General features: G+C 42.3%; 2 protein-coding genes across 3 annotated transcripts; both read left to right on the top strand.

Moving 5' to 3' along the window:
* The first annotated feature begins 16,959 nt into the window (after nt 1-16,959).
* trim24 (tripartite motif containing 24) lies at nt 16,960-41,129 on the top strand. Of its 2 annotated transcripts, none has more exons than XM_080754157.1 (19): nt 16,960-17,680; nt 18,708-18,826; nt 19,280-19,427; nt 20,116-20,248; nt 22,391-22,507; nt 24,585-24,699; nt 24,821-24,967; nt 25,562-25,676; nt 27,013-27,173; nt 27,718-27,987; nt 30,036-30,158; nt 30,708-30,837; nt 31,150-31,207; nt 31,636-31,768; nt 37,200-37,522; nt 38,205-38,319; nt 39,148-39,213; nt 39,400-39,561; nt 39,723-41,129. In XM_080754157.1, the coding sequence occupies exons 1-19, from the start codon at nt 17,392-17,394 to the stop codon at nt 40,470-40,472; spliced, it is 3,474 nt and encodes a 1,157-aa protein (XP_080610283.1). In that variant the 5' UTR covers nt 16,960-17,391; the 3' UTR covers nt 40,473-41,129. The 2 variants fall into 2 exon arrangements, with proteins under 2 accessions (XP_080610283.1, XP_080610282.1); XM_080754156.1 differs by having other exon boundaries at nt 27,673-27,987.
* Nucleotides 41,130-43,073: 1,944 nt separating this feature from the next.
* On the top strand, nt 43,074-58,204 carry LOC308308813 (fibulin-1-like; the record flags this gene model as incomplete). Its single annotated transcript, XM_080754265.1, has 14 exons — nt 43,074-43,092; nt 44,917-45,025; nt 48,962-49,097; nt 49,432-49,585; nt 51,541-51,627; nt 51,847-51,984; nt 52,671-52,808; nt 53,331-53,474; nt 54,246-54,368; nt 55,176-55,301; nt 55,788-55,907; nt 56,025-56,156; nt 57,211-57,334; nt 57,829-58,204. The coding sequence occupies 14 exons, from the start codon at nt 43,074-43,076 to the stop codon at nt 58,202-58,204; spliced, it is 1,926 nt and encodes a 641-aa protein (XP_080610391.1).
* Nucleotides 58,205-72,089: the final 13,885 nt, after the last annotated feature.

The following is a 72,089-nucleotide window of genomic DNA, read 5'->3' as shown; positions in this document are numbered from 1 at the left end:
GAAGGGTTACATCAGATGATGAGAAAAATAGACAAGAACTATAACAAAAGAAACTTAGTAACAAAAGAGAATCAGCTCATTGTTGTGTCCACAGACTCAAGAGTCAAGAGTCACGTGAAGCACAGTCCCTTGTGAAGTTCTAGATGAGTTGTCAAGCAGAATTCACAGAGCTTTCAGTAAAAGCGAAATTTCAGCTTTTGTAACTACGTATCTCTGTGACAGTAGTATTTTCATAAGAGCATACCTGAAGAATATGTACAAGACAGGTTTTGAGAAAATGACATGAGACATGAGACTTCATTATAGCCAAGAAGAGACAGACCTGTACCGCCCGTAATCATTCCATGGACCACAAGTTGAGAAACAGTTCACTCAATTATCTGGTGACCTAAGTTGTAGTTGACAGCAGTTGTTATTGGGAAGTAGGAGGTCAAGAACTTCCACATAAGTGTACCGGGGAATTGTACAGGATTGCCTTAGTTATCATTAGTAGTTAATGTGCCCATGTAGGGTGTGTCTGCTCACTCATACATAAGTTACAAAACAGTATCAGACTGGATTAACAGAGTAGATGTATTTTCCTGTTCTGTAGAACTTTTGCCTTTGATAATTTTATCAGGCTTGCTTTAGCATAGGAAAATGATGGGTACAATTTCAGCCATTAAAACACAAAAAGTAGGCAGTATACAGAAATTGATTTGATGACTGAAGCAATGTAAGACCAATCTATAATAATAACCAGTCATTATGTTAATATCTCTGCATCAGGGGTTTTCAATTGATTGTGAAGGGACCACCACCCTGAGTCCCTGACTAATAATCAACCAGGGAGACAACTGTGGTAAGCCCCCCAATGTCCCCCCAGCCCTGAACCTTACAGGGGGTCCCCAGCTAAATCTGTTGATGTGGGCTCTATTTTCGTCCATGCCTTACCCCTTATCCCTAAACGTTGTTTTACTATTCAAATAGCTGATCTACAAGCTCACAACGTGTCATAAGAGCCGTTTTGACCACATGTTTGCCTGTGTCCTTTTATGCCCATATAGGAATATCAGAATACGTAACCATGGCATTTTTTGGGGCCGGGCACTGCACTACCTGCTGCGGCGGGGAACGCGCGTGCCGAATTTGAAATAGGGAATGAATGCCCCACCCTTTATTGCAAACCCCATTATACCTGTTGTCATAAGAGCCGTTTTGACCACATGTTTGCCTGTGTCCTTTTATGCCCATATAGGAATATCAGAATACGTAACCATGGCATTTTTTGTTGACTCATGTGGCGTACGTGATGTCAGAGCCTTTTATGAAGTGATGTCACAATGAGTCAGCGCGTGCGCCGATTTCCTCCGGAACAGCCTGATGTCAACCATCAGCCCGCATAAGGAGATTCCGAACGTTTCGCGCCGGTTAGGGAAAACCGCGCGTCGGGTCGGGTCGAGGCCCGGCACTGCACTCCGTGCCGCGGCGGGGAACGCGTGTGCCGAATCTGAAGCCGGTGGGACGAACGGTTCTCGAGATACGCGGATTACAGACACGCAGACAGACACACACGCAGAGACTTCTCGCATTTATAGATAGATTATTCCAAAGAATTTGATTCAGTTCTAAAAGGAGTATCTCTTCTTTTTTTTCTCTTTTTGCTGGTCAGGGTGGAAAAGCAATTTGTAATATAATATAATATAATATAATATAATATAATATAATATAATCTATCTATAAATGCGAGAAGTCTCTGCGTGCGTGTCTGTGTGTCTGTAATCCGCGTATCTCGAGAACCGTTCGTCCCACCGGCTTCAGATTCGGCACGCGCGTTCCCCGCCGCGGCACGGAGTGCAGTGCCGGGCCTCGACCCGACCCGACGCGCGGTTTTCCCTAACCGGCGCGAAACGTTCGAAATCTCCTTATGCGGGCTGATTGTTGACATCAGGCTGTTCCGGAGGAAATCGGCGCAAGCGCTGACTCATTGTGACATCACATCATAAAAGGCTCTGAGATCACGTACGCCACATGAGTCAACAAAAAACTCCGGAGGAAATCGGCGCAAGCGCTGACTCATTGTGACATCACATCATAAAAGGCTCTGAGATCACGTACGCCACATGAGTCAACAAAAAATGCCATGGTTACGTATTCTGATGTTCCTATATGGGCATAAAAGGACACAGGCAAACATATGGTCAAAAAACGGCTCTGGGCATAAAAGGACACATGGGCAAACATATGGTCAAAAAACGGCTCTTATGACAACAGGTATAATGGGGTTTGCATTAAAGGTGGGGCATTCATTCCCTATTTCAAATTCGGCACGCGCGTTCCCCGCCGCAGCAGGTAGTGCATGAACCAGCACGAAAGGTTCGGATTCTGATGTCTGACATCAGGGTTTTCTGTAACCGGCACTGTGTCTGCATAGATCTCCATATATATATATATTTTTTTAAATTTTTATCCCACGATTTTTGTAACCCATTTTTTCACCCAGTGCCAATTTCCTAAGCTGTGATCCTGGGCTCTACTCTCCCTCTGCCAACCTGGGGAGGGCCCCGAACTGAGCTCATGCTTCCTTCAATGCATGAGGAGTGAGCAGGCCGCTTCTTATCACCTGACAGGGGGAGCTTCCCCGGTTGGACGTAGCGCGTGGAAGGAACACGTTATTCCAACCAGTTCCATTCCCCTCCATCAGGCGCCCCGGCTGGCCAGGGGGAGGCTTTATAGAGACCAGGATTACTGCATGTTTTTGTGAGGGTATCTACCCTAGGAGACACGGGGAGAACATGCAAACTCCACACAGAAAGGCCCTTTTGCCAACCCCACCTAGGGTGTGGGCACTGATGACGCGGAGGAGGGAACACGCCCCGAGCACCCACAGTGTCCCCCGGCGGGAATCGAACCCAGGACCTTCTAGCTGTGAGGCGACAGCACTACTGACTGCGCCACCGTGCCCCCATAGATCTCCATATATGGGCATAACATGGATGCAGACATATATGGGCATAAATGGACACAGGCAAACAGATGGTCAAAGATGTCCATATATGGGCATAAAATGGACGCAAAAAGACAGATACAGATATCTCCATATATGGGCATAAATGGACACAGGCAAACAGATGGTCAAAACGGGTCCTATGACAACAGGTATAATGGGGTTTGCATTAAAGGGGGAACCAGCACTGTGTCTGCAACACAGTCGGAGGCACAGACAGATACAGAGATCTCCATAATGGGCATAAAGGGACACAGACAAACTGATACAGAGATCTCCATATATGGGCATACAATGGATGCAGACAGACAGATACAGATATCTCCATATATGAGCATAAATGGACACAGGCAAACAGATGGTCAATACAGGTCCTACAGAGATCTCCATATATGGACATACGATGGACTTAGACAGACAGATATCCCCATATATGGGCATAAATGGACACACGCAAACAGATGGTCAAAACAGATCCTATGACAACAGGTATAATGGGGTTTGCATTAAAGGGCAGGGCATTCATCCCCATTTACATTGTTCCCGAGTTGGCCAGGGCGCCGACTAGACGCCTCGGCCGCCGGCCGAGCTTCTAGTATAATATAATATAATATAATATAATATAATATAATATAATATAATATAATATAATATAATATTATATTATATTATGTAATATATTACTCTTGATTCCAAGTAATTAGTAATATAATGATATTACTTTTTTAAGGAGTAGACCTAATATGCAATAAGTATATTACTCTCCTGAGTAATGTTGCCCAACCCTGGCTAAATACCTGTATGTAAATTGCAGTACAGTAGGCCTACAACTAACTACCTCTATGACCACTACCTAACACCAACAGTAGGGGGCAGCATTACGCCGCTAGTCAAAATACTTCCGCATTGTCGTGTGGGTGGGTAGTTTCGGTGTTGTGAGAAACTATGAACGAACACTCACACTGATTTACTCATGCACGTATGCTTATTATATCTTCATCTGTTGTTCATCTGTTCGTGTAAGAATGTCTTCAGAGCTGTTTATTTACCTGTCGGAGACGCGAGGTGAAGTTTTGCTGGGTTGCTGCTACTACCTATGGCTACCACTCATCTTGTAAAAGGTGAGGAAGTCTCAAGAATTCTGCAGTGGTGGGCAGTTGATTTATGGGTCCATTTGGTTCCTGGTTTATCCCAATGAACATAGGCCTGGATGCAGTGGTGTAAAGTAACTAAGTACATTTACACATAGTAATTCAAATCTGCAAAGTAACTAGCAACTAAAGTTAACTAAAGTAAAATACAAATACATCCAAATTGTACATTACTAGAGCAAATGTTACTTTTCACCACTGCATCCAGGCCTATGTTCATTCATTTCAGAGGGTAAACCAGGAACCAAATGGACCCATAACTGCCATAAGAGTCTTATGGCAGTTATGGGTCCATTTGGTTCCATTTGGTCTTATGATTGATAAGACTCACTTCTTCACCCTCTCAGTATTACAAATAAGGACAAATAAACGCATAAAGGTTTATATACACATAGAACACTGAGGATTATATAGTGTACTGCGGGAAAGGAGTAGGCCTAATTTGTTTATCTCACCTGTCTGAATCCTAAAGTGATTTGTAGCTGTAGTGTGTACATTCACTGGCTTGCACTTTTTGTTGAGTTTCGTCATCTGTGATCTGACCTCACCCATCACTGTGGTGTTTTCCCTTTGGATGGAGTTTTACAGTACTAGCAAATATGAAGAATTGACATGTTCCTACTTCCTAGGGATATTGGTTTTAAAAACAGGACTTGACTTTGATGCTATTTGCTAAATGGCCACTGAGTGTCACAATTGAGTTTCTTTAACCAATTCAAGTGTCTGCCTTGCCTGGGCATATTCTCCCAAAAAGTAAACCAATATCAAAATATGACTACTATGTTAATGTTGTCAGATCTAAGAGCTGAAAATGGTTAATCATCATCCAGTCCAAGGCATAGTAGATGGAAGGTTGAGCTAAAAAAAAAAAGGACCCCAATTGAAACAAGCCCTAAAGCTTTATTGTGGTGTTTATCCTTTTAGTTGACCTTGTACCAGTGAACTGTACTGCCCTGTACCTTTTCCTATGCAAACCTCAATAAAGTCTTCAATCAATCAATCAAACTCAATTCGCGTTAACTACAGTCGCATAGTTGAAACGGCATGCTAAGAAATATAAAAGTAACTCACAGGAGCCTAGTGGTTCCTTGTTGAGGTAGGTAGGTACCATTCCCTGCCCGGTGTGTAGACGTGAATGTTGGGAGATGGACGTTTAGGACAACTTCTTTGTCAAAGACTCAGTGGAGGTGCCAAGCAGCACAGTGGAGAAAAGCAGCCAGGTTGGTATCTTGATTCTCCTCAAGGCTATGTAAAGAAGAAGGACGGGTATTACTGTCGGGAAGGCAAACTCTGGTAGAATATTAATGAGAGCCGGGTAAACAAGCTTATGGAAAAACACCCTCTTTGAATGATTGTGACCATTGCAAAACACTGGGTCCATATCAAATCCTTATTATTTAAGTATTTATCCTTAATTCCAGACCAGTCTGTGGAGTCCAGCCTGCAGGTGAAGATGAGATCTTCAGCACCAGCCAATACCACCTATATGAAACAGGAACCGGAAGACCACCTTAAAACAGAACCTGAAGACCACCTTAAACAGGAACCTATAGACCCTCTGAAACAGGAACCTGTAGACTACTTTAAACAAGAACCTGAAGACCACCTTAACCAGGAACCTGAAGACCACCTTAACCAGGACACCAGTACGTTTCATGCTCTTTCTCTTTTATTCTGTTCTGTTCTGTAAGTTGGGATATCAACTTACTAGGGCTTGCACGATATGGACAAAGTTTCAGATCTCTGTATTTATGCCAAATATTTTGTTATCGATACGTTATACGATATTACCGTAGAACAAATTTCATATATCAATATTTTAATTGTTGCTATAGTGAAAACTAAGCATTATTCAAAAACAGCATACTAACAAGTCAATATCACTTTTGATTTTAAGTGCTACTGGGTTCCCACACTTTTTTGATATTCTAAGTGTAGTGAAAACTAAGATTTCTTTGAAAAATGGAAAAAATAAAGAAAGGATTCTGATATTGTTCAGATTTGGGGTCTCCAAGGAAATAGTTTGGGAACCACTGCTCTGAACATTCAGGGATCGGTGTAGCCTGGCATGGCCAGACTAATATCACAAGGCAATTATTTTTTGCACAGGCAGATTCATCTTGTTTCCAGCATCAGTGATTTTGCAGATTCACTAGTAAATCTACAAAATCACTTTCTGTTCTGAGGAGCACACCTTACTAGTTGTCTCCACCAGCCGAAGGCTGAGGGAGAGTATGTTTTCCCCTCCGTCCGTCCGTCCGTCCGTCCGTGCGTCCGTGCGTCCGTCCGTCCGTCCGTCCGTGCGTCCTCGCAGTTTGTGAGCAGCTAATCTCAGTCACCGTTGGCCCGATCGCTGCCAAACTGAGCACACACACTCCCTGGATGCCAATCTAGAACCTCTGCCCCACATTTTTCAAATCAGCCTCATGGTGGCGCTATAACAGGCCGATTTGTGTGGCCTGGTTGTTACCAGCTAATCTCCGGCGCCATTGGCCCGATCGCTGCCAAACTGAGCACACACACTCCCTGGATGCTAATTCAGAACCTCTGCCCCACATTTTTTAAATCAGCCTCATGGTGGCGCTATAACAGGCTGATTTGTGTGGCCTGGTGGAGACCTGTGCTCGGAAGAGCACTGCTTCTAGTTATGTTATGTTTTCTCACCACTAGGGATACTGTATGTGTTTGGCTACATTTAGGACACACATTTGACACATTGATTTAATTTCTCTCTCCAATGTGATCCAACTCAAGCCATGGATAAAGAACGGCATCAACAGATCCTCCAAATGTTTGAAGAGGACAGCGATGAGGAAGATTTCCATGGATTCTCGGCCTCGGGTATGGAAAAGGATAGTATTATTTAAAAGAAAAGTGAAATATAGCGGAAAAACATCTTCCTAAATTCAGACTTCATACTAGTATAGTAGCCTATGGATACAGTACAGTCAGTGGTCTCTAGATACAGTACAGTTTGGCTACATTTAGGACACACATTTGATATTTAATTCCTCTCTCTAATGTGTTCCAACTCAAGCCAAGGATAAAGAACAGCATCAACAGATCCTCCAAATGTTTGAAACAGACAGCGATGAGGAAGATTTCTCCGGATTCCCGGCCTCAGGTATGGAAGAGGATATAGTATTATTAAAAAGAAAAGTGAAATATGGTGGAAAAAACTAAATTTAAACCTAAATTCATACTTCATACTAATATAGTAGCCGATGGATACAGTACAGTGCTCTCTAGGTACAGTACAGTGGTCTATACAGATGCAGTACAGTAGATGCAGTAAAATTTACAATTTAGGCATTTAGCAGACACTCTTAACCCAGAGCGACTTACAATAAGCAAGGACAGCACAAGGTAATACATAAATATCAATACATCAAATGCCTAGAAATAATAATCTAAAAATCTAAGTAGACCGAGAACCTATTCAATAAAATCAAAACAATCAGAACATGTACGATAGGATACCAAGTAAAAAATGACCTGACATGGGTCTATATAAAAAATGCTATCTAATTTACATGTATGGTCATTGAGGGTAGGCAAGTGCTACGGTAAAGGCTATTGGTTAGGGTGGAGTCTGAAGAGTTGAGTCTTCAGACTGCGGCAGAAGCTGTAGGTAGTTGTGGGCTCGCCTATAAGGCGAGCACACTTTAGATATTGTCATTATTTATTAGTGTGGTTGCCCTAACAGGGCAACACACTATAGTTCTAGGGAAACTTTATTTTTATTCTTCTGGATAAACTTTATTTTGACGCGTTTCACCGTCCACAGTTTTTGCGCCACACACTCGCGCCATATGTCAAATCGACCGGCTTCATCGGGAATCGTGTGCTATTATTGCGATAAGAAAAAAGTTGTATCGTTTAATTGATATGAATTTATTAGTGAATTAATTTCCCCCATTGACTTATAATGGGAATCGCAAAAACTCACATTCAATTATTTTCTCTCTCGCAAACCATAGGGTCCACAGTTTCAAAACTTGGAGAGGAGATTCATAATAATTGTAAGAATTAATTAAAAAATAATTACATCATTCGGCCACATGGTGGCGCTATAACACCCCACTTTACGTTTTGCCCTATAACTCTTGAACCGTAGGTCGGAAAATTAAAATTATTTTTTCCCTGGATTCCTTGGGTCATGACGCATCTCCCTATATAGGCCACGCCCATTTGCGTCAGGATAGATTTTCCGCCATTTTGAATTTTCTTCAAAACACACTTTTTGCTCCTTTTCCTACATATTTTCTCCAAATGTCACAAAAATTGGTACACAGGATCTCTGGACCCATGCAATAAACATATTCAAGCGATATTTTGATAGTCCATACCGTTCGTCCGGAACAGGCTTACGAAGTTAGCAAGAGGGGCCCGTTTCACCAAAAATAGTCATAAATCAGAAACGAAACATCCAGTCAACACCAAATTTTAACCACAAGTTGCGGGTGGGATATTCAACAAATCCCCAGAAGCATTTCCACTTCGACCCTTAGGGGGCGCCACAAATGCGCAAAACGTAACCGTTTCAGACCAAACCCATTGACTTATAATGGGAACAGCAAAAACTCACATTCAATTATTTTTTTTCTCGCAAACCATAGAGGCTACAGTTTCAAAACTTGGAGAGGAGATGCATAATTAGTTAAAGGAATAAATAAAAAATAATATTGTCAGTCAGCCTCATGGTGGCGCTATAACAGCCCACTTTACGTTTCGGCCTGTAACTCTTGAACCGTAGGTCGGAAAATTAAAATTATTTTTTCCCTGGATTCCTTGGGTCATGACGCATCTCCCCATATAGGCCACGCCCATTTGCGTCAGGATAGATTTTCCGCCATTTTGAATTTTCTTCAAAACACACTTTTTGCTCCTTTTCCCACATATTTTCTCCAAATGTCACAAAAATCGGTACAGATAATCTCTGGACCCATGCGATAAACATATTCAAGCGATATTTCGATAGTCCATACTGTTCGTCCGGAACAGGCTTACGAAGTTAGCGAGAGGGGCCAGTTTCGCCAAAAATAGCCATAAATCACAAACGAAACATCCAGTCAACACCAAATTTGAACCACAAGTCGCGTGTGGGATATTCAACAAATCCCCAAAAGCATTTCCACTTCGACCCATAGGGGGCGGCAGGGCAGGCAACCACACTCGCAATTTCCCAAATTGCACATTTTCTAGTTCCTATACTATATCAAGTTCTCCTCAAAACTTCGGTTCCTTTCTACTCCTACATACTTAGTGAGAAAATGAAAATAAAAACATCAATGTGTTCAGTTTACAGTGGCGAAGTGTGCTATTATTTTATATAGCAATCGGCCAAATGGTGGCGCTGTAGGAAGCCTTCGAAAGTGCGATCTTTGAACAGGTATAGCTCATGCTGTGTTATACATACAGCCATGAAACCTGTATACACTTATGCGTCTCCTCATGCCGAACAACTTTTACCCTCTAACTTTTGACCTCTGACCTTTAGGTCTCCCACAATTTGGAATTATATGAAAAACAGTAAAAATCTATCTCCTCCTGGGATTTTCGCGTTAAGCGCACAAAACTTTTTTCAGATGAACTTTGGACCAATACGGTCAGATTGATCAACCAGATTTTTTTTAAAGTGAAACTTTATTTTTTAATAATTCACTCAATATTGCAGTTTTATGCCAATAATTATTTTGCCTCTAAATCATACATACAAAGTCACACGTTCATGGCATTTGGCAAAGATGTAGAGGGTTAGTCAAAATATCACTGAAACCAATCTTATTCCAATTGGCCAAAGGGGGGCGCTATACGAAGCGTTTGAAAATTCAAACTTCAAACGGGCATAAGTCATGACTCGTTTCGTTTGAAGACATGCAACTTGTTACACGCGTGCTTTGACTCAAGCGGAAGACATCTGTGTCGTTGTTAAGTAAGCTCCGCCCTTCAATTTTCCGCCATTTTGAGCAGTTTGTAAAACACGTAAACCCGCTTTTATTCTGGAATTTTCGCGTCACGTGCACGAAACTTTTTTTATGTGAACTTTGGACCAATATCTAAAGATCTGTCAGATCGGATTTTTTTTAAATTGAAACATGCTTTTTTAATAAATTAAATCAATATTGCAGTTTTATGCAAATTATTCTTCTGCCTCTAAATCATCTATGCAAAGTAACATATTCATGTCATTTGGCAAAGATGTAGAGTGTTATTCCAAATATCACTAAAACCAATCTTACCCCAATTGGCCAAAGGGGGGGCGCTATATCATTTTGAGCAGTTTGTGAAACGCTTAAACCCGTTAAGATTTTTTTTTAGCAATTTGCATGAAACATTCTACACACAATCTAAGGACCTTTATCTAATATGCCTATGAAGTGCACACACACACACAAAATAATAATAATAATAATAATAAATATAGCTGCAAGCAGCGATAAAGTGGCCAAGGCCAAAAACACCTCAAATCATGAACACAGCCTGGGATGTGCGTGAAATCTTGCAAGCACATTCCCAATAGGTCAAGGAACAGATACCAACCTTCTCACATTGGCCTGTTATAGCGCCACCAGCGGGTCAACTTTTGCATAACACATTTTTGGAACAAAATGGACCAATCTTTGACGTCAGTAACGTCAAAGAGAGCACTGCCTGCGATCTTGACATTTTGTGCTTTTATTGCCATTGTTTTCTGGCTTGAAGCGAGCCCACAATTGTTTCGAAGGAACAATATTTTTCTAGTTCTCATTGCGACCGTCAGGTCGCAGTTACTATCAAAACCTCCACTGGCTGTCAGTCAGTCTGTCTATCAGTCACACGTCACACTTTTGCTCTTCTCATATCTCCGCCACCGTTGCCCCATCCATGCCAACATTTGCACACACACTCCTTGACTGCCAAACCACTACCTCCACCACTCAATTCTCACATGGCCCTCTTCTAGCACCACCATGAGGCCGATTCTTGTAAAACACATTTTTGGACAATCACACAAATCGGTACACACTTGGTCTACACTCATGTCTTCAACATGAATCTGTCCCATATAGCGCCACCATCAGGACGATTTTTTCAAACAGATTTTTGGACACTGCTCCTACACATTTTGCTCTAAAATCACACTGCGACCTGGCGGTCGCTTATCTCCCGATTAGGGAGTCTTACTGGTACAGCTATAGGTACAGTACAGTGTTCTCTTCTTTATTTTTTAAAAGAGGCAGAAATATTATATTTGTACTGTATGCTAAAATATATATGTTTCTTGCCCAAATACGGCATGAGATTAGCGTAGATTTGGCATGACTGTACAGTGGAGGCTTTGACCCATTTAACCCATTTCATTTCCCTTGGTGTTGGACGTTTTTCTCCTCGCCAAAATGTAACCTTGAATCATGAGATATTTAGATATTTCTAGACAAGGTACTGTAGTATGTCAAGGTCCCCCTGGAAACCTGAGGTTGTATAGAATTCAATTATAGCTCTACCTTTGGGCTACCTCAAAATTTGAGTGTCACTTTCTCCAAAAGAAAGTCTAGCTGGTGTTCCTGCCAGCAATCCCACAGGTCTCGTATGGGTTACAACATTGACAAAAACACATGGACCATCATAGAGGTCCTATGGGTATGCGTGGAGCCCTCCTAGAGCCTCTACTAATAGTCATATGGAGAATGTACAGCATATGACAATTATGATTACTATGTGAATGAGTCAAATAAGATGTTTTATTCCCCTTCTTCTTTCTGTTTTGCATATTATGTGAATAATACTTTACTGTTGTCTATCTCAGATACCTGTTCTTCCCTGTCCCTATTGGAACGAAAACTCAACTCCTGCGACCAGTGCGGGAAAGGTTTCAAAACACCAAGGACATTAAAGGCTCATCAGCGCATCCATACGGGAGAACAGAAACGTCATTACTGTGACCAGTGTGATAAAAGCTTCGTCGCGGAATATAGTCTTAAGAAACACAAGGAAACACACACCGGAAAGTTTTCATGTTATAACTGTGAACTGTGTTCTAAAAGCTTCAGCCAGAGTTCTAGTCTTAGAACTCACCAGAAATATAAACATAAGGGGGAAAACTGTTACAGCTGTGAGCAATGTGGGGAGGGCTTTAGTTTTAAACACAAATTAAAGACCCATCAGCGCATCCATACTGAAGAAGTGCCTTTCTGCTGTGAACAATGTGGGAAGACTTTTAAACGATCAATTAAATTAAAGCATCATCTGAGCATCCATACTGGAGAGAAGCCGTTTTCCTGTGAACAATGTGGGAGGAGTTTTAGAGAATCAAGGTCATTAAAGGTTCATCAGCGCAGCCATAGTATAGAGAAGCCTTTCTGCTGTGAACAATGTGGGAAGAGTTTTAAACTATCAAAGTCATTAAAGGCTCATCAGAGCGTCCATACTGGGGAGAAGCCGTTTAGCTGTGAACAATGTGAGAAGAGTTTTAATTTTTCTGATGATTTAAAGGTTCATATGCTCATCCATACTGGAGAGAAGCCTTTCTACTGTGAACAATGTGGGATGAGTTTTAATCATAAAAAGAAATTAAGGCGTCATCAGCGCATCCATACTGGAGAACGCGAACGTCATTACTGTGACCAGTGTGATAAAAGCTTCACCTCCAAGGCTAATCTTAAGAGACACAAGGGAACACATATTGAAGGGAATCGTTATAACTGTGACCAGTGTTCTAAAAGCTTCAGCCAGAGTTCTACTCTTAAGCAACACCAGTATTTTAAACATGAGGGGGGAAAGCGGTACAGCTGTGAACAATGTGGGCAGACTTTTGTGGGAAGAAATTCGTTAAGGGTGCATCAGCGCGTTCATACTGGGGAGAAGCCTTACTGCTGTGGCCAGTGTTACAAAAGGTTCTCCTCACTGTATTGTCTTAAGGCGCACCAGAAGACCCATTCTGGAGTGAAGCCTTACTGCTGTGACAAATGTAATAAAACCTTCACCAGATCAGAGGGACTGAAGAGACATCAGCAAGAGATACATACAGGGGAAAGGCCTCACAGCTGTGACCTGTGTGATCAGCGCTTCGTCCGATTGCGTCAACTTAAGAGACACCAGAACAAGCACACGGGATGGAAGCCTTACTCCTGTGAACAATGTGGGAAGAGATTTTATGAAAATCATAATTTAAAGATCCATGAGCGCAGATACCATACCGGAGAGAAGCCTTACACTTCACACCAGGAAAAAAAGAAAAATCACTAAATGGTGATCACACTGATGTGGCCAGTGTGGGAAAAGCTAGTGTATTCACATATGCACATGCATAATTCATGATTAATTGAAATTCATGATTATGCATTTACATGATAACCTCAGGCAGATCTTCTTTCTTTTAAAACATGTTTTTCAATTTGTTTTTCATTCACATGTCCACTCAGGCATAAGGTATATGAGTTTGATTTAATTTTAATTTTTTTCGAATGAAGAAATGTGTATTTAACATTTTTTAACACTTTTCCCCTTTTTTGATTGATTGATTGAATACATTATTAATCAGACATGTTACATTAACTAATTAAGGCTAAAAGGATACAACAAAAGTCCTGGGGACTTGTTTCCATTGCAGTCCTATGTATTCAATTCAAACATGACATTTTTATAAACATTGCAGGAAATATTATCCATCACACTAAACACTCCTTCACTTGTATTTCAGCAACACTGTGTTCAGTTTTACTGACTTGAACAGCATCAGTTCAAGTATATCTTTTATGAGAATTAAGAGACAGTAACTTATCTGTGGTCCTATAATTTGTCACATAACGGCTGTGGTATGTCGCCATAGAAATGGACCACAATATACACAAAAAAGAAATGTGCTCCTTTCCAGGCAGGTATAGGTGGGTAATGTTTGCGAGCAATGTTTGGAATTAAATCCTTATACAGTTGAGTGGAATCTTAAAATGGGTATTATTGTTGATGAAATTATTGCATAGAGTTGGGAGTGTAGTACTATGCACTTGCCTCAGATCATAGACAAGGAATTCCACTGCCCTGTGAAGGCTCCAACTTTAGATAAAAATAAACTAAACTTCTTCACTACTCGCCTAAACAAAGGCAGTTTTGTGTTTTTTGAAGTCTACTCTCCCGGCTGGGAAGCCTCCAATCACCCGATCTTCTCTATAAAATACACATTTTTGGCATAAAATATGTCCACCAGACGAAAACTATTTTGTTAACTCCACTGCACCCTCTACAGATCTCTCAAATTAATTAATGTATTATTTCCCCCCCAAAAAAATATATTTTACAGAGAAGGTGGGGTGCTGAGAGGCTTTCCACCCGGGAGAATAGACTTTTTTTTTTACTAAAGTCGGAGCCCTTGCAGGGCAGTAGAATTCCTTGTCTATTATCTGAGGTGAGCGCGGGGTAAGGCAGTGACCAGAATAGGTCCTGAGGTGTGCTCAGGTTTGGACAACTGTTTTGCAAAGAAAACACAAAATGGCTAATATTGGCAAATTAAACGGACGTGGCCTGTTTGGGGAGTTGCATAATGATCCCAGGAATCTTGGAGCAGAAATCTGGGGCAGAGGCTTTCACTTGGCCTCCAAGGAGAGTGCGTGCACAGTTTGTCACCGATCGGTCCCACAGTGCCGGAGATTAGCTGTCCACAGACGGACACAAGGACGGACGGGCGAAATCATAGTCTCGGCCACAACTTCAGCCTGGTGGAGACAATAAGCTCTTGATCTTTTTTGTGTTTTATCCTTTTCATAGATGTGTACAAATATGTTTTTGTATTTGCATTTTTTAAATAAAATAAATGATTTTCTTCAATGCTTAATAGTTTTATTCAAACATAACGCACAGACTGTCTGGCTGTTTACATTGACAGTCTGCCAAAAGGTAAGGCCTTGCCCTTGAGGAAGAGGTGGTGGGGAGGAGCAAAACAAAATCATTAAAATTAGCAAGCAATGCAAACAAAACAGTGGTCATAGATTACTTTGTCTGATTAAATGAACACTGCATGAATGTATCCACAAGTTTCCGCGGGAGTTTACTGGAGACTATCAGGACCAAACTTCCGGGTTTAACAGCAGACATACAAGCTCACGTCGCGTCGCAGATGCAACCCGTTGTGAGCTTGTAAATCGGCGGCGGAACCTCGGTGCAGACGTTTGCGCAATGCACTATGGGGCGTAGGAAACTCGTGGATAGGCTGTGGCGCAATATGATTATAATTATAGCTTTTAATTGAATGAAATGGATGATTTAGTGCAATGACCGATGTAGAGGGGATGTTTATTTTGGATTTTGTCAGTTCTGGACTGGGTTGCAGACATGTTGATGTAGTCATTATAAAATGTGACACATGAATATAGTCAGGGGATATCTTTAGAAATAGTTTCAAATCCTTGAATAAATTCCTTACCAAAAAAAATCTTCACCAATGTGTTTGTAAAGGTGTCTAGTAACACATCTCACAAAGACTGAAATTCAGTTTCCCTAGGAAAATCTTTGACAGCTAGGGTAATTCTGGGTCTCATTCACTCACTATACACTATACTATAGGGGAAAAAATCACTCCCAAACAATATGCTTTAAGTGGGATGTGAGGGGTCTAACTAGGTGTTTTTAATTATTCTGAATCCATTGCAAGCATTTGTTTTGCACCAAAAACATTCCTTGGGCTAGAAATGGACCCCCATACCACTGTGAAAAGTGATGACTCATCACTAAACCATCATTTTATGAGCTGTTTGTAGCCCAATGAATGTTTTTTTGTTCAAAACAAATGCTTGCAATGGATTCAGAATAATTAAAAACACCTAGTTAGATCCCTCACATCCCACTTAAAGCATATTGTTTGGGAGTGATTTTTTCCCCTATAGTATAGTGTATAGTGAGTGAATAAGACCCATAATTACCAGCTGTCAAAGATTTTCCTAGGGAAACTGAATTTCAGTCTTTGTGAGATGTGTTACTACTACTAGACACCTTTACAAACATATTGGTGAAGAAATGTTTTGGTAAGGAATTTATTCCAGGACTTTTTAAGATATCCACTGATTAATAGTCCAGAGTTCTCTTTACTATTACTTATTTTGTCTTGCACGACGAGTGACTACTAGCTATTTGATACAGTGTGTTGTTCTCAGAACTGAATACTCAACACTAACAAGCCTACACAATCTGCATTCTGCTTAATTTTCATCAATATATAGCCTATTACAATCATGGTTCTCAAAGTGGATTTCAGGGACTCTAGGTTCCTTTATGGGGGTCTAAATTGACCCTTACAAGTCTGTAACTTTCATAGTAAACTCTTGTACACTGTACTATTATTTATTTTCCCATTGTTATTTAAATTGTTTATGACTGCTTCTTTATTTTTTTCCCCCTTTTGTTACTGACAATACCCTATGCAAAGTACTGTGTTCTATCCGTTTATCTTTCAATATAAGATACATAAAGTGGTTCCTGTGTAAATAAGCCGGAAAGCTTACTAGGATTTCATTTTAGTTGACCTTGAACCAGTGATTTGTACTATCATGAAACTGTACTTTTTCCAATGCAAACTTCAATCAATCAATCAAAGTTAAGGGGAGACCTTCACATTTAAAAGTTTGAGAACCACTTGCCTATTAAATCAAAAGTTTGCCACCAAATCACCACCAGGCGGCGTGTGAGTGTGTCTGTCGTTTGCTTTTTGGACTTACGAGCATGCTTACGAGCAACTCCATGTAGTAGTTTGGACTCAGACAGCCGCCGTAGCCAGACTAGCTACCTTTTAAGAACCGCAATGGCGTGTGGGTAGTTGTAGTGTTGTTAGAAAGAATGCACAAATGTTTTCCTTTTGTAACGCCTCTACGAACTTTACGCTATCGAATATTTATAATAATTTACTCGTATATGAATGTGTGCGTGCCATGTACTTCGTCTGTTTGTGTAAGAATGCCTTCGAAGTGGTTTATTTTTCATCGGACACATGTGTGAGCTAAAGTTGGCTAGCTAGCTAGCGTATAGCTCGTAAAACGGGAAGAACGTTTTACTCAACAACTATCGCAGTTAATGAGTTCAGATAACCTAATTAAGGAAATAACGGTGCCTCGAGTGTTGTAATGAATCACAATAACATTTGATGTGCGCATCTGGCTTGCTGGAGCCAGAAAACAGATTTCAGGCGAGGCTATAGCCATTGCATTGTTCCCAATCGGGAGGATAATATTGATTGATTGACTAGTGTTAATCGATTGCGAAGAAGGGGGACCTCCTACATCGGTCAAAATGGACGATAACTCTCAGAATCTTGACGATGACATCGTTATCATCGTGGAGAACGAGGCGGAGAGTCTCCCCGCGGAGGAGGAGAGGCTGAAGCAGCTGCAGGCTGGAGGCGGCGCGTCCTTCGGGCTCATGGATACCTGTCCCAGCTGCAAGCTGAGCTTCCACAACCGAGAGCCCAAGCTGCTGCCGTGCCTCCACTCCTTCTGCAAGAAGTGCCTGCCGCCTCCCTTCAGGAGCGCGGACCCCCGGCGCGGAGACCCGCAGCCTCCTCCCGACAGCAACAAGCCACGTGAGAACAACCGCTGACTGCACCATAACTGTAACAATGTCTCTGTGTTAATTCAACTCTGAGATCATCATGATGGAACCAAATCACGTCATCATGTCTTATTTAGAGAGTCACCAAAATGTGTATTCGGGACAAATGATTCTTTGTTTTTATCATCATTTCTAAAGCACTGGTTCTCAAACTTGTTCATGTCAAGGACCCCCAAAATGTACCCTTTTTAGCCCACAGACCCCATTTGAAAAGATATGCCAGGGAGTCAGGGACCCCACACATAAGAGAAGGTTTTGTACTTCTCTAGCAGTGATTCTCAACCGTTTTAATTTCAAGGACCCCCACCCCCCAGTTTGACATGCATTAAACTACCCGCCCCCATTTAATGGCATTTCTTATTTCTCTTATCTCTTAGACCCCAATTTATATTGTAAAATCAATGTTAATTTAACTCTTGAGTGTACAAATGGAACCAAATGGACCTGTTACTGAGTTATACAGACCCCTAAGTGTCCATTTGGTTCCTATCTATGATTTAGCTGGGGACCACCTGGAATTGCCTCCCCCAGACCCCACTTTGAGAACCACTGCCACTGGTGTAAACAAAGAGTGATTTGAAGATTCCTTCTGTGTACTGTACACAAACTGACTTGCACATGTTGAAGTCTAACACATTGTGCTGCGTATTCTCCTGTCAGGAGATGAAACTTAGAAAATAAAATATCCAAAATCCTCTGTTAGGCCTCCGACAGACAGACAAGTCACGTTTTGAAGAAGCAAGCTTGCCTCAAGCTTTGCCTTAAAGCTAGAAGCAAGCTTGCCTCTTCAAAACATGTCACTTCCATAGGGAATTAATTGGACGGCACCCCCCCCCCCCCCCACCTCCCCAAGGGCACGCTAGAGCCTTATGCTTCTGATGTCTGTAGGAGGCCTTAGGAAATTTAAAAATAATAGAAATTCAACTCACAAGAAGCTAGTGCTTCCTTGCTAAATAATTGCATGTTTTATTATTTCTTTAAAACAATTGTTCTAGCAGTAGGTGCCATTCGCTGCCCGGTGTGTAGACAAGAATGTTGGGAGATGGACGTGTTGGACAACTTCTTTGTCAAAGACTCAGCAGAGGTGCCTAGCAGCACGGTGGAGAAAAGCAGCCAGGTTGGTATCTTGATTCTCCTCAAGGCTATGTAAAGAAGGTATACGGGTAATGACTGTCGGGTAGGCAAACTCTGAAGTGTGATAGAATGTCAATGAGAGCCGGGTTAACAAACTTATCAGGATAAACAGTTAAACACCCTCTTTGAATGATTGTGAAAATTGTAAAACACTGGGTCTAGAAAAAGAATAAGACATAAGACATCACATTCGTTTTTAATGTACAAAGGTCACAATCATAATACAATATGTTGTTCTTACGCTTGTGCACCCAGTTCTCATTCATTCAAAAGCATTCCATTAACCTTCCGGCTCCCTTTTACCTCCCAGTGCATTGTGTCCTTGTCGTCTTTACATAGGCTTGAGTCTCCTTAACTTACACTTAACTTACACTTTTCTCCGGTATCTGTGACTGGCTCACTCAAACCCACACAACACTTTGTCCTTCCACTTCAGGTGTGCATGAGCTGTGAAGACAACACAGAGGCCACAGGTTACTGTGTGGAGTGTGTGGAGTTCCTGTGCGTGACGTGTGTGGAGGCCCACCAGAGGGTCAAGTTCACCAGGGATCACACCATACGGCAGAAGAAGGAGATGTCCCCAGGTAGTGTGTTTCACCATCACATACTCTGGTTGGGCAAGTTCTAGCCAACTGACTCGCAGTTGAATTTTACTTAGGAGAAGGGCCCTGGGGTGAAAGTTCCACAGAATAGACGGCTGTCTTCAGAATGTGAAGATAATATAAAGCTAGAAAAAAAAACATACTGTAGGTACGTAGGCCTACGTCTTACCCCTGATTTCTTTACCCAACTACTTTTATCTTGTCTGCCACCTTATTTTCACCAAACCTAAGAGATGAAGCAACAGCTTTTCAATAGACAAGCTGTCACAGCCGACAGTATAGCCTATTATTTGAATCAAATGCTCTGTGTTTGGATTGGGACACTTAGCAGTGTGTAAATATGTCACAGTCTGAGCGGGACCCCTGGCAGCAAAATATATAGTGGTTAAGACAATTCACATTCACTGACACTTTTACTGACAACCAAAGTATCTCTCAGAATCGTAGACACATGCAAAATGAGTGACTGGCCAATATTGTTCAAACATGACCATCTTGATGCCATTTTTCTTTATTGACCGGTTTTGCTCAGAATAGAAGAATTCCTTAATACACAATTTAAAAAAATATGAATATATATATATATATATATATATATATATATATATATATATATATATAAAACAAAATTGCATAATAACACATCCGTCTTTGCTTTTGTATATTCCAGAGGCATTAGGCATGTCCTCACAGAAGCCCGTGTTCTGTGACATACATAAGCAGGAGCCATTGAAGCTGTTCTGTGAGACATGTGACAGACTCACCTGCAGAGACTGTCAGCTACTCCGGCACAAGGACCACAAGTACACAATCTTGTTATTTTTACCCAATTCTCTTCCAATTTACAGATTATGACACAATCTCCACTTCTGTCACTGCTGACCCCTACTGTTTTTTTTGTGGGAGTGTGTAGAGTAGACCAAGGGTCTTCAACAGGGGGTCCGGGACCCCTAGGGGTCCTCAGAGTTACTACAGGGTTTACTCCAAATCTTTGTGTGATAGAAACTTTTTCCCCCCTCCTTTTTTATATTAACACCTTCTAAGCCTGGCCGCACTCCCTCGGACTTCCTACTGGGTCCCATCAGCCAATCGTCTATTCCCGTCTATTGCCGTAATTTATGAAATTAATCATAATTTTTTGAAAAATACAGTCGCAGGTCGTGCTCTGTCTCTTTAAGAGACGTTGCGCAATCAGATCACGTCAGAAACGTGATGACGTCATCGGCTGGCTCTGCCACTGGCTCCACGAGCGGCCATTACGTTCCCCTTCACTGTGTGTGCTGCAGCCTGGTTTAGCCCATCCCCTCAAGAGTTTCGACCAGACGAGAGGCGAAATCAAGGCTTCGGAATGAGTGGAATACATGGAATTAGATCGATGTGCGTGCGACGAGGACGTAATGTACTTTCGAACGCTGTTTTTTCTCGCGGATTACCCCATCTCGCTCCATGCAAATGAACGGCAGAAATACAGCCAGCAGCAGCTTCTAAGTAAGTGGCCGCCCAAACACGTAGTGTGTGCACGTCCTGATGGCTTGCACTGAACGACCCGCGCGCGTTGTTTATCATTTGGTGTGTTTGTTTTTTAAAATATGTTTATAAATAAAACGCTGATTGCACGGCAGTACCGGGGTTCAGGGGGTTCTGCCGGGGCTTGGAAGGTGTTAACCACTTGAACCCTAGCGTCCATATTCGGAGAACTTTAGCCCAAAACAGCAGATCTACAAGCTCACAACGCCTCACGCTGCGAGGCGTAGTGAGCTTGTAGATCGGCTATTTTCGGCAAAGAGCTGAAGGTCAAGTTTATTAAGTATTGACCGTTCACAAATTGACATGAATCCAAAATACACCGATGATTGTGCTGTCAAACGATGAAACTATATGGTATCTATTAACAGGTTGTGGGGTCCCTGCTTCATCTCTGTCTCAACTAAGGGGTCCTTGGCCTGAAAACGCTGAAGACCTCTGGTCTTCAGCATGTGTCTGCTATGAGACACATGGCCAGCTGCTGCTTTTCACCTGGCAGCGAAGCCGAGGAGTCTCACTAGGAGGTCATAATGTGTGCGGCTGAACATGCTATCCTTCCCAGTTCTGGTCCCTGCTGAACATGTGCCCTGACCATCCTGTAGGAGTCGTTTGTGCTGCGACAGAGGTCGCAGTGCCGACATGGCTTCCCCACGGTGCCTGTTCAGTCACCAGAGGGGAACTGGGGGAGATATCGTGAACGTCCACGTGCGTTAGACTTTCTGGTGAAACTCCTCAACGCCAGGTGAAAAGTAGCGCCTGGCAACTCCTAGAGACCCTTTTCGACTGCAGCTTTAGCACCACACCACACCACACCACACCGCACCACATACAATACAAATATCTACATTTTCAATTACACAAAAGTACCCCTATCGTTAAGAAACAAATTGGCCCTTTTAACTGTGATTATAATACATTATAAATTTGTATTATAACTATCCTAAATTATAATACACTATAATGGATTATAACTGTGATTATAATACACTATAAAGTATTAATGTATTACTATGATAATTATAATACACTGTAATAGATTATAATAGTGGTTATAACACAATAGAATCTATTATCATGTATTACAACTATATCCTGGTGGTCTAAATGAAAAGTCAGTGAGTGATCAGTCATTATGAAGTGTTTGCCCCTGTTTGGCCTAGCTCAGACCTACTCTAGATTGGATACTTTTTAGTACCACGTTTAGTACCATTTTCACACCACTCTACCCACGTCCTTGTAGTGGAAAACCTGGCACTGTGGTGTGGTGTTGGGCCAGTGGAAAATGTACCCTAGTGTACTGGAGATGTGATAATTGACTAGTCCTATGTATTAAATGTGTCATTAACAGCTATGCTATGTATCTGTTCTTTTCTGTATGCTTATACCTTTTCTGTACGCTTATACGATTGTTCTCTGCGTAGCTACCAGTTCCTTGACGATGCATACAGGAACCACAGGCAGTATTTGGAGAGAATGACACAGCAGCTACAGGAGAAGAGGAAGGCCATTGAGGACGTCTCCAACTGTATCAGTACCGGGTAACCGAATCAACTACAGTGTGATAACATGAAAGCTTGTTTTATACTAAAGACTGTCTGTCAACAGACTAAAATGGCAACTAAATGAATAAATTACTTGGTTGAACTAACCTGCCTCCTTAAAGTGCCGCTGACACGCCCGCTACAGGGAGCGGCGTGGGAAAAGGTGGCAAGCCCCGTGTTTAGAGCCCTGCTGCCCGGCGAGAGGCGATTCACCTCTCGGTGAATTTTAGCGTATACGCCATTTCAACAAATAAACATAAACAAACATAGTCTCATGTACAATGGGAATGTAACAACCAATTTGTGTGGAAATATAATTTTTATATTCACAGATTTATATACATTTTCGTGTCTTTAGCTTTAGCTTTAGTTAGTGTTGCCCGATCCCGATCACGTGATTGGATCGGCCGCCGATATGGTCATTTTTATAAGATCGGAGATCGGAAAAAATATATCGAATTTTATTATTATTATTTTTTTTCCAAAAAAATATTTTCTGGGAGTAGTGAAAGTTACAGGTAAGGTGAATGCGTTATGAAACGTAAGCTTACCATAATCACAGTCATCCTTAATCATTTTCAATCATTAAAGGGCTTTTGGAGAAATGAGACAGACACAGAGCCCTGCAGAGGGGAGGTGATTGTGTCAGACTCTGTGTCCTGCTGGCAGCTGATGCCGATAAGTAGTAACAGGCCCCTTGTTAATGGATCAAAGAAAGGCAATTATGTCTCTCTGCACTGTCAACTAGCTGCTACAGATGCATACTCTTCAAGCAGCCCGGTTAATTGGTTCTTAACTTATTTTGTTTCAACTTTAAAAATGGCCAATGTTTAACCAGTTTTTATATAGTTTGTGTGTGACGTGTGGCTGGAGACAGTTATAGGCCTATATGTGATTATGAAGAAGTTTACTGAGGTTTTAGACATATTTTAGTTTGTTCAACACAGGATATTTAAATGTAATATTTTGTTTTGTTTTTGTTTTGTAAAAAAACGTAATAGAATTATGTTCTTATTGCACTATTCTGCTCTTAATTTGATTTAGTTTGCATGGTTATTTTGTGGTACACTACTCATAAGCTTTGTTTTTAATTTGTTGATTCAGTGCTGCACTAAGTGATAGAATGAATAGAATTTTTTTTTCTTAATGCCTTGCCAAAAGATCGGATCGGGAAAGATCGGGATCGAATCGGAAGCAATAATATTTGATCGGGATCGAATCGGGAGCAAAAAAAACGTGATCGGGGCATCCCTAGCTTTAGTGCTAGCCCAGTAGCCCTGTGCGAGCAAAGGAAGTTGCTTTCTGTGTGCTGCAAGTGCGACCCTGCGGGTGATGGGAAGAGAATGTACATTGTAGGTACAGTACATTATAACTATGGTACAGTACGGGCGCGCCGTGGCATCAACAACAATTTCAGACAGAATTTGCCAAAGATTTTCCTTGTTTTTTCGTAACACACCCACTTTAAAATAAATCTTGATCCGCGACCCATATCAGAGTTCCTACTCGAAAACTGGGGATTTATGTTTACATTTGTTATGGTAAAGAGATTCATTGTCTCCACCAGCCGAAGGCTGAGGGAGAGTATGTTTTCCCCTCCGTCCGTCCGTGCGTCCGTCCGTGCGTCCGTGCGTCCTCGCAGTTTGTGACCACCTAATCTCAGTCACCGTTGGCCCGATCGCTGCCAAACTGAGCACACACACTCCCTGGATGCCAATCTAGAACCTCTGCCCCACATTTTTCAAATCGGCCACATGGTGGCGCTATAACAGGCCGATTTGTGTGGCCTGGTTGTTACCAGCTAATCTCCGGCGCCGTTGGCCCGATCGCTGCCAAACTGAGCACACACACTCCCTGGATGCTAATTCAGAACCTCTGCCCCACATTTTTTAAATCAGCCTCATGGTGGCGCTATAACAGGCCGATTTGTGTGGCCTGGTGGAGACCTGTGCTCGGAAGAGCACTGCTTCTAGTTTAATTTGCTTTTACCCCAAACATTTTTTAATTCATGCAAAGAACGAAAAAAGGCTTTATGCTTGACAGCATTAAGATAGATCTTTTTTTCCAATGAAAGGCTCCAGCAAGTTGAAGAAAATCGCAAGACGGTCACCAATGAAATCAAGAAGTCCATTTGTAACTTGATCATGGAGATCAACAGGAAGGGAAAGATCCTGGTTAACCAGCTTGAGGTATGCATATCTTAGCTCATCCACAATCTGTTATTTATTTTGCGTATCCCCATTTTCTCCTCAATGTAGTAGTTGCCAATTCCAAATATAGTTTCACAAATTAATACCTGTGATTTCTCAGGCTCTGACCAAGGACCACGAGACGGGTTTGAAAAAGCAGCAAGAAGACGTGAGCTCTCTGACCAGACATCTAGACCATGTCATCAGCTTCACAAAGTGGGCCACGGCCAGTCACAGTGGCACAGCTCTCCTCTACTGCAAGAGACTGGTACAGACACTAAGATATCGGAGTTTCCCCTGTATGCGTTCCGCAGCGAGGGCTCCCTTCAGACCCATTGCAAGAGAGTTACAACACTCATTGATTTAAACGGGATCATATTTCATCTTCATCCTATGGGAAACGCATAATGTCTACTAGAGAGACATATTGATCATAATGATGGATTGCTTGATAGATTGACAAGAATTCATACAAATTGAGGAATTCATCAAATAGATCTTTTTTGACCGATGATCCTTCAGGGGAGATCTTTTGTAGGTCCGTTGGTGTTAGTTATGTGATTTCTAATTCACAAATCCATTACTGTATGTTTGCCATCTTTCTGTTTTTCTTCCTTCCTCACTGTATTCATCACTTTCTTCTCAACTAAACGGTCTGCATTTAGTAAGTACCGTAAGTAGGGTCGGAGACGCTTATTGTCGGAGAGGCTTATTGTCGTATCGGCCGAGTCTGGTCCGTGACACACAAATGGGTCCTGACCTAGTGTTTGGGAAACAGTGGTACTGTATATAGTGTTTAAGTGAAGTACATAGAGGGCTTTCTGAAATGAGTTGGTGACACCCCACTCCTCCTCCTCCCCAGATCCTTTTCCAGATCCACTACCTGATGAGAGCCAACTGTAACCCCTCCATTGTACCACAGAGCTCGGTTCGCTTCCAGTGTCGTTCTGGATTCTGGGCCACTAACGTAGACCTGGGTAAGACTACTACTTGTTGGATAACAATTACTTAATAGAATGATTAAAGCAGGGGTTCCCAAACCTTTTTGGCTCGGGGCACCCCTATAAATATTTTTTTCATCCTAGGCACCCCTACATTATTATATTCCTAATTATCACTCCCAGCACCTTATATTTATAGCATATTTTAGCGATTATGTTGCGATGAAAACGAGATAATAGCCATTTTGGTTAGAACTGACTGAAAATAACTATACTGAATATATTTTTAAATGTCCAAATAATTTAAAATATTATCAAATCATCTCACGGCACCCCTTGACTGCCGTCGCGACACCCCAATGTTCCCCGTCAACCACTTTGAAAACCCCGGGATTAGAGCATTACTATATTTGCTGCCGTCTTCTGTTTGAGATACTGCGACAATGTGTCTAGTGGGACTGAGTGTTGTCCAGGTTTACATGACCACAAAAGAGTTTGACAATATCATTTAGAAAAAGCTAATGACTAAGCTGAACTTTAATCTAGTTTATTTTAATAATATATCCTATGGTGGTTTTATTTCATTTTCCTTATAATGAAAACATTGAAAGCACCTAGACTTTGAGTGTTGACATTGGTATAGTATTCATGTTTCCTGGCATTAAAAACCAACTCTCATTATGGTGTAATACGGATTCCGACACATCTGTAGAAAATAGCAAAGCTACTATCAAATCCTTAACAGGTGAATCATAAGCAAATCTTAATTGTGAGGCCAGTGAAGCCCAAGCTTCAAACCTACAGTATATGATGAAATGGGTACCTTTTTAAATCTGTGTCAAACGTCAACACAGGACGACTTCAGAGAGATTTGTGTAGCAGGTTAAGTTCTGACACAGTCCATTTAATTTCCAATGATAGGGCTGTTTGTCAGTTAAACGGAATGTGCAATCTGTAGTCCTGAATTCCGTGAGTTAGCTATGGGTTCACTTGTCAGACAATAAGGACTGGTTATTGGGTTGACAAGCATAATGTCCTTTTGTGCTTTTTAAAAATATAAGCCTTTGGTAGCTACAGTGCTTATTTTCTCAGTTGATCCCCAACCCAATGCAAGCAGTCCATTGTAAATTGCAGTGGAAACCAATGGTAGAGGTAACTTCAAGGTTGACCTTCAAAAAGTGGTCATGCCAGAAGCACTTCATTGATTATAGGTGTTAACTGCTGCACCAGAGTGCCACCCTGTGGCCAAACATCACACCACAGCCATAGTAGTAGTAATATAATAATTTTAGGCCTGTTTTATACTTTGTCGTACAATGGTGTCACACGGTGAAAATAGCCGATCTACAAGCTCAGAATGTGTGTTTCACAGGTTCTCTGCTGGTAGAGAGGGCCCCGGGCCGGCCGCCCCTCACCAACCCTCAGGCTGGCCAACAAGCTGGGCCTGGTACCAGAGCCGAGGCCCCTACTGGGGCTCTGTCCGCCGCCTCTGCACAGCAGCGCCAGAGCACCCTGGCCCAGCTCCAGATGCAGGTAAGGGTTCAGTCATTTTATGGGGGATAACTGTGTGTTTGAGTCACAGCAGTGTGAGAAACAAGACAAGAACATGGTTGAACTGTTTTTTTGTAATGGATTAATTCAGAAGGAGATCTGATGAAGGTCAAACGACCGAAACATCGAAGAGCAGCATTTGTTGCAAGTTCCTGACAGTTTGCAGGCCGTCTTCTTTCATATCATTATCAGAGATCTCCTTCTGAATATATGTACTTTTTTCCATACGCAACCTTTGAGGTGTGCATCAGCCTTGTTCTAAAATGTAATGGATTAATCAATTGTTACTTTGGCTTAATAGTAATTTTGTAGTATGTTTGTAATTTTAGACAAAGACAAAAGACAAATGTATTTTGAACACATTTCATCATGGAGCAAAAATAATAGTTTTTCTGTTTTCTGTAGTTCAATGCATTTTACTTGTTTTAAGCGAAACAAAAAAAAGCTTCCTAATTTTGCGTTGAAAATGTTTTCAACCCAGCCCTGGACGGTTCCCCTTACCCCCCCCTCACCCCTCTCCTTGCAGGTGGAGAAGCTGGCGCAGCACCCCAACCGGCAGCCTCCACCCCCAAACCACTGGTCCTGGTACCAAAACGTCAGGCCACCCGGAGCCCCCGGCCCCCCCGGCCCGCCCGGCCCCCCACCACCTACAAGGCCCATCCAGGGGACGGGCTCCCCCTCCCAGGGTCCACCTACCCTAGTCCAGCAGCAGGGGCGTAGGTACGGAGGTTCTCATCCCAACCCGCGCAGCCCCACCTCGTCTATGCTCCACAACTCAGGATTCCCCCCCGCTCAAGTAAGTGCTGGGGCCTTGGGGGGTGGCTGGTTATGGGCAACAGGGTGGCATAGACAGTGTTTAGTGTTCTGAATGTTAATGAAATAGTTTTTCATACTTTTAGCGCATATCTGTGGTCATGGAGTTATTGTAGTTAACAATAGATGTCAAGAAATGTGTTCATTTAACATTTTGGTATTTAGATTTCAAAAGTTCCATGTTAATACCTGTCAAACTAAAACGTAATGTGTGATACATCTGCAGTTACTACTAACCAATAAAATAACGCAGCGTACAGGAGTTTAAATCTCTTGATCCGAGGGGACAGAACAGCCCTGCCCTACCGCTCCTATCGCTGTAAATTGGCTAGGAAATATGTCTTGATATTTCAGATAGTCTTTAACAATCCCTAGTACTTTTTCTCTTCTTCAGAATACCTATTTTTAGTCTGAGAGGAGATCTCATTTAGCAATGAGGCCAGGGTGAGGAATGAAGCAGATTCCTCTGGGGTTGCATCTCTCTAATCTCATACAGATGAGATGATCAGATACAGATATGTGTTACTGTGCTCAAACACGAATAACTGTGTTCCTCATTTTATCACATAGTATTTCATTGGCACAGATGCTTTGAGAAACCAGTCTGTTATCTTTGCTCTTCAGAGAGATACATCATGTTAAGACGCCTGTCCAAATTAACGTTACACATCGGCACTCCCAAACATCGCTATTCCGACCACCTAAACCTAATCTTAACCCTAACCCTCAGTAAAACTAACACTGGTGAATTCTAACCTGGTGAAATGCTAACCTGCCAACGCTGCAGTGTAGGGTTGGGGACGGTAACCGCCGCACCGCGGTATACCGAGGTCTACCGCAGTGTCAGTGTGCTTTTATTGGAAAACAAGCGAGTTTTAAAACGGGGGAGAAGCGAGGACCGCATGCGCTCCATGCCGCTCTGCTCTGGGCCGTGTACCACATGTTTGGAAGCCACATGCGTCACTCGGAGACACAGACCTGCAAAGCCTGGGCAGGCAGCAGCCTCGTAGAGGAGTACAGAGCAGCGTAATCTTTCTCTGTAATCCACACAACACAAGGATGTTAATACATACTTTGTGTTGTGGCAGTTTCTTTTTTTTATTCATACGGATTACTGGCGGAGCGCGGGCCGCTTGGACTAAAACCGAAAATGAAACTATTTTACTTTTTCCACCGCGTCGCGCGTTGTGCCCCGTCCGACGGCGCGTCGGCGTTTTTTTAACCTTTTCTGTCAAGTCTTGTAACTAAAACCTGTATATAGCAGCACTCAATCACTGCGATTTGAGAGTTGAGACGTGACGTGAGTTTACAGAATCACTGTACACGATCTGACTACCCGTCCTCTTCTGGTTTGTTCACACACAGCTGTTTGTGTCTGAAAAGCCCAATTAGCTAGCCTATACGTTACTATGGTAACCCGCACAAATCTAAAAGCTCAGAACGCGTCGCGGATGCGATGTGTTGTGAGCTTGTAGATCTGCTCCTTTCAAAGCCAGACCCGCTGTGCTGTACGGAGAAGTATAACTCGGGCAGTCAGGCTGTGGAGAGGCGACTTTTGGGAAGATGATTGCAATATTTTGGCTTATCGCCGAACCTTAATTAATAGATACGGGGGTGCGGTAATTACCGCAATACCGGCGGTAAATGGGAAGACGGTAATCGCGGTAACAAAATGTCGATACCGCCCCACGCCTACTGCAGTGGTGAATGCTAACCTGGTGAAATGCTAACCTGCCGACGCTGGTGAATGCTAACCTGGTTTCGGAATGGGGATGTTTTGGAATGGAGAACTGCCCCCCCAAAGGATCACAAGGACACTGTGTTTATTGTTTAGTCAATGGGAGAAGCATTTCCATCAGTGTATTTATTGGGATAATGAAAGCAGACATTCCTATTGCTTGCCACAGATGTTAGCTAATCAAGGACCAGGTCAAGTCAATGAATGTACAAAGAAGGAAATTGGTTAAATAACACCAGGTTATATCTCAGAAAGTGTAACATGGCTTAACATGGATGATTTCTTCCGTCCAGTCCCTGAGAGAGCTGATTCACAGCTCCAACTTCCCTCCCAAACCCATGGACGCCATGCAGGGCACCTCACGTTACGCCCACCCCCTCAACTCCGGACCGTCCACACAAAACCCACTACAGCAGGTTGGTAGAAGAACGCGATGGTGGAACATTTGACCTTGTTGTGCCTAACTTGTTGTATCATATGTGCCAACTATGGATGTTTTTGGTTTTTTTATTTATTTATAACGCTTTTCGGACATGCCTATATTGAGATGATCAAGTTGTAGTATTAGTTTAGGGGGTTGCAATATTTGAGGACATGGTATTGCTTCCAAAAATAAATTCTTTCTCTATAGGTGACCTGGAAGCACTTCCAGATCACATAGACAGTCTGTCCAAGCATTGGGCATAAAGATACAAGTGGGCCGATACTGATGCTTAAAATGTTGGCCGATATGTATTGTTTTCTGATATATTGTCACATCCCTAGGTTGAACTGTTGTTTGGGTCCTGGCTTTAAGAAGTAGCACTGTGTAAAAATAAGGGGTCACTTAATTTAGAAATATATCTTAATTTTAGTTTTTTCTTTCTTCACCTTTTTGGGGCTACAGTACAAATCCTTGTGTGTGCCGCAGCAGTTGGCAGAACCAAAAATGTATTGTTGGGTTGTATTTGTTTGTTTTGTCCCAGCGGGGTCTAATGGATCCCTCCTTCCTGAAGAGGACTGAGACCAGTGGTAGCAGTACCATCCCGTCCATCACCATCTCCATCCCTAGAAGCTTCACCCAGAACGTCGCCTCAGCGGCCACAGACAAGACCGGTACACTTGACCAAACAAGAGTGCACTTACAGTTTACAGTTTACAGTTTAGGCATTTAGCAGACGCTTTTAATCCAAAGCGATTTACAATAAGCAAATAAACATCACAATAATAAACAAGATTAAGTGTCAGTGCATCAACAGCAATAAAATCACTTATACATAATCACACAACTGCATCATTTGATGAAAATTACTTATTATTAACTGGAAGTTAATCAGTTATTGTTGTCACTGACATCAACGTGTTGACCTGAGATCAAGTAATTTATTTTTCAATAATGTATTTTGTTCCGTCCATTTGTTATTGAAGTGCACGGAAGACAGGATTCACCGATGGCCAAGCCTTCCTCCTCAGACAGAAGTACAGGGTAAGTCTGCTCCATGATTCTTCTGCACACCATGTCCATTGAGTACATTCTTCTTTTTTAAGATGGCAACAGTGCTTTGGCTACTGAAAACCTCTTTGAAACTCGATGTTAGTCGACCAAAAGTTAAATAGCTCTGTGAGTGAAACTGGGAAAGCATCTGCGTCATTTTAGATTTTGTCTATATATACCCTATAGCAACATACGTTTTTAGAAAATCATAAGGATTTAGAAGGCATTTGTAGAATCTGCCTCAGGTCTTAATGGGTTAAAAAATTCTAGTTGTCATTGCTGTCAGAGCCATCAACAGTGTTTCTCTCTCGGTGAAAAAAGACAGCAGTGTTGGCACAAGAGATGGGTAGAGTAGTCAAAAAAAACGTTGAAGACCCCTGTCCTAACCTGTGTTCCTCTTTTTCTGTGTGTGTTTGAAGGACGACGCCATCTTGGAAGCAGCGCCCCACTGAGCCGCCAGTCTCCACCCCAGCCAAGAGACGACGAAGGTCTTCCCCCGGCCCCATCATCGTCATCAAGGACGAACCGGAGGACGAAGATGAAGTTCATTTTGTAAGCAAATGACTTTGGGTTCTATCAGCCAGTGCTTCTCCCCCAGTTTAGTATGCATTAGGCTACAAACCCCCATAACTCTTGACAGGGTACAAATGGAACCAAATGTACATGTATGGGTCCATTTGTTTCCATTTGTACACTGGCAAAAGTAGCAGACCTGTAAGGGTCCCCTGGTTCCTAACTATCACTAATTTAGCTGGGGATCACCTGGAACCCACTTGGAGAACCATTGGTTTAGGTCCACAACACTGAACGATGTGTGATTGTCAGTGTGTTTTCGTTGTGGGAGCACGTAAGGCAATCAGAGGCTGTGTGTGTGTTCTTGTGTGTGTGAGTGAGTAAGAGGCCGTACAAGGACACTTTGGTAGAGGTTTCCGGTGTGTACTTGCCATGTCATGATGTAACGATTCCAATTGGTGAAATATCTTGCGTTGTTGATTACTAACTGATAATCCAAAAATAGCCTCCTTATTGACTACAGTATAACAGCTCTCAAAGCCACTCAAACAAATGCAAACAAAGTTTATTCTAAGCGTCCTTCTCTGCAATTTGTGAGCTTAAAACCTGTATCAAAAAGTTATTTATTATTTGTATTTGTTTGCTTATAAGTTAAATGTTATCAAATAGAAACTAGTCAAATCCAAATTTTTATAATTGATTTCAAGGCAATTGATTTAGCAATATACAAACTGTCAGTTTGAACGTAATCGGTGGTCTATAGGACTCTGCAAAATGAGTATCGGAATCAAACTCACAAATCAGTTGGGCTCTCACTGGTCGGAATGGCATGCTCACCACTTGCCAGCTATGAAGGCTAAACCATCTTCTCTTAGTCCAAATTCAGATTCTCACCCTATTAGAAATAATGAAAAGAGGAAAACCCAAGGCACTCTTTAAAGACTCTGCGACGTGTGATATTTCATAGTAGCACAATTCTCCTAAGGGTTGCCTGCGTTCTCGTTGGCTGAATGCAAGACTGAGAAAACGAGGACACTGCCATTACTTTTCCAACAACCTGAGGCGCACAGTCTCAAGCGACCTTGAGTCACGAGAGGCACCACCAATCGTGCGAGTTGCTGTGCCGAACGTTGTGAAGGTCGCTTGAGTCTACTCGGCGCCGTTCGAGTTACATCCCGATAGGTACAGAATAGTAAATCATGTTTGGGGGTGAGCGCTTGCCCCAACTGTCACTCAAAGTGACTAGTGGCCGATCACAGCCTTTCCGGGACTTGCCGCTATCTTCCACTATCACGCCTCTGCGACCAGATAAAAAAGCCAGAGGTGAACCCACAGTGCTTAATAGATGCTCAGTACCACGGCACCTTGTCACACTGCTGGCACTTCCAGCAATGAACATGGCATAAATACAGAGCTGCTGGAAGTTGTCAATGCTCCTGACGTCTTAACACCAAAAGGCATATCACCACGGGCCACGGCTCGTTTGACATGGAGAAATCATTGGAATGTATAACTCTTAAAGATGGATGAAACAAAAAGACAGGAGTGACTTCATACTTGTTGTGGAGAAAGTCAATCTAAAAGTGGATCGAAAACTGATTACATTTCTGAAAGTGGAAAGTGGGAAGAAAGCTGAGACGTGTTTTCTTGGGAATTATTCTGAAGCTGGGGATGCTCAATGTATAATACTGTATGACAAGGTGGTGGGTGTGCTGCATGAGAGAGGGCTAAACTCTTCGGTCTGGGGTCAGATGGGGCCAGAGTTAAGACGGGGAAACACACAGGAGTGGGAGCTTTACTCAAAAAGGACAATCAATTTTCTTTAAAGATTATTTGTTTTTGGCATTTTCTGCTTTATCCGACAGTGACAGTAGAGAGACAGGAAAGGCAGGAGAGAGAGAATGGACAACACACAGCAAAGGGCCCAAGGTCGGACCCAAACCCAGGCCAGCTGTGGGAAAGACCCATTCCCTTCATGGCACGCACTCTACCAGGCAAGCCACAAGGGAAGTCCCTATTCTATCCAAGTGCTCCGGGTCGCACATTGTGCTGCATTGGCAGCAACCCATACAGCAAAGGCCATGGACAATAAATGACTATAAGCAGGCTGTTAATGGAGGTCTATTTATTCTACCATCACTCTACCACACGAATGGGTCGCCTCCGCCAAATGTAGGCCTGGCCTCCCTCGGTGTGAGGATATACCTGTACGGAGCCTGCAACAGCTACGTGCCGTCTGCTGGCTTTCCTTACATCACTGAAGTGAGAACTGAGAGCTTCCAATCCAGCTGGCCGTTACTCATCAAAGAGGTCAGCGACGAGGCACGCAAGGGCAATTGATAAGAACAATAAACAAGCTTCTAAGCTTTTATACAGTATTCATTGCCTTTACTCACACCTTCTTCGTTATGGCGTCCTCCCTGTCATGAACAAGCTCAATCTTGTATTCAAGAAAGACATTGTAAAACGTTTCAGTGTCGCTGCACTCTCACAGCTATGTGATGGCCCAGAGTAACAAAGGTTCCAAGATGAATGCAACAACTGTGTCTACAGGGATGTGGAGATGACACAGGGAAGTGACTAGACAACTAAAGACCAAAAACTTGCTTCCCAAAGGATGACCTAGTATAGATCTTCCTAATTTTTTGATGTCATCCAAACCCAACAGGATACCCACAGAATTCCGGTGAGTCTTTTATTTTGGCTATAGCTTTCCTGCAGGCTATTTCTTGTTGTTGGTAGGCCTATCAATTTTTTAAATCATCTCAATTCAATTGAGCCGTCATGCTAAATGGTATGATATGATATGAAATTAGTTACATGAGACATTTAATAATGAGATTTCAAAAGATAATGGGCCTATTGCATACGGCAAAACTATTTTAGGCTTGAAATTACTAAAATATTTAAATGGACAAATAAAAATAAAAATACAGTAGCTGTTATACTGTAGTCTTGATTATAGTCTAAGTCTTACTAATTGTCTCTCACCATTTCCACACAGATCATCATGAATATGCTTCACCAGCCATGTTGTGCATTGCGGATAATGACCCTTTGATGATGATGACTCTGCAACGATTGGTAGCACAAATGCAAAATGTCACGTTCATTCCAATGATGAGAGCTCTTTGGGACTACCGAGGATTAAGATCACAAACCGCCTTTGAAGTTTTATCCGAGAGCTTCCCAACGTTCATCCAAAGTGACAAAAATGGCCTGTGTCATCACGGTGCGAAAAAGGATCAAAGCCATGCTCAGAAGCCACCTGAAGGAGACATTTAGAGACCTCTGAATTCAAATCAGCAGCTGCTCACATCCGTGAACTGAAGCTTTGTTACAGTAAATGAAAGGAGCCTCTATGGAACTTTTGCCAGTTATAAAAAGGCTATTTTTAACTGTCAGTCGTAGACCTGGGCTACTTGAACTGAAGGCTGTAAGCTTGATGCAATCAAAAATCCCTCGTAAAAATCAATAAGGTATACTACAGTGTAGTGACTATACTGGATTACTAAGGATTGCATTTTCCCTTTCCCCAGTTGAGGCTGTTTAACTGTCAATAGGCCAAGGCTGCTTGAACATAAGCTATAATGTATGTATGTATATATTTGTTTTGGGATAGATCAGTAGCCTACACTGTTCTAGTTTGAATTTTCCGATTGCCTTGTTCTTGAATGTTGTCAGATTCCAAATGTCATTTTGTTGTTTCTTATAGAATCTTCTCTTTTTACCCTGCACTTTACCTTGAAGCAAAGGAATGTTAAAATTGGTATTCTGATGAAACCTTTTTTTTTTTTTTTTTAATAAACTAATGATGCCAAGACAAGATGCCTTTTTTTTTGGTTGTAATGTTTGGGCTGCATGCAGCCCAGTGCTGTATGACTAGTGACTGCTAGTTATCTCACACACACACACACACACACACACACACACACACACACACACACACACACACACACACATACACACACGCACACACACCTCCACACTGTTATGTTTGTGCATGTGTGTACCCCAGGAAGATTACCTGAGATATATATATATATAGCTAATGAGGATAGGAATAAACCCAAACTCAACTCTCTACTGATAGAACTATGTGTGGTAGGCCACATACTAGAATGTGGCACTTCGAAGACTTTTAAAGTAAGGTAGGGTAAGTGATAGGCTAAATGGCTCTATATTCGTTAAGTACTCATTGCTACAGTGTGTTTGTTCAGGAACTGGAGTTTTACCCTGTCTCTCAAGCTCTTTAGTAAACACAAAATGCATTTTCAGGTTAGGATACCAATGTGATCCAATCAGGAGAGAACTCATATGGGAAGCAGATTAAACAAGGGCAATTAGAAGTGATGAGACAAAGAAATGGAGCAGACACTGGAACACCTATTAATATTTATAAATGGGTACTCTCCTGAATGGCAGAAAATTGGCCACCAACCTGACTTTGTTTTCTATTCTACTACTACTACTATGCTAGTAATGCTACTATGCTTTAACTTTGAACAAACCCCTTTTTTGTTTTAACCAAAAATCACTTTCCCTACCTAAATGTATAAGGAAGATACACTGTTTTGATTAAGTCATGTGACACTACTTGTGTTTTGTTTAGACTGATGGTCGCTCACTCAACCTGCAAATGTGCTCAGCTTGTCATATTTCTTCAGGTTGAGGTAGATTCTCTGTTAAGACATGTATTTGTATACATGTATATGTATTTATTTACCAGGGTTAGGGTTAGACCTGCGAGACAGGATTGTGTTGAGGCAAATATCTGGGAAAGGATACTAGGTTTCTGTAGCTTTGAAAGTGCCCAAGAGCACTGTGCTCTTACTCCTTCATCATTCTCAAATGGAAGAACTTTGAAACAACCACCAGTCTTCTTCCTAGAGCTGGTCACCCAGTCAAACTGGGCAATCAGAGATGAAGGTCACACAGCTAACCAGGTTTGGATATTTGTCTTTTAGTTGTAATAACCCAACTCTGTGTGTGTGTGTGTGTGTGTGTGTGTGTGTGTGTGTGTGTGTGTGTGTGTGTGTGTGTGTGTGTGTGTGTGTGTGTGTGTGTGTGTGTGTGTGTGTGTGTGTGTGTGTGTGTGTGTGTGTGTGTGTGTGTGTGTGTGTGTAAACCGGCACATCTTGTCCGCGTAAGTCTGTCTGAAGGTCTTTCCTGACACATCACTGTGACATCACAGGTAATGTCAAACCTGTAAAAGTCCATATATGGGTATTCCCCAGATTCCCTTTTATGCCCATATATGAAGGCCCCTGATGTCATCGTTATACATCACTGGCTAGATGGCCAAAACATGGAGGGATCTCCATGTATGGGCATAAAAGGGATTGTATGTTGATGTCATGGGAACCACTCTAACATAATTCCTTTTATTAGATAGACAGACACACTTTGTATGGCCCCCAGTGCAAAAGTCAATCTTCAATTTATTCAATAGATTTGAATATATCCACAGGTGCAGTCCAGTGTAGGAGCGAGCCTCCCAGACAGCAGCACTGGGGTCCAGTCCAACTCCCAGTCTCCACCAGAGCCGGCCCCAGGAGCAGAACCTAACGGCAGGCAGGAACAGCAGCCTCAGGCCCAGGCCGAATCGGAGCCACAACCCCAACCCCAACCCCTGACCCAACCGCAGCCGGAAAAGAGCTCCGCGGCAGAGGAAGACCCCAACGAAGACTGGTGTGCCGTGTGTCAGAACGGAGGTGAACTGCTCTGCTGTGACAAGTGTCCAAAAGTCTTCCACCTGAACTGTCACATCCCTGCGCTCTGCGAGTCCCCCAGGTGAGCAAAACGTTGTTTAAACCGGTTGATAGACAGAAAGCATAACTCAGTGTTGCCTTTCCTTTATATCAGTATAAAAGTGCAGGTTTAGAATTGACAAAGTGAAACAAATTGGTCAAACTTACTGTTTAATCAGCTTTCATCACTGTCTGTTCAGTGCAGCTTAATAATATTGAATAATACGCTCTATTACACACTGACAATGTTGTAGCCATAGGGGGAGTGGCTGTTTCAACCTCTGCATGCGGTATGCATACTGTAGAGGACATGCAATGGCTTGTTTAATGTGGCCAAAAACAGATATTGCCATTAGTTTCTCTTAACATCTCCCTTTACAGCGGCCATAGCTGAGTTAGGAGAGGGGCCTGAGTAAGACACCAAACAGCTCTCCACTGTGTGCAAATCTGAGCAAGCCATTTGCAAAAAGTATTTCCCCTTTTACTCCTTTGCATGTTCTCTTTGGATATGCCAATGATAAGCCAAGTGTAAAAATTTGACCTATAATCATTTGACCATAATTATTTGGCATGTTACATTATGACCCAATGCCATACAAATATACAAGATTAGGGAGTAAAGATGATACCCAAGGCGGTAGAGACATTTTGTCTTGGTGGTCTGGAAGAACGCCTCAGCTCACGTGTAATAAATCTGGCATCTGGTCTTGGTGTTTCTCTCCCAGTGGCGAGTGGTTCTGCGCGTTCTGCCGCGACCTGAAGTCTCCTGAGATGGTGTACAACACTGGCGAGAACCAGGAGACCGACGGAGAAGTGGGATTCCCACCCATTGATAGAAGGGTACAGTCACTCACTGCCATTTTATTTTATTTTAATCTGTTGTATTCTGGCCTGTGTTGTCTAAAGCTGTCTTCCTTGTGTGTGTGGTGGTGGGGGGGTAGTCTGTGGGGGCACGTCCTGATAAGCCAAACGCCGATAAGGCAAACGCTGATAAGCCAAACTCCTTTTTTTTTTAAACCTCCTTTTGTTATGGGGAAATGTGAGCTCACCTGCATCGCGTTTCATTCCATTCATGCGTTTATCGTGCGCTTGCCCAGGCCTTACGGCCTGGGCATAAATATAACGATTGCATTCACCACGGCTACGTAACTCGCGCGGCGCTCCGCGGCCCAGGTCCGCTGGCCTTCGCGCCGCTTGCAATGTCGTGGACAATAACTCTGACATATAACCATTGTATTGCTAAAAATAAGGAGGCTACTCTGTTTCCTTGACGAGACGGCAGAAGATCACTACGGTAGGAGACCCGGGCAGTACAGTTGCATTTGCCTTATCAGCGTTTGCCTTATCGGCGTTTGACTTAGAGGGATTTCCCCGTCTGTGGAACTTGAGCACATTCATAATACAGATTCCTACTGTTTAATCAGAATCTGTTTAATGGTCAGGTATGTTCACCACAACCACATGCGAGGAATTTGACTTCATAAGAGATCAGACAAATATATTCGGCAGATGAGAGTAAAAGAAAGTCTAAAAATATAATAATTATAAGTATGGTATAAAAAGGTTCTATGTATTAATAACTAACAATGAGTCAACATGATCAATGCTCTGCAGGGATACAACGGTAAATAAACATATTTGTTTTTACCATTTTGTTTTGAACTTCAGAAGTGCGAGAGGCTGCTGCTGCGTCTGTACTGCAACGACTTCAGCACTGACTTCCAGCAACCATCGGTAAGCAACCACTGGCCAAGAGCATGTGCTGCACTTTTCATTGCATATTACAGCTATGACGTGAAGACAGCAAAAACGATTATAGATACACATTAATAAAATAAAAGACTTTCAGTGAAGATGAGAGTATTCATTGTGTTAGATTGTGAATTTGAAATGAGTCATCATGTGTTTGAACATCTGTAGGAGACGAAGCGGTACAAGGAGCTGATTAAGACACCCATGGATCTGTCCATAGTGAAAGGCAAACTGGATGTGAAGTCCAATTCAGAGACACACTATGTAAACCCTGAGGAGTTTGTGGCAGACGTCAGGCTCATATTCCTCAATTGTGCTAAATACTACAAGGTCAGTATGAAATGTCCATACAACAACCCCCAACATTTGATAACACACACACTGTTATTTCTGTTTAGTGATGCTGTATGTATATATAATAACATTTAGTGGAATATGCTCATTAAGCCAACGCTTGAAAGTTGTGTTAATTGTGTTGTGTGCGCCCCTAGGCGACGTCCGAAGTGGGCAGCGCCGGCTTGTACCTGGAGGACTACTTCGAGGAGCAACTGAAGCTCGTCTACCCGGACAAGATCTTCCCCGGGGGCAGGGAGGAGAGAATGATCCCACCGCTGGAGGACGAGATCGAAGACGAGGAGATGCCGGAGGATGGCATGACACTCATCCTGACCGTCAGCCCCGCCCCTGGAGACGGAGATGGAATCCCACCCATGGAGGAGGAGGAGGAGGACCCGTCTCCACTGGATGACATTGGTCCAGCTCTCGAGGAGGAGGAAGAGACAGAGGAGAGAATGGAGGAAGGGAAGGGGAGCGCGGAGGAGAAGGCAGTCTCTACTGTCAGAGAAGAAAGGATGGAGGGAGCTGAGGAGGAAGAAGAGACGGAGGCAGTTGAGGAGGGAGGAGAGATGGAGGCTGCGGAGGAGGAGGAAGGAGGGACAGTGGCGCCGCCTGCTGCAGAGGACATGAAACCAGATGAGCAGACTCCCACGGAGGAGGTGAAGGAAGAGCTGCAGCCGACTCCAGAGAATGATGGTATCGACACTGCTGCTAGCAGTGAACCCAGGGACCCGGCACCTTCTGCCTCCCCAGAAGATGACCCCCCTCTGCCCCTTACGGACATCCCAGAGGACATCCCCGACAAAACACAGGAGCAGCAGCAGGAGGAGGAGCGAGAGGAGGTGGCGACTCTTCCGAATGCAGCCAAAGACAAGACGGAAGAGGGGCAGGAGGTGGTGGGATAGGGGGTTGAAGGAGAGACAAACTATTGGAATGAAAAAGATGGATGATATTTGTCTTCCACCAAAATTGCCCCTTGCTGACAAGGGGACATGAGTTGCTGCAATCAAGACAATTATGTCTTGTCCTCTATAATTTGCAATAGGAAAAACTGTACTGCAATACTAAAACTGTCTTGTGTTATAGTGCACAACAGCCGCAGTATACTTGCGTTGTTGTCTTGGACCTGGCAAAGGTTTCAATTATACTGTATGAGGTTATTTTTTCTGATGACTACAGAAAGCACACAAATGACATCTCATGAGGATCTAATGCCCTTTTATCATTCATCTTAAATTAATCATGTCAACTCTTGTACATAACATCATTGCCATGTACTGTAGCTCCCAGAGCCTCATTCAGAACATAAAAACACTTTCCTTTTAGTTGATGCATGCAATAGTATTTATCGTGTCTCCATACTATTATGTTTATAGATATGAAGCTCACTTTAACCATTTCCTTGAGGTAAGTTGGACAGGTCTATTTATGTTTTATTGTGATTTAATGTTATTTTAGTTGAATGTGTAACAGATGAGGCTGATGGAAATGGGACATAGTTTGTGTATAGAATGTCCTAGAGTACATGGAATTTGAGGGAAATTACGTTTTGAAAAATGACACGGCTCAATTGTGAGAATAATATAAAACAAATGCTCTGCATCGCTCTGGTGGTGGTTTTTATTGTGTTGTGAACTTTGATCAGGGCTTTTAACAAACACCATGACCAAGTGGTACCAAGTAATTACTCCAGACCCACCAACTGTGGTCAGTCTGCGTCACTGACAAACATTATTTTTTGTGAACTGTGGTGGTCCTAATGCCCTGATGTATTTTCACAGATAAGTCTTTGATCAGTATTAAAGTCTCATCACAACTACCACAAATACAAAGATGAAGTGAAATCTTACCAACTGCCAACAGGGCCTGACAAATGGCGCTACTTTTCGAAAACCTGTCATTGACTCAGAGTTGGCAAAATCACCACAGCTAACCAACCAACAATATTACTCAGTCATTGCTTCAAAAATAAAATAATGGAAATAGATTTCTTCAAAAAATCTAAAAACATTTCATTATTGGCAATGTGGTGAACTGAACCGTGAGAGCTTGCAGGTCTGCTATTTTTTTAGACGCGCGACACCATGGTACGACAGAAAGCGCCACACTCGATCGATCTGCGGCTGCCCCGCACGCGATAATGGAATCCGTTGGAGACGGGGTTGAATAAATTAGAAGGCGCGTCTTGTGATTGGCTGGAGCGGAGGTCGGGAGCAGTCTTCAGTGTAAAGAAGCCGTAAAGCTTACTAGGATCTCCTTTTGGTTGACCTTGTACCAGTACAAGTGATTTGTGCTGTCATGAAACTGTACTTTTTTCTATTGCAAACTGCTAATAAACTCTTCAATCGATCAATTTGCTATGATGAGAACATATAAATTAAGGCTAGCGCACAACGCAATTATAATTTTAATACCCTATCTACATATTATAGGCCTACATAAACGCCAGGCTGGCGTTTATGTAGGATACATAAAGGTCAGCTGCCACTGTTATTTTAGATAGGCTTTTACTTTAGCCCACGCTTGCTATGAGAAGTCCTACACAAACTTCTAATAAAGTCTTCAATAATCAATCAGAACACAATTTTGTATCCATGAGAAATGTCGCAGCTTGTCAACGATTGTCTGTGTCAGTCCTTCCTTTTGTCAGTCAGTACACATTTTTACAGTCTATTGGTTCCCTTGTCGCTGTGACATCACTCTGACATCATGCTCTGATGTCACTGTGATGGAGAACGACTCTTAACAGAATGGGTTTGCTGCTCTGACATCACACTCTGGCTTCATGTCTCTTTTATGCCCATATATTTTATGCCCATTTATAGTCGACAATGTGATGTCAGAACATGCCCATATATGGGCATTCCCAGATCACACTTGCAAAATTAATGAATTAGGCTACATCCTTGTCTGTTTTATGCCCATATATGGAGATCCCTGTCCCAGTGTCATCAATATTAAGGGCATATCTGGGAATGGGCATGTTCTGACATGCCCATTGCCCATATATGGGCATTCCCAGATCACACTTGCAAATGAATTACGTCCTTGTCCGTTCTATGCCCATATATGGAGATCCCTGTCCCGATGTCATCAATATTAAGGGCATATCTGGGAATGCCCATATTTGGTAATGCCCATATATGGGCATGTTCTGGCAATCTCAACTGGTCCGATATACATCAATGGCCAGATAGTCAAGAATTGGCGCGACCTCGAGGTCGCATGTCACCCTGAGGCGTCTTACTAGTAATATCAGGCAATGAGTGACATGTGCGACCCAATTGGCTAGGCCTAGTTCAGTTCTTATACTGTGTTATGGAAATACAATTTATATTCCCTTTCAGGCTATTGATCTATCGATTATTGAGTTGAGATTATTGAATTGATATAGATGATATATTTAATAGCTGATGTTATGAATGTAATATGTAAGCAAGAGAAGTAAATGAGTACGATAATATGTCTTATGAGATTAGGCCTCAGTGTACTGTGTACACGTAGTTATGCAGCAGCAGGCATACAGTAGGTCAAGTACGCTACAGTATTCCCCTGTAGGCAAGCGGCCGACCCAGACAGCAAGACGACAAGTTAAGGTGTTATGAACGCAAGGAGAATGTTTCTTATATCAGGCGTCAGTATTCTGGCTAGGGCAGTGACTACGGCCTCGGCTTATAGCAGTGGGCCTTCCATTCTCAGTCGATAAGAATGGAACACATGTTCATGCAGCATTGGTCAGGGTAGTATCGCCGCTCTCAGTCGCTGAGCGTTAAGCAGCACATTTCATAGTTAGGCAGAAGTGACCTTACATACTCGAGTGTTGAGAGAATACATCTTTTGGTCAGACAGAAGGAATGTCAGTCCTCAGAATTATCTTAACAATGTGTATGTATCCTTGCAGAATCTGTATTTAAGCTGCCTCAACATCCAGATCGTGGTCAGACTCCCGTTGTCTTTCGAGACAACTGGACCCTGTCCACCTATCCTTCTTTCATCTCTTCTTCCTTTCTCCTCTCTTCTTTCTATTCTTTACTCTCATTTTCTCATTATTGTATTACATAGGAATTATTGTCATTTTATTATTATTGTCATCTGTTGTATTGAATACATCTTTTATAGACATATCAGTGTCTAACTCTTCATTCTCTCACCGAGGAAATGTTCAATTTCCACAACATACTGTTTTACTTTTTAAGATAGCCTATGGTTTTAAACCACCCCTTCTGTTTTCTGAGCAATGCTTTTAACAGTTAGGTCTATTATAGTCTCGCTAAATTGTAGGATAATAGCCTAATGTAGGAGTAGCGGCTGCCAATAGGCTATAACGCCTCGTCTTTCTAATGAATGAATTAACATGCTATGGTGCCTCATCTTTCTGCTATTGCAGCAATTGTTTTCATTAAAAGAAAAAAAAAGAAGATACAGGCTTATGGAGAACTAAAAATCACTTCCAGATCGAGTGCAGTGCCATTTGGAAGCACGCCCAGTAGGCCAGTCAGGGCGGTATGAATGAAGTTGTGTTGTGTTGTGTAGTCAGTCAGTGTGTCTCCTCCTGTCTCCACCTCCTGCTCTGTTAATAGCGGCTCAGAGAGAGGATCCTACATAGTGACAAAAGGGCCTCCAATAAAATCTATCCGACACCGACAGGGACCAACACTTTTTCTTAGTTTAAATGGACATTTGGATATTATGTTTTTCCTTATTATTAGGACTTGTGCGCGGACAAGGTAAGTCAGGAAGATTTGTATGTAAATAAGAAACGTCGTTTTATGATATGTCTTGGCAGAATGTCAAAGACAATTATGGAATATTTGGTTTTGTATAATATGGCTTCTACTCTGTTTTCTTTTAAGTGAAGAATAATGGCATGACGACCTAACTCTTTTAGAAAATTATCTTATTAGGCCTATTGTCATATTGCCCCTGCAGGGCAACTAGGCTATAGCCTAGTAGGCTACTTGTCCGACTTTATTCCATACATCTGATCTTTCCCTTCCTAGATAGGCCTAAACTTTTTTTTTCTCCATTGACTTTAAGTAAAAAATTAAACTTTTCCCAAATATGGAGAAGATGACTGACATCATAGACCATGAGACTGACTGACACAGTGCATGCATTCCAAGATATGGGCTTAGCCTAATATTGATGACATAATATTGATGACATCATGGATCTCCATATCCAAGGACTGACAGATACAGAGATATTTGCTAGTGTGACTAGCCTGCCCTCAAGGCAACCACACTTGCAATTTTCAATTGCATCATTCTAGTTATTATTATTAGGCTATTTTAGGCTACTGTTATCCTATATCGCATATCTCCCCTCATATTTTGTGGGCCTTTGCAGAGTCCCAGGAGCCAACATTAAAGGAGTGCTGTGAGGATGGGAGGAACCGGGCCCTGGGAGGACAAGACTGTGCAATCATCCCCCTGTTCTCCTCCTCGCATGTCTGCAGGTCAGCAAAAACACCTGGTTCCAGCAATGACCTTACCTTCTCCACCACTGGCCCGGGGCCTTATTGTGTGTGGAGGCCCCTTGTCAAATTATTTGACACTGCAATGTAATATATAATATGCCAGTGGTGGTTCTCAATCATCTTCATGTCAAGGACTCCCAATTTAATGCGTATTTTCCCCGCAGACGCCCATCTGAAAATATTTTGTGCCAGGGACCCCCATACAAGATCAGCTTTGTTAAAATGTTTCTAATATTTCCAAGTTTTCACCTTTTTCAAGGTTTTTGGAAAATAGCACATTTGTGTTGCATCATGACACGTTGTGAGCTTGTAGATCAGTTACTTTCAGATAGCTGATGTATAGGGTTAAAGTGGTTAAAAAGATTTTAATGGGGGAGGGGGCACTGTATGCTATTTGGAGACCACCGTACACCTATATGAGTGTATGTTTTTAGCATGGGTGACCCACCCAGCCGATTAGCCCAACCACCCATTGACTTACATACTATACACAGCAAAGGTGAGCAAGGTGATCATGGCACTAGGTCCAGTGCTCTATCCACTGTGTGTGAGAGAGAGAGAGAGAATTGGTGATGATATCTTTAAAAGCAGGAAATACCCTCGGGGCTGAAGGCCGCTGATCATTCCACCCTGAGTCCTCAGTCTCAACCTGAGCCCACCACCTGTCCTCGCTACAGGGGAGGATTTACACGTACTAATTAACTAACTACATAGCAAGTACAAGGACTTAAGTGCCCCCCCTGGAGCATTTTAACACCAAAAAGGGCCCCTGTCTGACTGTAAGAACACAGAGGTGGTGATTGATGCAGATAGAGTGCCGTAACACCTGGACAACATATGGACGCTGGTGGGGAGACATGTGCAGGGTGGAGACAGGAATGAGGTGTTGTAAGGCGTTGTGAGCATGTAGATCTGCTATTTTCACAATAGAATCGTGTTATACAAAATGTAATGCCTCAACTATTAGTGCGGAGGGTCCCCAGTTTAAATATGATTATTTTGGGAGTCGTAGCCTGAAAAGTTTGATAACCACTCTTGTAAGGGAATTAAATAAATACTGCGTGCGTGTGTGCACAGTGCACACGTACGTACGTACGTACGTATGTATGTAGGGTTTTATAAACATTCAAGTTTTAATGAGAGCTTGTGATCAAATAATAACTACATTGGATCCATTGAAACATACATATTTTTTTTCCATTTCCTTGAAATGTATCAATTTTGGACATAGAAGGTCTGATTTCGACGATTACATTTTCACTTCACCCCCCTTTTGCGTTCCCTTCACTGGCTTCTAGTTGCTGTCTCTACTGGTGATGGCTTATGATGAGGCAAACAAGGACATGGCCTTTCCTTTAGGATATGATCCACTCCTACACCCAATAACTACACACTAACCAGTAAGACTCCCTAATCGGGAGATAAGCGACCGTAGGTCACTTATCTCCACAAATAGGGCAAAAATTTGTTTTTCCAAAATCTTCCTGAGCCATGTTGATGACATGAGTGTAGACATACTGTGTAGTGATTTTCGTGATTTTAGGGCAACATCTGTAGGAGCAGTGTCCAAAAATGTGTTTTTAAAAATCGGCCTGAAGGTGGCGCTATATGGGACAGATTCATGTTGATGGGATGAGTGGAGACATATTGTGTAGCAATTTGCGTGATTTTAGGGCCAAAACTGTAGGAGTAGTGGGCAAAAATGTGTTGTGAAAATCGGCCTGAAGGTGGCGCTAGAAGAGGGCCATGTGAGAAATGAGGGGTGGGGTCTCCGAGTTGCCTTGGCGGACGAATAGGTACCGGCCGCGGCTCTCCCGGACGCTCCTAGGCCGAGTTACGGCATTTTATGTGAGCTGCAGTGGAGGGGGTCCTCCACTGGGGGCGTCACCACTTTTGCATCCGTTCTGGAGCACCAGGAGTGGGTGGTCCCCAGGAATTCCCCGTGAGCAGCCCCGTTGGGGTGGTCATTTGGTAATTTTTGCACATGTGCTCATTTTTTACACTTGGGGGTCCCCGAGGGAGCTGGGGGTCCCTGGAGCTCCGGGGGTCCTTGGAGGTTGTAGTTTGGCAGGTAAGGAGTGTGTGTGCAAAATCTGGCATGGATCGGGGCAACGGTTGCGGAGATATGAGCAGGGCAAAAGTGTGACGTCTGACGTGTGACGGACTGACTGACGGACGCACGGACACCTGGTGGAGCTTTCTGTAGTAAGTGCGACCTACGGTCGCAATAACTAACACAGGCCAGGGTGTCTGTCCCTCCCATTCCGAGACACCCTGGCCAACGCTTCATGGGGCCTTTTCCATCGGCAAGGAACCGGTTCTGGTTCTTCCTCCCGCCTATGGGATGAACCAGAGGTGTGCTTTTCCACCGAGAACCGGAGTTGGTTCTGAACCGTAAAGGTTGGTTCGGAATCGGAACTGGAACCACGAAATCCTTGGTTCCTCTGGTTCAATCATGGTTCAATCTGGTGGAAACGCAAGCCGGTTCACAAGAACGAACCAAGGTTCCCAAGAAAGTTGAACCGGCACTGGTTCTGGAACCAGTTCTTTGCCGGTGGAAAAGGCCCCCATGAGTCCTCCTCTTCTCCCTCATGGCTCCCGAGCTGTGGCAATCGCAATGCAGCGCTTCTAGAGAGCAAGATCTTGTAGATTGGTTATTTTCTAAAGATTTGGAACACATTGGTATATTTTGATGCTAATACGTGTGTGTTGCTTTTACAACGTTACCTACTCAAGTAACATTTTGAATACAGTAGTTTTACTTTCAAACAGTATTTCTACATTGATGTATTGCTAGTAGTTCAGTTAGAAATACGATATCAAAGGGGGGCAGAGCCCCTGCCCATTGGTAAAAAGTGCCCTCTCTCCAAACCATTTACTATGGTGAAGCTCAGCCAGAAGGATTAGCTCACCAACAAAATGACTTTTTTTCTGTTGATTACTCATGCCATGGAGACCATTGAGTTAAATAATATTGTTTTGTAATTGTCACATTCCTAAGACAAAAATGTGATTATAGTAAATTTACCTCCATTGATTCCGGATGGGGACCCGAATGCAATTACATTTATTGTAATACATTTTTCGTCTTAGGAATGCAGCAAAAAACTAAAAATATTATTGAACTCTTACTCAAGTCTCCATGGCGTGAGTAATCAATAGAAAAAAAGTCATTTTGGAGGTGAACTACGCCTAGAATTATTGAATGCTTTAACCAGTGAAAAATAGCAGATATACAAGCTCACAGCGCGGCACCGAGTGCCGCGCTGCGAGCTTGTAGATCTGCTATTTTTGAAAAAGTCGTGAAAATGTGTGCAAATCTTTGAATATATGTATTTTCTGGGGGGTCCCTGGAACTAAATATTTTTAGTTGGGGGTCCGTGGCCAAATACATATCATTTTGGGGGTCCTTCTTATGAAAAAGTTTGAGAACCACTGACATAGTAGTCTCTCAAGAACAGACTAACTGAGCCCCAGTTAAGTGAAAAGGACCTTTTCTTTCACGATTGCTGACATAGAAACATAGGGTTTTACAAAGACCTTAAGAAGGATTCAAAAGACACATAGAATCAGGTCAAAATTCTAATTTTCATGATTTTTCAAAAATAGCAGATCTACAGTATAAGCTCGCAGCGTGGCACTCGGTGCCGCGCTGTGAGCTTGTATATCTGCTATTTTTCAATAGTTAAAATAATGATACACAATAATGTGTACCCGTTCTAAATGGGTTAATTGATCCCTTTGAACTTTGAAGGGGGCGCTGGCTAAAGTTGCCCTTTTCAAGCCCCTGCCCCTCCAATGCCCTCTGCATGTGCCTGAATAGGAGTACTTCTTCCACTACTGCAGCAGAATCACCTTGAGGGAGGGCGAGTACTGATCACCTTTATGCTAAACCTTCTGCCGTGGCTTTTGCAGGATAGCGCAGGAGCAGTGCTGTGCGACAGTGGTTATAGAGCGTCTCTGCAACAATGGCATGGACTTGGCCAAAGAGCAGGGGGCTTGTGAGAGGCCCTTCTTCCAAGGAGTCCCCTGGGAAACACGTGTCTCCAAGGTGGGAATTCTATAGCCTGGAAAACACTACACTTTTATATACAGTAGTTTCAATAGAACATATTACAATACGGTTTCAGTCTGCTCTTTAGTGTGCAACTATCATAATAATTATCTTACAAAAGCAGTCTGGCGTGCAGAAAACATTGCAGCATGTGTATGTTAAGGCACACTTGCCACATAATTAATAAATTCTACATTTAAATATTATATCACTTTCAAGATCAGAAAATACGATTTTTGAACACTTTCTCTTGTTTGTTTGTTTTTTCTTATCCTTCCTTCCTTCCTTCCTTCCTTCCTTACTTCCTTGTCTCTCTGTGTTTGTCCTGTAGACGTGTTGTGACTGTTGCATCCTGGGGCTGATGGCATTGGGCCAGGGTCAGGGCTGTGAACTGGGTCTGTCGCTGGGGAAAAGCCAGTGTGCGCACGCAGCTGAAACCTGCTGCGGGAAGAACGGCACAGAGGAAGCCAAGCCCATCACTCAAGGTAACACCCACCCCAAAATAACGCCCCCCGCTGTGTCGCCAAAAGTTAAACGCCTACAAAGGTAGAGTGAGAGCAAAGAGATACAAAACAGGAAGATGTATACATACACAGTCTAAACTTTACAGATTCATGATGTCACTGATCAGTGATCACATGACCCCACAGTCGATCCTATTCAGTTCTAGGCAACACAGGAGGGGGGCTTTTTTCTTATTTCGACACAACAACTCTAAGGTGTAGTAATGACATAGTTCAATGTTGAAAATAAGTGGTTTTCCCATTTAAGTACTTAATTCATAATCCAAGAGTTGTGTTAGTTTGGGGAACCCTGTGCTAGAGAACAGCAGCTGTAGGCAAGCAGGCAGGGAGGGGATATTCAACAGTGTCAGCTCAGTACACACCTTGCCAAATGGTGACTCACTTAAGACCAACTGGTGCTTTGTTGTGGCTTAAACCTTTTAGCACAGAAGAGAGAAAACAAAATTAACATTTGTGAACCATAGCACCACCACCAACACAAGTATTATCTATGGAAAGCTCCACCGGCTGTCCCTCTGTCCGTGACGTCACGTCACACTTTTGGCCCTATTCTTATCTCTGCCACCATCATGCAAAGTGGTACACAGTATCTCTAAAGTCATGTCATCACATCAACATGGATCTGTCCATTTAATTTCCCATATTCCCTCCTAATTGGCTACGATTGCCTTCTAAAGTTTGTGTATGCGACCTGACGGTCGCTTATCTCCCGATTAAGGAGTTACTAAACCTGGAATCTGTCTAAAAGAAATTGTTAGCTAAAGCGGAGACATCCCTGCATGTGTACATGCTCTCGACCAGAGCGGAGGACTTTAGGAAGTGATGTGTAGCGATTAGAACCCTGGCACAACAAAACGTTGAATCAATCAGTGAAATAATTTACCCACCTAAGCCCTATTTTATACTTGTGAGCTTGTAGATCTGCATTCTTTTGGAAAAAAACCTAAAAAGCCTATGATGACATGTCCAAAATAGGACCAGGTTTAATGTGGTTAAATGTGAGTTCTCCTTAACATTCTTTGCAAAATGGTATAAAAATGAACACTCTTTATTAACTTTAGAATGAAAGTGCCAGAGTTTGGGGAATTGTAATAGATGTATTAAGCTACTATCTCCCTGTGAACATGGACCGCAAGAGATGTTGTCTTTTGCTAAGTGGGGAGTTTGGTACTGTATACTGTATGTTGTTTGATGGATGCTATCATAGCTGTACTTTAGAAACGCAGTATTTGATTGTATTTCTTTCACAGCTCCACTGACAACAGATATAATGTCTTCAAGAGATGTCACTTCAAGAGATGCCACTTCAAGTGGTGTAACTTCAATCGGTGACACTTCAAGCGGTGTAATTTCAAGCGGTGACACTTCGAACGATGTCAGTTCAAGTGATGTGACCACAATGACAGAGAAGGAAAAGGACTTCTGTCAAGGTTTGGCACCCCTTCACAACATAATTAATTAATCTCCCTCCTGCTAATGTGTCCTAAGAGGCTTAGACAACTATAGCCCTGTGCAACAAAACACCCTGCTAGGTTTTCTCTCATCAAGTAAATTATCTGTGCCTCTTTTGAATTAGGACAGCAGTTATTATTCTCAACCTTCTTAATTTCATGGACCTCTCATTTGATATGATTCATCTCACTGGAAACCCAAACTACGCTATAAAATCCTCCGTAGTGTGCACAAATGGAACCAAATGGACCCGTAAGGGTAACTCTCTGAGGTACAGACCCGTCCTCAACCTCAAGGACCCCTGGTGGTCCCTGGACCCCTAAGAACCGGTGTTTGATCAGTTAGTATGAAAACGTCCAGCACATGTCCGTGAAAGACGTAATCTTGTAATCCTTTTACTTAATAAAGGTAATATATAGGATTTTATGATGATGTAAGGTGACGTGTCGATTGTTTCTTTGCAGAACACAATTGTTCCCAGCTCTGTCTGAATGGTGCGTGCACTTGCCGCCACGGCTATCAGCTGAAAGCAGACGCGGTGACCTGTGAAGGTAAACGCGCAAGTCACGCAAAGAATCATACAAATCCTGCTATTGTTTGCCCTACATCTTCTTTTTGTTCCAATTTAGCTGTTGTGTTGCCCAATTCTCTCTGTTCTAGTGCCTTGTCACTGTTGACTCCTACACAAAGTGCACAACGCAAAGATATTGACGTTCTTGCCTTGGCTTGGGTCACACTACATTGTCCTCTGTCCATGTTTCTTTCCACAGATGTGAATGAGTGTCTGCACGGTGCTCATGTCTGTGTCCAGGGTCAGGTGTGCATCAACACAGAGGGTTCGTATCGCTGCCAGAGAAAGACCAGCTGCGGGACCGGCTACCAGCTCACTGACGACAACCAATGTCAAGGTAGTATTCCTGCCCAGACGTCGACTCTCCACACTGCTCGCCAAAAATAGCAGATCTACCAGCACACAATGCATCGAGATTCTATGCGTTGTGAGCTTGTTGATCAGCTATTTTCTGCAACCTGTGTAGATATGTCGCGTCACCAGGCTTTCCACACTGCGGAAAGCCTGGTTTCCGTTCCAAACTGTGTGACCTAGTCTAGGCCATGAATTCCCCAACTGATATCCATATCCAGCTGGGAACTGCAATGTTATAATCTTAAATGTTCTCATACAGGAGTCTCTGAATGCGCGATTCCGATTGCTAAAACACAGCATTCTCCGGTGTCTTGTTTATCGATAGCGTGTTTATTTTCCCAAAACATTTGGACTTTTGGGGTTTCTATCATTATCATCAACTATCATTTACGTATTGTGCTCATGTTTTATATGGCTTCATGGAAAGAGTTACTCATTGTCATTTAACGGTAAAGATAAGACGTACATTGTTAGTTCCACTTTTCAGAAAATACATATAGGAAAAGTACAACTGCATAAATACTCCATAGAATATAATAGAAACAACTTGATGTAAATCATTTTTAAGGTCTTCGATCGTCCTATTCTTCCTGATGTATTTCACCTAATGTCTGTCTGTCTGTCTGTCTGTCTGTCTGTCTGTCTGTCTGTCTGTGTGTCCCTGAGCAGACATTGATGAGTGTGTATTGGGGACTCATTACTGTGGAGAGAGCTTTGCGTGCAACAATACACCGGGTTCGTTCCGTTGTCACCCTAAGGAGCGCTGTGGAGACGGCTTCATCCAGGATGCAGTTGGCAGCTGTATCGGTGAGTTTGGTGTCACACGTACCTCCAAGCATTATATCATCTCCACCAGGCCCATGTTTTAGCCCCATGTTAATGTCTGTCTGTTTTGTGTGTGTCCACTGCTAATCTTAAAAATCACTACACGATCAACGCCAAATTTCGCAAGTACGTTGCCATAGGCTAAATGAAGTCACTCCCTGAATATCACATTTTGTGAATATGTACAGTGTATATGGTGTGGCTCTGCAAGACTCCTAGCCATCTATGACAGACAGGGTCTGTGCGTGTCTTATTAACAGAGCAATGATGATTGTGATGCTGTTATCCAGGGAAGTTCTGTAACGTTTTCAGGTCTTTGGAGATAAAGTAAACAAGCAACATCTAAAAATGAATCTGTTAATGGGAAAATGTTTATACTCAATACGTTTGTGTATCTGCAAATTCAAAATGACTTATATAGACTCTCTAGTCTCTAATGCACAGTAGTTATATTTGAAATATCCATTACATTAGTGTTATTATTTGTTGTATTGCACCTGACAGATATTAACGAGTGTGTGGCTCAGACCAGTCCGTGTCGCTCTGGCGAGACATGCATCAACAAGGTGGGGTCGTACACCTGTCTCAAGAACATGGTCACCTGTGGTCGAGGATATCGTCTGATCGAGGACGGGACGCGCTGTCAAGGTAGTTGCTGTTTTCTTTTTTGTAAATTATTTTTTTAATGTTATTCCCCCTATTTATTATGATATTTTCAGTCCGCTTTTGATCCTTAACTAGTCCTTCATAATTTTAGCTAGAAAAAAATAACCTACTAAATCGAATAATGTAATACTAAAGAGGAGAAGGTGGAAACATTTCTTATTTCTTCTAACATAATTTCTTATCATTCATTCTTAAAGGAGTAGTTCACCAATTTTCAACCTGTCTTCATCTCACTAATGGTCATGATAAAATATCATTTTTTTTCCCTACTTAGTCCAAGTCTCCTAGGAGAGCTGTGGGAAGTTCAGAATCCATAGTCTTGTGACATCATCATTTTCCCCCCAAAAAAATGTATCAATATTTTTGAAAAAAAAAAAAAAGATTTTTATTATCGCGAGAACAATGGCTTCCACTTTAAAATTGCAACTTTTCAGGAATAGAAAGCCTGCAGTTTCTATAAGCTGGATTGGCAATCGATGATGTCACAAGACTATGGGTTTCTGACCTGCCCACAGCCCTCCTCTGAAAAAAAAAAAAAAAAAAAAAAAGAAAAGCTATTTTTGAGTGAGGATCAATTATATGAACATAGGTTGAAAAGTGGTGGAGTGCCCCTTTAACATTTCTTATTACTAAATACAGAAATGAAGCAATCAAGTTGATGTCTGTCTCCTTGTCTTTCTCCTGCTGGCTTCAATCCATTGTTCTCTTTTCCTTTGAATCTCTCTCTGTATCTGTCTCTGTCTCTCCCTCTAGACGTGGATGAGTGTCGTGTAGGTGATGCGTGTGGGGGTCATGGCTGTGTGAACCTCATAGGGACGTACCGCTGTGAATGTAAAGCTGGATTCGTCTTCAACAGCAACATGAAGCTGTGTGAAGGTCATCATTACTTATGATTAATATCTACTCTTGTAGTTGGATCGCTTTGTTGCAAGAGTTTGCAAATGTTTCTTTGCATACATCAGGTCACATCTGGACAGATGTCACACTGTAAAGTCCTGGGTGTTAATTTAACTCTGAGAGCGAATTATCTGTTAAATTAGCCTACTAATTTATATATATTGTCGTTGTCGGGTGGAAACCTTGTATGTCCAAAACCATTCGTTTTTATCATTTAAAAAGATGAACTAAACTAGTGAAAACAGCCGATCTACAAGCACACAACGCCTCTCACCGCGAGGTGTTGTGTGCTTGTAGAACATACACATTTGAAACTTGGAGATACAAGGCTTCTGTCCAACGATATGCACCACAGCATGGGTCATTGATGAAACACAATGCATCATGTTATAAATATGGACTCAAAGCACACTGTTTCACAATTACAAACATTTAAGTTTACCCTTTGAGTACATAACTGCATCATTGAAATTCAAACATGTACTCAAATGGTAAATATTAATTACCAATAAATTGAATCTAATTACATTAATTTGCCTTGGTATAAGCTATTTAACATAATTCTGGATTTCATAATTTAGATTTTTTATTTGGGGCGGGGTCATTTTGTTTCCTTTTGACACCATTTTGAGTTGATTTCAGCCGTCAGGCTGTATTCCAATATGTGAACGACTTTTTAGACTTACGATTCATTTTGTTGTTTGTTTCCCATCTTATTTTATTATGATTTGTTTTCTATCTTTTCCATATATTGTCTGTTGTTAACTGCTGTATCATGTGCTCCAGATATCAATGAGTGCCGGCATTATCCTGGACGACTCTGTGCCCACAAGTGTGAGAACACGGAGGGGTCCTACCACTGTAGCTGTACCACAGGCTTCAAACTGTCAAATGATGGCAGGAACTGTGAAGGTAAACTCACTCCTGGCCTCTTCAGCCCTATATACTTTGTTGTATGGTGATTTGAATAGTGAAAATACAGTATAGTAAATGTCTCTATGAAAGAGTTGGGAGACCACCTCAAGCCACTGTAGATGTACTAGTTCTATATCTAATAACTATTAATTTAGCGAATGTCTGTCTGACCATCTGCATGCTGACATCACTGATACTACACCGTTTCACCGCCATGGTAACCGTCTGTCTGCATGCTGACATCACGTCATACTCTGACATCATGCTCTGACGTCATAGTACTGACATCACAGACTGGCCTGGAAACAGAACACCATGTTTGGGCATAAAGATCTGCCCAACGGGCTCTCCAACATTACTTCTGAGACTCCTACATTCAATCCCTCAGATACTGTGCACACCCCTTAAAGTCTGTTCTAAGTTTAAGCAAAGGCAAAGTTGCATAGTTGTTACATTATGCTGTGTGCATTTTATTTTGGGCAGACGTGAACGAGTGTGAGGCCAAGCCGTGCACCCAGGAGTGTGCCAACGTGTACGGCTCCTACCAGTGCTACTGTCGTCGCGGTTATCAGCTGAGTGACATCGACGGAATCACGTGTGAAGGTATTTTTTGGATTACCCTCTGCGATGTTGAAGATGCGTACGGATTTTCCTTCGTGGTGTTGTGCCTTTTGTCTGAGTTTCAACCGGTATCTCTCTGATCTTCTCCTCTGCTGTCAGACATTGACGAGTGTGCCCTGCCGACTGGAGGCCATGTGTGTTCCTACCGCTGTGTCAACGCCCCTGGGAGTTTCTTCTGCACCTGCCCCCCAACGGGCTACACACTGGCTCCCAACGGACGCTCATGTCAAGGTGAGGGAATAACATTATCTGTACACACCTTCACTATCCTGTGTGTCAAGTTAACTGAAATGGACACTTACAGTATGTCCATTTGGTTTAATTTTGTAACACTTATGTGTCCATTTGGTTCCATTTGTACCAGCCTTTGTTATTAATTGGTGTCAAATGCACGTGACAGTTGTCTGAGCAGATTGTCTGAGCAGATAAGGTTGTGAGTACATTTGAATCTGAATGTTGCAGAAAACCTTTTTCTGTTTTGTGTTCATTTTTTGCCAGTTTTTGTTTTGCTTTTGATTTAGATAGAAGGGTCTGGGGAGGGAGACAAGAAACGAAGGGCAGCGTAACATAAGGGAGATATCATGTGAGTCGTCTGTGCACTGACTGGCTGGCTGATCCACCAGGCACCTCAATTTGATTGGTTTTTATAACCTGTTAGTGACAGGGCTTTAGGGAGGATGAGCATTGTCTGTCTGCCACAGGGTGGCCATAGCTGAATGGTTAGAGTGGCTGTACAGTATATGGGAATCAGAGGTTCCCTTGTCCCAGTCTAATAAATGCTCTCCAGGTGTTGTATTAATAGCGCCCACTGCTCCTAATAGTTAAAAATGCAGAGGACAATTTAATGTACCGGGAAAAAAATTACCCCAAGGGAATTATCACTTTGATCCCGCTGCTTCAAGTTTTGGTGACACCATGGCCCTTCCATTAGAACCACCCTCAGGTCTTTTTACATGGGAATGTCTGGTGCTGTTGCTGCTTGTGAATGCGAGAGGACATTGGTTCAAATCCAACCACATCTTGTCTTGCCCTTACTTTAATGTCTCTCTGTGTCAACCTATCTAAAATAAAAATATTTAATCTTAAAAAAGAAAAGAAAAAGCAGCACAGACTCAGGGGCTCGCCAACAGGGCTTTTGGATTCTTGGTCTTGCTCCTGGAAGCGTCATCATAATTGGTCCCAGATGTTTTGGTAATTGTAACTGGCCGGATACTTTGGTGCCAATTCAAAACAACAATTAATTACATTTAACCCCATTATTATTCCATAATGATTATGTTTTCAGACATTGATGAGTGTGCCACAGGCAGCCACTCCTGCTCTGTCACTGAGAGCTGTTTCAACATCCAAGGAGGATTCCGTTGTTTGTCCTTCGACTGCCCGCACAACTTCAGACGTGCCTCAGAGGGGTAAGAGCTGATCTCTAGCACTAACTGATTCAATTAATTAAATGAACCAATGTACTGAACCAATGTACTTCAGGTGACCGGAGTCCATCACGGCACTGTAATTGGTTTTCCCCAGATCTACAAGCTGACAATGTTTCACAACGCTTGTACATCTGCTTATTCTCAGGGAATGTTCGCTCATTTTCACCAAATGTTCACCAATATTATGACAGGTCTGATGTGCATGATGCATCTCACTCTCTCCACACCTAGGTGTGCCCTTTTATCAATTATTAAACGACTAACGCATGGAGATCACGCCTATTGGCATTTGGCACCAGAGCGACCAGAAACGCCAGTCCCCCTTGTACTCTTAAACTCCCTTTCTTTCACTCTCTCACTCTTCACTTTCTTTGGCTTCCAGTCATGTCTTCCTCCCTCGTTGATCCGTATGTGCCGTGGTTTATGCCCCCTCACCCCCCCGTGTACCCATCCGCTGCGTTTCTCCATTTCAGCCGTTGCGAACGCGTAACGTGTGAGTTCACGCGGGATCCCGCGGCGTGTCTCTCGCTGCCGCTGAGGATCTCCTTCTACACCGTCACCGTCCCCGCCGACGCCCCCGTCCCCGCTGATGTCTTCCGCATGGGGCCCTCCAACTCCGTGCCGGGGGACAACATGCTGCTGAACATCGTGTCCGGGGACGAGGACGGATACTTTGGCACACAGAGGCAAGCCCACGGTGGAGTGATCTCGCTGCGACGCTCCCCGACCGGGCCCAGGGACTTCTTCCTGACCGTGGAGATGAGGCTGGTGCGCTACGGAAGGACACACCTCTACATGGCCAAAATTTCCGTGTTTGTCACCCATGATCAGCCCCTCCGCCTGGTGTGACTTGAAGTCTAGACTAGAATTCTAGTATGGCTTCTAGTATGGCTACCAGACTAGAAGTCTAGTATGACTAGAAGTCTGGTATGGGTGAATTTACCATACAGTGAAATCTTCAGCATTCAAGCAGCAACCCCGAACTTGTTTTGTTGAATAAAACGTTATTTTATGTATATTAACGCAATATAACTGGCAAGCACATCGGCAGCAGTGATTGGAGGTGGTCTACCTACCTTACTCTTTCACTGAGACATTTTGGCCCTGGTGTCAGGTACCTGAAGCTCTCCCCTGGCCAAGCAGGGATTGTCTCTTGGCTGAGCAGTAGAAATGTGGTCTCTGACACAGGAGAACCAGGTTCGAATCCCGGTTAGGACATAGAAGTTATAGATTGCGGCTGTAATTAAACTCTGTGAGTGCACAAATGTACGGGTGCTTGTGGTTACATTAGTACACTTGGTACATTTGTACACTTGCACTCTCCTACAAATGGATAAATTAACACTGAAGATATTGTATACACTATAAAATCCAGAGAGTTACTTTAACCCTGAGAGTATAACTGACCTGAACCTAAGTGACTGTGCATGATAAGTTAAGGCAGACCATAGGGGTAAATCTTTCTTGACACTGAAAGTGGTTGCTGCCAGAATCAGCCTCATGGACTTTCTTTGTGCCATAATAAGCTTTATTATAACAAAACAGATTTATTATCTTTCCTTTGTATCTTCCAGATTTTTCCTTTATTATTTATTTTATGATACAATGTAGCAGCAGTTGATGTGATTGGTGATTGGTGCTAGGACTTTCGCTTACCACTAGGGGGGATTGTTTAGCTATTTTTAAGATCATTGCAAAGGCAGTGATTGATAATGATGCCTGCTCAATCTAACCTCTACCTCATGTCTGTACAGCTTCTGTTACATCTTTTTGTACTCAATTATTATATGTCTTCAATTAAAATGGATGTGATGCACACAACGACTGCTTTCTCAAAGATAATTCCATCATGCACACTCACACACACATGGACACTAATTCTTGCCAACGCAGTTTTCCTGTACTGTGGTCATTAATAATGGCGAAAGCAGTTATTTCCTATACCCTCCCTGTGCCAGAAGTGACTGACTTTACCGTGGAATTCAGGATGTCCCACTTTAGCGAAGAGCAAGAAAAATAAGCATGGCACTTATTTATGGGAACCTGGGCCCTGGGCCAGGACGGGGTCTCAATTAGTGGTGCGCCAGCATTGCAGCTCTCAAGATGGATGGTGCTTTTGGTGTTGGTCTTGGGTGGATATCAGTTAATATACAGTGAATGATACCAAAACACCAGCAACCGTGCAGGACGTTTCCAGCCCTTTGAAGGGCACAGACCAGAGCCCAACCGATATATCGCTCTGCCCGATATATTGGCCTCATTTTGACTTTTTGGGGGTATTGGCAATTATGCAGCTGATATGTCCTGTGTTGTTTTAACCACTTTAATTTGGGATTTTTAATCACTTCAACCTGCCGTTCCTATTTTGGGAATGTCATTGTAGGTGACCATTTTCAAACGTTTCGAGAAATCTTCAAAAACAGCCGTGTTGTAAGCTAGTACATCGGCTCTTTTTGAAGAGTATTCAATAGGGAGGGCTTAAGTGGTTCAATAAAATAAATTGATTCGAACATTTAGCAATTTTTGATAAAATATCGGTCTGTACATTGGTGGTCTAGGTCCTCCAAGATGGGGATCGGCATTTGACCCAAATATCTTGCATCGGTCAGGCTCTAGCACCATCAGCCAGGTTTGCAGTGTTGGAAACACATTAATGTCTGATACAGATGATTAGGACGATTCCCTCTAAAGAGTTCTCGGTTTTCATTTAAAAAACAAGGACAATGCCAGATTTTGCACCTGACATTGTTAGGAATGTCAGATGACAGGGCTGCCTGGTGGCTCAGACACTTAGGTCCCATATTTCATCTTCTAAAGTACAAATAAGGTACTGACAATAGCAATAGCATGCATCACAACACTTTGTGCGCTTGTAGATCGTCTATGTTTGCTATTTTTGAAAACTGTGTAGATTCTTGCCTATAATAACATACCCCATATAGGGACACCAGATTGAAAGTGGGTGTGAGTCGGTGAGTTTTCTAAATATTGAACCAATGAAAAGTATTAACAAGATCTTGCAATTAAATAACTACTATATGTTTCGGTTCCTCGTGAGCGTGAGGGCCAGGGTTCAAATCCGACCACTGTCTTGTTTCACTTTTCTCTCCTCTCTCTGTCCTTGGATTACTACAAATGCTGTAGATTGAGGGTTCTAGAGATTAAAAAAGAAAAGAAAAGGGTATCAAATGGGGGTCCCTGGCCAAATACATATCAAAGTGGGGGTCCTTTAAATTAAAAAGTTTGAGAATCACTGCAGTAGCCTACTCTTCTCATCGGATCACCTTGAATGACATCAAGTCCACGTACCCTGCTTTGCTTTGTACTCGTCCCTCTTCTCTGTGGCAATACACTGGCCATGGATATCATTTCTGTGGCTTTTGGCCTGAGTCTTAAAAAGACCAACTTGGACCCACCTGCTTCCTACAAATTACAAGGCCCTGTTCCCCTCCACGCTTCTTTGGGTGCACACTGAAAGACTTTCTGTCTTCACCTCAGTGGAACCTCTTTAACACGCCTCTATGGTTTGGCGATCGGTCCATTGATAAACTATAGATGTGTATGGGGCTATTCAGAGGCTGCCGAGTTCTTGTGCAAGTCTGCTGTGTGTGGTGTTGGTGAAAAGCCATTTCTTCCAGGCTAATGGTGAGGCACGCGTATTTACTCTATTATAATGTCATGGTTAGACTTGTGACAAATCTAGCCTATGTGTCTACTGTGTAATTCTTTGTATGGCTGTTCAGTTGAATGGTGGGTGCCCTGCTCTGTTTGGTTCCCAACTAGCTTTGTCAGTCAGCTTTTTGTCCCTCTGCTCTCCCAGACAGAAAAATGTGGGTTCGGTCAGTGTGCGATGTGTGAAGGCCTGTCAGCCCAGGGATGTCAGCTGTGCCGTAGACCCCGTTCGTCTCATCACACACACCGTCATCTCTCTGCCCACCTACAGAGACTTCACTGCAGCAGAGGGTAAGGCCTCCTTTATACCACATCACACTAACAACCATTGAAAAAGAAAATGACGTATTTCGCGTGCACACACGCACACACGCACACACACTCTTTTGAAAATAAGGGAAAACATACAATACGAATCACACACAAAACACAACACAAATAAAATAGAAAAAGATAAATACAAATAGAAAACCAAAATATTCACAACATACCCACCACCCCTACTTAATTTCTAACTCCCTGGCCTAATCTAAATTGTTAGCTCTACAGTAATTTATCAATTTGCAACAAAACCTTCTTATCGACAATTCAATGTGACACATTGTGAGCTTATTAGATCAGCTATAATTCTTTGAAAGGTTATTCCGATTTTTGAAGATTTACGCCTATAATGACATGAGTATTGCATAACATTAGGACTCCACGGTTAAAGTGGTTACTCCATAACCATCTCCACGAACGGATACAGCCTGGTACAACCTGCTTAACATAATGGGAAATTAATATTCTTAAATTTCTCATTTTATTTTTGGCTTTCAAACTAATTTGGTTAACTAGGGAAAATGATTTTGTTTTGGCCTGGAGATAAGGGATATTGTGACGTGATAGTTCAGTGAAACAAACAAAGACAAGTATGGTACATTTGGGGCCCTATTTTAATGACGGAACTTTAAGCCACAGTCTTACCTTGCGGAGTGGAGGTGTCCAGTCAGTGCAATAGTGATATATAGAGGACACTATAGCTAAATGTGTGCCAGGGCTGAGGGCCCTGAATTAGTCATGAGTGTGTTTTGGGTGTTACTTTACTAAAACTAGTGTTGGGTACCTTCACTTTTAAGAACCAGCTTCCCTGAACACACAAGCTGCTCCCGATGAGTTTGGCATGGATAGGGGCAATGGTGGCGGAGATATGAGTAGGGGAAAAGTGTGACGTGACGTGACGTGACTGACTGACAGACTGACTGACAGACAGCCGGTGGAGGTTTTGATAATAACTGCGACCTAGCGGTCGCAACTAAAACTCCAGTTATGAATTTTTATCTCAAAATGTGTGTGTGCAAATTATAAAACGTTTTAGATAAAAGTTCCTATATAAATGTTCCATTTACCACGTTTACACCCCAGAAGGGGACATTTTGAGATGAAAATAACACATAATATGGGGTAGAACTAGTATCATTGGTATTGCTTAACCGTGTTACGGTGTCAGTTCCTGGGCTATGGCCTGTGTATTTCAACATTAAACAGCAGCCCCATTCAAAATTATTCCTGTTTTAAATTAGTATATTATGAAATTCTATATTATTCAAGACAAGTTATACCAGAACCAGTGAACACAGAACTATCAGATTACAATAGCACTTGTCTCCACTGCTCTCCAGGCAGAAACCAAATGCTTTTTGAAATTGTGTATCACACAAATAAATGCCCCAAAATGAGGCTATGTGCCTGTTATGTTTAAAAGTGCAAGGCAGTTTTCCAGTTGCTTGACGAGAACATTCTTCTTGAACCTGGCCGCCTCTTTTATGATGTTCTGGAGGAAGACGAGCTGGGTCTCCGGACTGCCCTCGATCTGCTTCAGGAAATAGAAGATCTTTGTATTGTCTCTGCCAGGTTTTCTGATCTCCTGGAGGATGAGAGAACTCAGTTCGTTGTTCATCTCCAAACTGTCCATCATTTGGTTCTTGGGACCTGTGGGTGACAGATAGTGAGGGGGTTGGTGTTGTGGCCCCTCACTGCAGGGATGCAGCTCAACACCCCGTGGTCGGCCGCTTTCCTCCTCCCCCTCCAACCCGTTTTGGCGATCCTGGGGGTTTGAAGCTGCTATGTGGTTCTCATGGTGTTCTGGTTGTTCTAGCGAGCTGTCATTGCTCTCCGCATCAGCTGTAGGTTGAGGGCTGGCAGGTGGGGTGACTGGGGGGGTGTTGGCCCTTCCCTGTCGCAGAGGGGACATGCAGCGTCGCTTCTTGGACCCGCCGCCATGCACGTTATTGTTCATTGGTCTCTTGCCCTTGTTCTGGGGGCCGGTCACAAACTCGTCCTCTTCGGTGTTCTTGCCCTTCTTGTCCGATTTAAAGGGGTTTCCAAGTGTGTGCACAGACTTGGGATGCTCTGGACATGCGTCTGGCAAGGGATGGGGAGCGGCTTTGAGGGCGTCCTTACATTTTCCTATCTGTGTTGTTGGCACACTGTGGAGTTGGTCTGGGTCCTGTCCTCTGAGGGTACAGACACTTGTGTCCAGGAGGATTCTCCTCATGTGGTTGAGCTGGTCCAGCAGCTGACTGCGGGGGACATCATAGGGATTCTTGAAGATCTGTGGCTTCTTGTCGGTCTGAGCCAGGTGAACGTCCTCCTCCATGGGCTGTGCTGGAGCCTCTGCTGTGCTGCTACCTCCCCGCAGAAGCAACCCCATGACCGGATCTGGGAGCGGCTTCTTGTCGACAGAGGCTATCAGACGGTCTATCAGACGGTCGTGCTGCATGAGCTTGTGATGATATGCGACGTTCTGCTTGGACCTGTTGTCAGTGCAACTGGCACATTATTCAAAAAATGGGAAAGTAATTTATCCGCAAGGGACTTTAGAAATAATGGTGGTATATTCCTCTTCTGCCAAAATATTTCACTTTTTAAAACATAAACAGTCAGTGGATGTCTGATGCACTATGATGTCAGCTATCAATGATGTCTATTCAATGACGTCAGTAATCTCCATATACAGTATGCGTTTCCGCCTAATCTCACATTGTGCTGAAACTTTGCCCATATATGAAGATTAGTGATTTTATAGTACTACTGATGTCATACTAATGATGTCATACAGTAGATCTGTGGTTCTCAACCTTTTCTGGATCAGGGCCCACTTCAAAATCTGTAAAAGGCGGTATTGCGTTAGAAGGAAAAGTGCTTAGAAAATGAATTTCGTTCCCACGTCTGGGCACTACTCATTCAATGCATTTTTGCATAGACAATACCCCTGTGGACTTTGGGTTAAAAGTTCTCCGCACGAAACCTGCACGACTTTTGTCACCAGCCAGAATTGTATATAAAAGTGAATAACAAAAAAACGAAAATATTGTGCTGCTGTTTTTGCTTGTAAAATGTACTATATTGATTTTGGCAACACAAATTTTTTCTCAAATGTCATAAATGCATCTACTTAACATCTGAAACAAGTATTGGTGCCTTAGTATTCTCATATGTGAATTTTTCTATGTGAAATATAGCAAATTTGTTGTAGAAAACGCCTCAATGTATGTGATTGGCACCCAGAAAAATGAAACATACACATAGTAAATTTAGCTAAAAGCTTATGTCTCATACATAACACATCTCACAGCCAACTGTGTAATGAAAGGTACCTTGGCCAGAAATGGATGAAAATCAATCAAACTGCTATCACAACCCCCTAAATTGGAAAAATTCCCCAAATGGACAAGACTATAATAAATGCACAAAAGGTCATGTCAGGTATAAAATATGTATCTAAGTACCACAGAGTGTCCCAACATCTGTCATTTGTAGGCTACATCAAGACACCCCCCAGCCAAAACAAAAACGCATACAAATGTTGGCAGCATAAGTAAACGTAAGGCTGTGCTGTGACAAAATACAGCAAATGCTAAGCTTTTTCTTCACACATGTATGTATTGCATTTAAATGTGATAAAAGCAAATCTTGAAATAAAACGAGTATTTAGCTAATTTTACATGCTGACATGGTGCGTATATTACTCATCCCTATCACTTTCATCCAGGGGTCATCAATATGTCTGTACTACGGACAAAATGTGTCAGTGGCTGATTTTATATCTTATGTCTTGTTTTTGATCATAAGACTCAATTACTGAATTCGAAGTCGACAGGTTTTCTTCATAAATATCTATGGACATTGTGACATTTTGGCATATTAGGAGTCCAACCAGTACTAGTACGCCCTTAACTCTGAGATTGTACAAATGGAACCAAATGGTTCTCAGAGTTACACACATGTTATGGTAATTCAGGGCTTGCTCTTCTATGTGTTTCTGGTATATATTATTGTCCACTCATTTGGTAAGTCTGTGGCAAAAAAATATATTTCTACGTAAATTTCCACCAAAAGCCAGCATGGTTGATAAATGACCCTTGCTTAATCAGAGTCATCATCCCATAAAGCTTGTTTCTTTTGAAACATTCTCACAGTTCTGGCAATCCGTTTCCGACCTGTTCTGGCACTGAAATAAATCAGTACAAGACAGTCTTGCAGACATACTGTACAGGTTTGCTTGTCTTCAACTATAGTGAACAACATGCAAAACACTTGACTGTGGAATCAGCACACTGTCCTGTAGATATGTTGAGCAAGGATGATGTGGTCACTGTAGATGGGTTAGTGTCCACTGCTGACATGGTATGGGTTGGAGGGGTGGAGGTGGAGCATAGACTTGAGCTCTACAGAGACAGTGCTGAGTGTAATGCCATCCAGACTGCTTGCTTCCTTGGCATCAGCATTATATGTCTGTTCCAGTAGCATGTCAAAAGAAACACTACTGTTGTGGCTGCCATCTGCTCGTCAGCCAACAAATACACCTGCTTCATGTACCTCTGAAGCTGTTTCCGGTAATTTCTTCATCTAAGGGAAATACAAAGGTAAAGATTGCTGCCCGTACTTGTAGTGGCCTACTGAAGTGAGGTATGGTAGCATTCTTGCTGATTCACAGAGATGTCCCATCCAGTCACCTTCCCGCTCGTAGTAGATAAACCTTTGGAGAATATCTGACATCTCCAGGAAGTTTGCCCAGAGGACTGCAGTTGATTGCCCATTGAATGATTCCTGAAAAGCAGCAGCTGATCTCCTAAGACTGCCATCTCTGGATGCCTCGTCATTTCTAACTTCTGCCAGTTATCTCTTTTTCAAACAGGACTTTGAGGGCATGTAAAGTTTGGTAGTATTATGTCTTTTCAACAAACATCTTCGTGACAGTTCCTTCTCGACCAAGACTTGCTGCAACAAGCAGATCATCTGCCCCTGCCATCCCTGATAATCTTGCAAATAGCCTTCACGTTCAGTAGTTGTAAGCTTGGTGGAAGCCTCCCAGCAACAGGACTACATTGCCAAACTCATCTTGGTGTTGCCTGATCTCCAGTGATAATGGTGTACTTATGTAGTGAAGAGTCGTTTCATCTCTTTTCTGAGGACAGAAGGATCAGTTGGCCATGCTGGGATGAGTGGAAGGTAGCCAATAATGCTAGCCTGTGGGTGAAAGTTTACACAGAATGCTGAAAAGCCAGGTAAACCAGTTTTTGCATCTGGAGGAGAATTCAGCAACTGTGATGTTGGAAGCTATTCTACCTACAGTAGGTGCCACACAAGTGAAAGGTCTTCAGCCAGGCCATCGGATGAAGTCTCTAGAATCTCCAACTTCCCAGTGCTCAGGAGACCTGGACTTCTGTCTGTCTTTGCTTGCTGACAAGAAACACTTGGGAGTAGGTGGTTCAGCAATGTGATGAATTAAAAATGTCATCTTTAAGATACATCTAGCTGTATGTAGGTTTTCTCTGTTTTTTCTCCACAATCATCCCCACAACTCTTGATAGAATCTGAGGTAAAACTGACCAAATGTGTTCATATTGCTTTTGTCATAACAGCCAGCTGTCACTGTAAAAGTCATAGTAAAGCTCATTTTCGGGTGGCGTCCATCTTGGAAATATGTAAATTATAGATCCAGACACACCCAATCATGAAGATAAGTATTCCATTGAGTTTCTCTTGATGTGAAACCATGAAATAGACATCAAGTTTACAAAATTACAGTCACTGACAATCACTTACATTGAAGCGTTTCCTTCAACAAATTTGCTACATTACATGATCTAAATTTGCATATGAGTATACTAAGGCACCAATACTTGTTTCAGATGTTAGGTAGATGTATTTATGACATTTGAGAAAGATTTTGTGTTGCCAAAATCAATATAGCAAATTCTACAAGCAAAAACAGCAGCACAAGATTTTCTTTTTTTTGTTATTCCCATTAAATACATTTCTGGCTGGTGACAAAGATTGTGCAAGTGACACGCGGAGAACCTTTTGTTTCTTACTTACCATCAATAGATCTTTCTAATGAAGCAAAGTTTATGTAGTGCCCATGGGGCGGGAACGAAACCGAACGATACCAGCCACGCAATACAGCCTATGTTGCAGCCCTAACATAATTAACATATTTATTTTCAGTATTATCATTAATATCTTGCCAATTCGTTGGGGGCCCGCTTGCAATATCCTCACGGCCCACACAGGTTGAGAACAACAAGTGTAGCTGGCAACCATCATCCTAAATACTTTGTGTTGTGATATGTGATGATTTACTGTATTATTAACCACATTGGACCATCACAAGAAACATTGCACTGTGTACGTCGACTTTCACCCTAGATGGAATTAACTTTGTCTAACTGTGCAAGCGCAATGCTTAAAAGGTCAATGAACACTCAACCTCCTTTTCTAACAGATATTGTTTTCCTGAGGACGATGATTCCTAATAGCCCTCTTCCTGGAGCCATTAACGTGTTCTTTGACATAGTTGCTTCTGACAGCGACCATTCTTTTGATGTGGTGAAGCGCGTCCATTATGACATGATTATGGGTAAGAGCTCATTTAAAACATTTAAGAAACATTTTGAAAGTGAATTTTCGTGAAGGAATGTGTGTTCTTACTACTGTAACTGTGAGTCAAATGTACACATTTTATGTAATTTATAACTGAAAGTGAACTAAGTAAGTTAACTAAGTTGTCTATCTATCTATCTATCTATCTATCTATCTATCTATCTATCTATCTACCGTTTTATCATTCTATGTATCGTTCTATCATTCTATCTTTCTATTTATCTACAGTATAGATATCATATCCGTCTGTCTGTCTGTCTGTCTGTCTGCACGCACACACACACGCACATAGGCACACGCTCGATCCTAATCTGTGGTGTCTCCTACTGTAGGTGTTGTCCGTCAGGTGAAGCCCATCATCGGCCCCAGCAATGTGGTGGTGGAGGTCTCAATGAATTACATCAAATCAGGAGTTGTGTCACATCGTAACATCGTCGTCATCCACATCTTCATCTCAGAGTTCTGGTTCTGAGAGAGTTCAACTATGAACATGGAATAGATTGAGAGATATCTACCGTCTTGAAAATAGTTGGTATAATTTAAAGCTGAAATCCGGAACTTATTTTTAATGAACCGAAGTCTGACGTAATTTACACATCCTATCTGGGTCGCTGTTTTTTCCCCCATTCTGAATTCCCATAGACTTTTTTTATATCGCGTCAAGTAAGAACTGTGTTGCAAAAATAGACAAATGAGCCTGCCGGTTTGACTCATATGGATATGAAGAATAAACTGACGGTGAGAAAATGCTAATGTTACTGCCGCCGAATTAGTAAAAGTTTCGCCAGAAACAGATCAAACTAGAAATACTGTTCCTTCGAAACAGTGTGGGCTCGCTTCCAACCCAACAAATAGGATACTTTAAGGTACTGTAAGGTACAGTACCTTACAGTATTGTACTGTACCTTACTATACTGTACTGCACCTTACTGTACTGTACTGTACTGTACTGTACTGTACTGTAACTTACTGTACTTTACTGTACTCTACTGTACCTCACTGTAAATTACTGTACTCTACTGTAACTTACTGTACTTTACTGTACTCTACTGTACTGTACCTTACTGTACTTTACTGTACTCTACTGTACCTTACTCTACTGTACTTTACTGTACCTTACTGTACTGTACCTTACTGTACTATACTATACTGTACTCTACTGTACCGTACTGTACCTTACTGTACTGTACTGTCTCTACTGTACCTTACTATACTGTACTTTACTGTACTCTACTGTACTTTACTGTACTCTACTGTATCTTACTGTACTTTATTGTACTTTACTGTACTCTACTGTACTTTACTGTACTCTACTGTACCTTACTGTATTGTTTTGTACTTTACTGTACCTTACTGTACTGTACTCTACTATACCTTACTGTACTGTACCTTTCTGTACTTTACTGTACTCTACTGAACCTTACTGTACTTTTACTGTACTGTACTGAACCTTACTGTACATATTCTATGTGTTCTAGATGTCTATAACCAAGGCGTTCTTCTATGTGGCCACTCCAGACTGAGGAGTGGAGCATGACTTTTATTGTGTTTGTGGATCTGATTTGAAAATGCATTGGTTGTGATATCTCCCTGACAACCAACAACAACCACTAATACGGCTGAGTGTCCCTGCGGGTTCTAGGATATACTGTAAATCCCATTGCCCGGGATCCTAAAACCTTATTCTTTTTAAGTAAAATTTCTAAAACACTACAAAACATGTCTCAAAGACAAATACAAGCAAACGTCTCCACAGTAACACAGTAACAGTTGTTTGTGTGTGTGTGTGTGTGTGTGTGTGTGTGCGTGAGTGCGTGCGTGCGTGCGTGCGTGCGTGTGCGTGCGTGCGTGTGCGTGCACATTGTAGATCAACTTCATAGCAGTATTAAGTGGTCCATCTATGTTTTTTTATTAATAATAAAATCTGCAAAGTAACAAGTAACTGAAGCTTTCAAATGCTGTATTTATAGTAGAGTATATGTAACAAAAATGGAAAGTAGAGTAAAAGTACCTCAAAATTGTACTGTAGGTACAAGTACTTGTATAGACTTGAGTAAATGTACTTGTTTACTTTGCAGCACCACAGAACAGCCAATGACAGACAGGCCTTTAATCACAGCTGTTTCAATCAGTAGAGTGGAGAGGAACATTTAGAGATATTTGTAGTTTTAACTCAGAATATATACATCACACAGCTTAGATATTTGGATCAAATCAGAGAGCAGACCTGTGTGAACGCAATGATATAAATAGCATATCTGAAGTTTGAATATTGCAGCCACAGCGCCTTAACATAAACATGGGTCTATTATCCTTCTCTCCACTCTGTCTACACCCATTGGAAATGCATTGGGTGCTTAAAGTTAAACATTTTTATTTTTTATATTTATACTACAAAACATTTCAAAACCAAAAATACACGCACACGTGTCCTCAGTAAGCTGAACACATAAAATTTTGAATGGTGTTGAAAGGTGTAAGCGTTTAAGAGATGAATCGCGCCAAAGTTTTGAGGAGATACTGACTGACAGATAAACTGATAGATAAACTAGAAATACTGTTCCTTCGAAACAGTGTGGGCTCGGTTCCAACCCAACAAATAGGATACTTTAAGGTACTGTAAGGTACAGTACCTTACAGTATTGTACTGTACCTTACTATACTGTACTGCACCTTACTGTACTGTACTGTACTGTACTGTACTGTAACTTACTGTACTTTACTGTACTCTACTGTACTGTACTTTACTGTATTCTACTGTAACTTACTGTACTTTACTGTACTCTACTGTACCTTACTGTACTGTACTCTACTGTACCTTACTGTACTGTACTGTACCTTACTGTACTATACTATACTGTACTCTACTGTACCGTACTGTACCTTACTGTACTGTACTCTACTGTACCTTACTATACTGTACTTTACTGTACTCTACTGTACTTTACTGTACTCCACTGTACCTTACTGTACTTTATTCTACTTTACTGTACTTTATTGTACTTTACTGTACTCTACTGTACCTTACTGTACTGTATTGTACTTTACTGTACCTTACTGTACTGTACTCTACTGTACCTTTCTGTACTGTACCTTTCTGTACCTTACTGTACTTTACTGTACTCTACTGAACCTTACTGTACTTTTACTGTACTCTACTGAACCTTACTGTACTGTACATATTATATGTGTTCTAGATCTACATTTTTGATTCTGTGTTTGGGAACCAGCAACTGTCAAATGGACTCCAACTGTAGTGGAGTATATTGAGTGCATATACTGTAGGCTAACAATCCCAGATCACATATGTCCTCCACTATGTCTATAACCAAGGCGTTCTTCTATGTGGCCACTCCAGACTGAGGAGTGGAGCATGGCTTTTATTGTGTTTGTGGATCTGACTTGGAAATGCATTGGTTTTGATATCTCCCTGACAACCAACAACAACCACTAATATGGCTGACTGTCCCTGCGGGCTCTAGGATATATGGCTATGGGATTTACATCCCATCGCCCGGACTTGATTCTTGATCACAGCTGTGTAATCAGTAGAGTGGAGAGGGACATTTATTTATAGTTTTAACTATAACTATAGTTTTATACATCACACAGCTTAGACATTTGGATCAAATCAGAGAGCAGACCTGTGTGAACGCAATGATATAGATAGCATATCTGAAGTGTGAACACTGCAGCCACAGCGCCTTAACATAAACATGGGTCTATTATCCTTCTCTCCACTCTGGGGACCCATTGGAAATGCATTGGGTGCTTAAAGTTAAACATTTTTATTTTTTTATATTTATACTACAAAACATTTCAAAACCAAAAATACAAGCACACTTGTCCTCAGTAAGCTGAACACATAAAAATTTGAATGGTGTTGAAAGGTGTAAGCGTTTAAGAGATGAAGCGCGCCAAAGTATTGAGGAGATACACATATATAAATAATGAAGATAACATACGTGTGCTCGCCTTCCAGGCGAGCCCACAATAAATAAATAAATAATGAAGATAACATACGTGTGCTCGCCTTCCAGGCGAGCCCACAATAAATATGAGTGACTGACTATTCTAAACGATACATAGCCAACTCACCGACAATATCGCAGAGACTTTATTTGTTTATTTTTGG

The sequence above is a fragment of the Nannobrachium achirus genome, assembly GCF_963921795.1.
Source record: "Nannobrachium achirus genome assembly, chromosome: 23".
NCBI classification, from domain to species: Eukaryota; Metazoa; Chordata; class Actinopteri; order Myctophiformes; family Myctophidae; genus Nannobrachium; species Nannobrachium achirus.
The sequence above is the reverse complement of the archived record's forward strand: the minus strand, read 5'-3'. Positions and strand labels throughout refer to the sequence as shown.

Excerpts from the sequence above, each read along its gene's own strand:
- trim24 (XM_080754156.1), top strand. The coding sequence starts at position 17,392 with ATGGACGATAACTCTCAGAATCTTGACGATGACATCGTTATCATCGTG. Across the intron at positions 20,249-22,390 it reads CTCCGGCACAAGGACCACAA|CTACCAGTTCCTTGACGATG; the intron begins GTACACAATCTT and ends TTCTCTGCGTAG. Across the intron at positions 24,700-24,820 it reads TCCTGGTTAACCAGCTTGAG|GCTCTGACCAAGGACCACGA; the intron begins GTATGCATATCT and ends GTGATTTCTCAG.